This window comes from Panthera uncia, assembly GCF_023721935.1.
Source record: "Panthera uncia isolate 11264 chromosome C1 unlocalized genomic scaffold, Puncia_PCG_1.0 HiC_scaffold_3, whole genome shotgun sequence".
Classification (NCBI taxonomy): domain Eukaryota; kingdom Metazoa; phylum Chordata; class Mammalia; order Carnivora; family Felidae; genus Panthera; species Panthera uncia.
Window position 1 is genome coordinate 40,042,150 of NW_026057584.1, and position 72,089 is coordinate 40,114,238.

General features: G+C 37.0%; 1 protein-coding gene and 1 pseudogene across 1 annotated transcript; one reads left to right on the forward strand and one right to left on the reverse strand.

The window, feature by feature from the left end:
• Positions 1-9,146: 9,146 nt before the first annotated feature.
• Positions 9,147-38,530, forward strand: LOC125911380 (acidic leucine-rich nuclear phosphoprotein 32 family member B-like; annotated as a pseudogene).
• Positions 38,531-57,855: 19,325 nt separating this feature from the next.
• Positions 57,856-63,056, reverse strand: LOC125911381 (uncharacterized). Its single transcript, XM_049615252.1, is given in 6 exon segments — positions 57,856-59,084; positions 59,086-59,488; positions 59,491-60,216; positions 60,219-61,919; positions 61,922-62,696; positions 62,814-63,056. Coding segments are annotated over 6 exon segments (4,803 nt in total). The 3' UTR covers positions 57,856-58,129.
• Positions 63,057-72,089: the final 9,033 nt, after the last annotated feature.

Genomic DNA, 72,089 nt, shown 5'->3' on the forward strand with positions numbered 1-72,089 from the left:
CCAGGAAAAAAATCAAAATTCAAAATTCGAAGCATAATTTCCACTGAACGTGTTGCTTTCACACCATCGTAAAGTCAAAAAATCATTAAGTTGGGGACTGTCTGTAATTGCCATGCTAGTAACAGGTTATTTATCTGCCCTGAGAAATTATTAATACTTGGTATTTCAACCTTAACATTTTCAAATAAGTTTTCTAGTAACTACATTCCATATTGCTTACTAAGTGATAGTATGAATTTGCACACCAGGGTCCTTGTCTGTTTCTGATTGGTTTATGTAAAAATTTTATGTTTACATGCAAAAAAAAAGAAAGACAAAGAAAAATAGAATGATAAATTGTATAGTATTTGTCTGGTTTCTTTGATTTTATAGTTTATTCTATGGTCTTATGTCTTACAAAGACATCTTACTGATTTACTTTAGCAATGCAGAAAATATTGACATACTTCATAATTCACTGAAAGGGCAATTTGATTTTAAATCATGCAGGCATAGGTTTCAAAATGCATGGTGTAGGTGAACTTAAGGGAATCCGATCATCAATACGGTGATTTTGTTTAAACTATTATATAACTTGAACCGATGTCTCATTTTAACTTTAGAATATGATGACTATTTCATCAAATTAATGATTTTTCAGTGACTGGAAATGCATATCATAAATCCAAGGTAATTGATAACTTCTATAGAAAGGAAACTTTTAATGATGCAGGTCATTATGGCAATTTCATGCACTCTATTATGTGACCTTTAGGACTATTAAATGTTTGTATCTTTCGGTTGTTTTTCTAATCTTACATACCATTTAAGTTGATTTCAGGAAAGGCATGTCCAATAATAAGTGAAATTTAAATTCCAAAATTAAAAGCTATGTTTCAAAATGGGAACTAAATTTATAAGTTCATTGGTATAAAAAAAGAGATACCATATTCCATTATTCAGATGATTATGCTTATTAGTGCAAAAGTCACTTGATGTGTGTGATAAGAAGGTTTCTAGCAGATGTCTCTTTGATGTAAGGTATAAAACAGCACATACCTCATTAAACAACACATCAAAAGCATAAAAATGCAACCATTAATCTATATTTCATAATTTCCCCATAATAACTCTAAGTAAAACTCATTGAACACAAATGAAAGAGCTGTAGAAGAAGGTGATATTAAAATTCACATATGGTTCAGTCCTTGTTCTTTTGAATTCTATCAAACATCTGTTGGTCCAAATTGAATATAAAGAATGAAAAACAATTTAATATATGAGTTATAACTTAGGAACTTTTCCAGTAGGAAAGATGACCACCTTCATGAGTTCGTCAAAAATGTACATGTTATCAAAGAATGTTAGACTTGGTTGAGGTACTAAGTACCATCAAACTCAATTCTTATACTTTTAGGTCAGCAAATTAAGGCACATAGGGATTACCTAACTTGCTTTAGCTCACCCAGTTAATCATACTAGAATCTTGATTAGAACTGAAGTTTTTAGACAAACATTTCAGAGCTCTTTGTAGTACTCTACCATGCTCTTAGAAGTATACTTTCTATCTCAGAGAATCTTCATTTCTTAGATTGCAAAAGGACTTACTTAGAGTTGTCTGTTATTTGGCAGCATAAACAGAGGCCCAAGGCAGGTGTAATATATGACGTATAGAAGGAAGGGTCATTAATGTGGACAGCCTCTTTATTCACTTAATGTCTACTTATTATTCCTCAGTTATGTCAGATATAATTTCCATAAACACATAAATCTATCAATCTATCAATCAATCTATCTATAGCTCACTTCAACATTTACCTGATTCTAAGTCCTGTTTCCTGAAATCCTGAGACCCATTTTTGTCCCTTTCATGGCCACAGTGACCCTTCTTAAGTCATTCACCCAACAATTATCACACCAATGTAAGCTTGACAGCCTATTTTCTTGCCTCATCCAGTGTCTGTGCCTTGAGTGTGGGAATTGTATCCAATTCATTGTTTTATTTCCAACATCTAGAATTGTGTCTGCCTTATTGTAGACACACACACACACACACACACACACACACACACACACACACATGCAAACACAAAAGAAATAATTGACCAAAAGAAATAATTAAGCCAAATTTTAGAAAGAAATCCCTGATTACTTCTTTTCTTTTACCAGTTTTCTGTGAAGTGTGTCTTTCGTTTTCTGGAAAGGATAACAAGTTCCAAGATTTTAATAGGGGTTAGCCTATTTATTGTGTTATAGTGGAATGGATTGCTTTTATGTACTATGGAGATGAGCTCATTCTCTAGAAAACCCTACTTGATCATGAATAATTGTCCCATCTTTCGCTGTAAACTATAATGTAGTTTTTGGTTTCTTTTGTCCTGCTAGATCATTAATGACTATTTGGAATTTATTTGTGACAATCTTCAGTGAAGAAATAACCAATGAACTGTAGTTTTGTTTGCTAAAAGAGTGCCCAAAGAAATATCTTTATTTTATTGAAAATGTGCAGGCTTCAATTATCTATAAATATAGTTGCTATCATGAAATTTAAATATTCATATAATATCAACATCTAACCAAAAAATTATGAGAAAGAAAGATACCAACAAAATAAATTATCTACGTTTTACATTTACCTTCAGGGTCTTGAAATCATGCTAACATATATAAACCGTAATATAACTTTACATGAAATAGAAACTCAAATACTTTTTAAAAAGTTTATCAAAAGCTCTTATTCTAATTCTTATAAAGAACTGTTTTATTGCAAACATGTTGATATGTATTATATTATATAGTGTCTTTGTCATATAGCATCCTCATATAATTTACTTCTATAGAGAATACTCTGAAAAATGCACTTTTACTTACTTTTCTCCTCCCCAGCTTTATTACCTGAATTAAAGCCATTGCCAGCCTTCTATATTTGGCTGAGATGAGTAGGAACTATTACTCAACATTTAATTGCAGATATTTAGATTTTAAAATAGTCATTATAATTTTGGATACATTTTAATATAATTATCATAAAGTGAATGTGTTATCTAGAAAATAAACACAATTAGAACAAATAAATTATTAATAATTTTATTTACATTTGAGTAGATTCTTCCTCTGTTGCATTTTGTCCATTGTTCCATACTACACGGAAGTATAGTTTTAAAAAACCAAAACTTCACAGAGACTTTAGGGGTATTTTGCATACATTACTCATCAAATTCTATGTCCAAGGAGTTTGGTACTACTTTTATCTTCCTTTTGCAGATGTTAAAATTGAAGCACAGAGGGATGACTGGGTGGCTCAGTGGGTTGAGCGTCCCATGATCTTGTGGTTTTTGAGTTCGAGCCCCATGTCGGGCTCTGTACTGACAGCTCAGAGCCTGGACCCCGCCTCGGATTCTGTGTCTTCCCCTCTCTCTGCCCCTCCCATGCTCATGCTCTGTTTCTCTGTCTCTTGATAATAAATAAACGTTAAAAAAATTTAATAAAAAAAAAAGTGAAGCACAGAGAGGTTAAATAACCAACCCAAGGTTATACAGTTTATAAATAGAGGATCCAGATTTCAAACCCAGGCTATTTCTCTTGACTGAAGTATATGTGATATGTTTGTATTTGGGATGGAGTAATATTTGGGGAGGTAAACAATAAAAAAAGAGAAGGTGTGGTCCAAGGATTGTAAATTCAAATACCTACAAGGGACAGGCAGGAACAGAAAAGAGGGAAAAGGAATCAGATAGGGGCTGTAGCAAACCAATGAAATGTACCCATTTGAATGAAGTAGCTCCAACAAATTGTTGACCTGTAGGGAAGTGGATTCATTGTAGCCAAATCTCACAGTTCCAGAGAGATACAACATCCAGATTTGTATGAAAACGTCTCCCTGTTCACACCCCAGTAACTAATCCAAACATTTTCATATTCTCCTTAAACCAATCAAAATATAACAGCTGAACAGACCTAGCCCCCAGAATACAGTTTTTGCTTTCTTGAGAGATTCATGATAACACATTGCAGAAGGAAGATGATGACTTATAAAATGTGAGCACCATTAGATGTGAATTCTAAATAAAGGAGTCACCAAGATTTTTGAGCAAGGAGAGGACTACATATTGAAAGCTGAAAGGAAATGAGAGTTTGCACCTCCATGTGAATGTTTTATTCCGAAGTAGTCCTCCTGACTAGTAGTTTGTTTTCAATGATATTAACAAATTTTTCTTAAAATCTTTTGGTATATATTTTTTCAAATTCTTTAGGAAAAGCTTACTTATTACACATTAAAATGCACCTTATTACTTTATAATAAATAACTTGATTCGTTATCATTTTCAGTACAGTGAAAATACGAGTTATCGAACACATACCATTTAGCAAACTCTACTTGAAACTGAGATCATAATGATGAAAAATTACACTATTTTGTTGGATCTAAGTATAGAGTAGGAAACTGAAAGGAGATAATAATTTTTAAAATGTATGTCCTCTGGTAAGTGTGGTATTAGTATGATATGCAAGGGATACAAATGATTGAAAGAAGAGAGTGAATTGTTCTGGAGAAGTGATTAAGGCTCACAGAAGCAACAATGTAATCATATTGTTTGAGTAGGACTGTATAGGATGAATAGGAGTTTTCTAAATAGACAATAGAGATAACATTCAGGAGTTCCGAATATCATTGTTGTAATTATAGTTCATACTCCCTAATTTAAGTTTAGTATTCTTAGTTGCTTATCATCCCTATTAAATTAAAAATTCCTTCTGTGAAGATAAACATTTTAATTTCAGAACTAATGGATAACCCCCTGAATATTGTTGAACAAAGAAAAAGAGCTAACTCAAACTAGCTCAAGGATTCAACCAACCAGTTTTTTTTCAGAGTTGTTTTAAGTTATTACTCTTTACTTGCTTGTACTGACTATTTGCATGTATAATACAAAGAGCCTTGGTCCCATACGCTTATTTGTATGCTAGGCCCAACGCCTCTTGATACACTTTACCATCTTCTTTGAGCATTTTGGATTTTAGAAGTCTTACATTATCTGCATTTAATCCTATACCGGGTCCTGCTCCTTGACATCCTCAGTTGTTTTGATCAAAGAATCCTCTACCTACCAACCTTATATCCAAGAAATCAGTACTCACATATTAGAGATGGTTTCTCATGAGATAGGTATTCAGAAGGGATAAAAAAAACCTGGTTTACAAAAGGTTTATAAGTTGATAGCATGAATATAGTTATGTTAGAGCCATACATCACAAATTAAATCACATTATTACAGCCTTGCTTAGAATTACTACATTTCTTAGGAACAAGACCAAATGATTTTCAAGATTAAAGGTTTATGTCTTTCTTTTTCATTTTCACCTTACTCTGTTTAAGAAATTTCTTTGTTCATGTAACTAAATACAGTATTTCTCTATTCTAGGGGAATATAATTAAAGATTTCCTTTTGCAGGATTATACCAGCTATACAACAAACGTAAGAAAAACAAAAAGATACCCTCTTTCAGAATGAGATACAGTATTATTTATTTCTAATATGAAATTTGGGTTTAGAAAAGAATCAAGAGGTAGACTGAAGTTTATAGGATTGCTACCTTTCTAATACCACTGACATCTTCAACATGATTTCACTATCTTAAGATAGTCTAGAATTAATTAAATTGTGTTTCTTAAGATAGGTGAGCAAAATAGTGAATGTAAAATATCAGTCTAATATGAGAACATCATGGGGCACCTGGGTGGCTCAGTCGGTTAAGTGTCCGACTTCGGCTCAGGTCATGATCTCATTGTTTGTGAGTTTGAGCCCCACATCAGGCTCTGTGCTGACAGCTCAGAGCCTGGAACCTGCTTCAGATTCTGTATCTCCTTCTCTCTCTGCCCCTCCTCTACTTGCTGTCTGCTTCTCTCTCTCTCTCTCTCTCAAAAAAAATAAATGTAAAAAAAGTTTTTTTTCAATATGAGAACATCAGTATTTCAATTATTACCAAGACTTTCCCAACAAGGTTATGTAGAAGTAATTCCACTAGGCACTCCTTGGGTACTTAAGAGGTGGAAGGAAACCTATATGTATTGGTAACTTTCTACAAGCCACAAATGGGCTGTACAATTTACATGAGTTACTTTATCTCACCATGGGTGGGTTTCATTGTTTGCATTTTTCCTGTGGGAAAACTGAAGCTAAGAGAACGTAATTGCTGTCTATCTCAACCATTAAGCAGCAGAGCCAGGTTTAAATCCAAGTGTCTTCCGACTCAGGAGTTTATTTGTTGAAGACATGATGTCCACTTCTAATGCATATTCAAATAAATTTTGTAGAGATTAGCATGTTCACAAAAAGAAGGAGAAAAATGCGAAGTAGTATGTTAAATAAATGACCTGTGGGAATTCAGTAATTAACGCTGGACATATCAGTAGAATGGTAAGAAAGCTAGACTTGTGTGACATCTTGAAGGAAGGAAAAACAAAAGTGAATTAAATAGTGATCAGAGTAGAACAAGAGTGATAGAACTGCTAGTGAATAGAATGTGAAAATGGACAAAAGAAGTAGTATGCATGGGTTTTCATACAACTTTGAGAGAGACATTAACCTGGAATGGGAAGAAGTTACTTTGGGGAGTAAAGGGAGAAAAGGTGGAATAACAAAGTGTAGATGTGCAATAGTGATTAGACTGTACTTGAGCTTCAGCAATCCATTTGAATTGTGAACGGAGAGAAAATAACATGAATGGTAATACTTCTGTAGAAGACATGCATTTGATTACTTTTCTAATTTCTAAACATAAGCTAACAAAATACAAACACACACAGACTTACACACACACACAAGAGCTAGTTGATTTTCCCGAAGTGGAAAGAAAGGAAGACACATGCACATTCATCACCCTTTATACCTGTAATAGAGATTGGATGGGAGGGTATGGTGTAAAGCAACAAGATATATGTGTATATATCTAGAAAAATATAAACATATACATTACATAATTATATATAAGTAAATATTTGAGAGACTGAGGAAGGAAATGGTGGTCATTTGTGGTCTCCTCTTGCTTTCCAAACACACTACTACCACTGCAAAATAATCATAAAACAACAATAAAGATGCATTTTCACTTTTGAGTGCACTAGCCCAAGAAAAACAGTGCCTTCCTACCGCTCCATGAAATTAAGGACTCTCTTCTTTAGTATTTTACGGTAAGAGTCACCACTTTGAATCATGTACTCATGATACTTTTTTATATCATGCTAGTTAGTTTTGAAATGATTCATTCTAATTTACTGCAGACATCTAAAGTTTTAAGGAAAAAATATACTTGAAACTTATATCAGATTTATGTATACACCTGTAATTTTAGCCAACTTATGAAAGCATGATATCAATGCCCTGAAATTTTGAGAATTCCTTCATTTTCTAAGCCCAAATGGCATAAAGAAGTGAAACAGATTCATTTTTCAGTAAAATCTCCAACTGCAAATATTCTCAGTTTTGACATATTTTTGAGAATCACTGACTCCTCCACTCTTTCCAGCATGCAAACATTTAGTACATTTTACCCCACTTGCTTCATTCTTTAAAAATAAAACAATTTCAACAATGCAGCTAAGAATGACCAAGCCATGATTATATAGCCATATTCTAGGAAAGCCATTATTTCTTTTTTTTTCTTTTTAATGATTTCAGGGATAGCATTTAGTGATTCGTCGCTCACATGTAACACCCAGTGCTCTCCCAACAAGTGCCCTCCTTAATGCCCATCACCTATTTAGCCCCACCCACCCAACACCCCCCCACCCAACACCCTTCCAGCAACCCTCAGTTTGTTCTCTGTATTTAAGAGTCTCTTATGGTTTGTCTCCTTCTCTGTTTTTATCTTATTTTTTCTTCCCTTTCCTTATGTTCATCAGTTTTGTTTCTTAAATTCTGCATATGAGTGAAATCATATGATATTTGTCTTTCTCTGGCTTATTTCACTTAGCATAATACCCTCTAGTTCCATCCACGTTGTTGCAAATGGCAAGATTTCATTCTTTTTGATATCTGAGTAATATTCCATTGTTTATATATATGACATCTTCATCCATTCATCAATTGATGAACAGTTGGGCTCTTTCCATACTTTGGCTATTGTATATAGTGCTTCTGTAAACATTGGAGTGCATGTGCCCCTTCGAATGAGCATTTTTGTATACTTTGGAAAAATACTCAGTAGTGTATGCTGGGCCATAGGGTAGTTCTATTTTTAATTTTTTGAGGAACCTCCATACTGTTCCAGAGTGGCTACACAAGTTTTCTTTCCTACCAGAAATGCAAAAAGGTTCCTCTTTCTCTGCATTCTTGTCGATATTTGTTGTTGCCACAGTTGTTAATTTTAGCCATCCTGACAGGTGTGAGGTGGTATCTCATCATGTTTGATTTGTATTTCCGTTATGTTGAGTGATGTTGAGTATCTTTTCATGTGTCTCTTAGCCATCTGGATGTCTTCTTTGGAAAAGGGTCTATTCATGTCTTTGCCCATTTCTTCAGTGGATTATTTGGTTCTTGGGTGTTGAGTTTGATAAGTTCTTTATAGATCTTGGATACTAACCCTTTATCTGATATGACATTTGCAAATATCTTTTCCCACTCCATCAATTGCCTTTTAGTTTTGCTGATTGTTTCCTTCTCTATGCAGAAGGTTTTTATCTCGATGAGGTCCCAATAGTTCATTTTTGCTTTTGTTTCCCTTGTGTCTGGAGATGTGTCAAGTAAGAAGTCAAAGAGGTTGTTGTCTGTTTTCTCCTCTAAGATTTTGATGGCTTCCTGTTTCATGTTTAGGTCTTTCATCCATTTTGAGTTTCTTTTTGTATATTGTGTAAGAAAGTGATCCAGGTTCATTTTTCTGCATGTCGCTGTCCAGTTTTCCCAACACCATTAACTATTGTTTCTTAAATCTGATTATTTTTCCATAATCTTATCTAGAATTGTGACTGTTCCGAATAACATTTTAAACCTGAGATTGGGTAGAATTTAAAAAGCCTGTATATCTAGTATTCTTTTTTTTTTTTTTTTTTTTGTGTGTTGAGTACATTTGTGTTTACTTCCCTTGATTTAAGACTAAACCAGAGGAAGAAAGTAGGATCATATACATATTAGGTTCATTTATTTGAGTAAAAAAACAAAACAAAACACATGGTGATAGGCTACCAGTCGTCTGTAGGTGACAATAACAGTGTGGAAAATGATTCTACGGTAAGTAATATTTATTCTTAAAATAAACTACAAAAATGAGGCATACGTGCCCATAGGGAACTATTTTCTACACACTAAACCAAGCATTATTACCTCATTAATCTTAATTTCTTTCTTACTTAAGAAATCTCTGTGTTTCTTTTAAAGGCTGTAATGTTTTCTACCTCAATATGTTGTGTATACTTTGAGATTGAAAGGCAATAAGTGCATAGCTAACTTTGACACTTAGTAGGGAATGTGCTGTCATTTTCTTTTACCTCAAACACAGGAGAGAAACAGAAATATTTATCCCATCTGGATAATAAGCAAGATTGCCACTATAAAAAGGTAATACTATAAAATTCATTGTTAGAAGGACATGGTAATAATAAGAAATCATATTATGGTCCACTTTGTGGCCATAATGTGATCATGGTAATAATATTGGAAACATCACAGCTACTAATATGGTTTCTGCTCATATGCTTATTCTGAAATTTTATGGAATCATATTTTCTTATATACATTTATCTTACCCACTAATTTTAATCTGCTTTCCTACTCTGAGAATGGATTTAGCATAGTATTTTCCTACATTAATTTGCCTTGTTTCGTGGCTTTATTTCCTACTTTTTTTGGTAAACATCTCCAAATCCCTTACATTTGATCCTTGCTATGAGCTAATGGACAAGTGACTACAAGGCATTCAAATAGGACATTCAGTGCAGGACCTCTTTTCTTTATCACATTGTCTCTGTTTCCTCTCTACACTAGATGGCAGAACCATTCAGCATTTATCATTCCCACTCTATTCCCCAGACAGGGGCATTAGGAGGATGAATGTATCTTCCCCTTTGGATCAAATATGCAAAAGCGGTAAAGCTATAAATTAAAAGGAAAAGAAAATCCCACTCGTAAATACATCTTTTGGGCTCATACAAATAGCCAGCTAGCATTTCAAGGCTCACAAACCTGAGCACATGGTTCCCTTTGTTCCTAGCAGGACAGACTTGCTCAAATGAGAAGGAAAGTGTTAGGTGACTTGGATTTGATCAAACTAAAATTGCCAAGTAACTTTCAATGAGTCTCTGTTTTCCAGTACATTTTGGTAGGGCTGTTTGAAAGACTGACACAGATTTGTCATAAGCAGTGAAGAAACCAGAGACAAGAAATTCAACTTTTAAGCTTCTATTCCATATCAAAGAATTTAGGGAGAAGGAGGAAGAAAGCCATTTTTTGAGGTCAGTTTTTTAAAGGTGCAAGAAGCTATACGAAGACTAATTTTAGATGGAGAGCACAGCCACATTCCGTGATATAGCTCTTGTAGGAGGAAATGAACAGTTTTGTTGTGGCTATTTTACTTTTTCTTAAACCACAGGCTTTGCTTCTTCTAACTTTGAGTCTGTGGCCTATTTCAAAAGCCAGGAGAGGATTTAGAGAGGTGTGAATTGTGTGTTAGCTCTATTCACTTATTTTAACCAAAGTACCTTCCATGGTCTGCCAGGGGAGGGAATGGGCTGCTTTTTCACTGGAACCTGGTCAGCATGGGAATCAGATTCAAAAGAACACATATCAAAATCTGACATGATCAAGTAAAAAGGAAAAGCCGGGCACACAATAAACATTATTCATCTGTCCAACAGTGCTGTAAGGTAGACAGATCTTTTGTCTCTGTTTTTTTTTTTTTCATCTGATAAGTGATGAAAATGAGGATCAAATGATGTGCTTAATGTTATATAACTTGAAAGTGTATAGCGGGAATTCAGACTTCTGTCTGTAGGATTCTAAAATATGTTCACTCTAATACGCCTAAAAATCAAGGATCTGCTTGGAAAAACTTTATTCATATAGAAAGGAAATGGTATTTATCAATTATTTTGTACTATGCACCAGCTCTGGGCTAGGTGCTGGGAATAGATAGGCAAAGAGGGTGGAGTGCCTGCCCTCAAAGATTCAAGTAATAAGCTCAAAGAGTTGATCCTTGTGACCAGCCTTCAGAATGGACTTATTATTTCTTCTTTCCCTTATTCTAGACTTACAGAAAATGTGGTTTGGAGATGCTCAAAAACTGAACCAAAGTCACATGGGATAAAACCAAAAATGATGATTGAATTTTTTTCCTTTAATTTTAACACCATGACAAATGAGAAACTCACTTGAACAGACATGTGAGGCATAAAAATGGTAATTAGCCATTTCTATATGATTTATCATACAATTTACACCCTCCATGTATTTTTTTAAATTTTTTAACGTTTATTCATTTTCGAGACAGAGAGAGACAGAGCATGAGCAGGTAAGGGACAGAGAGAGGGAGACACAGAATCCGAAGCAGGCTCCAGGCTCTATGCTGTCAGCACAGAGCCCGAAGCGGGTCTCAAACTCACAACTGGGAGATCATGACCTTAGCTGAAGTCAGATGCTCAACTGACTGTGCCACCCAGGCGCCCCAACACCCTCCATGTATTTTTCATATACTATTTTGCAATATCCTGTAACCCTCTTACGAGATCTTCTTTATTTTCTCCCACTCCCTTATTCCTCCATTTTCTTATTGTTGGTGTGATTTTAATTAAAAACAAGAAAAAAGCTATTTATCTCCACATAACTAAATATTTTCTTGGTCAAGGAATTTTGTGAACTGATTTTAAAAGCATCTGAAGTTGGAAAGGTTCTAAATAGAAATTATGTGATAAGTTGTTTTCATTTGGGAAATAGTTTTTTGTTTGTTTGTTTTAACCTATTCCAATTTTCAAGTATCTAGCTGCTAATGAATTATAGAAAAAAAATAAACAGAGAGGAGAGGGGTGGGGGGATGGGTGAAGCAGGTAAAGGGGATTAAGGAGTGCATTTGTTGTGGTGAGCACAGAGTAATGTATGGAACTGTTGAATCACTATATTGTACACCCGAAACCAAGATAACTCTGCATTTTAACTATACTGGAATTAAAAAGACATATGTATACAATAAAAAATGTATGTCATAGAAGTTTAAGAAAGCATTTTGGAATGAACTATGCTTTGACAGTTTATTTTTTTATGTTTATTTTTATTTTTTTTCCAATATATGAAATTTATTGTCAAATTGGTTTCAATGACACTTTATATTTAGAGTTTGATAAACTAAACACTACAAATTGAAACCTAGGTACTTATAAATAATCCTTTACTGTTTTTTCTATTATTCTGAAAAATACATATATAAAATATACCATTAGCTATTAGCACACTTTACTTTTGAAAAATATATGAATTAAATTTACTTTCATAAAGAAATATTTAAATATGCTTAGAAACATGGGTTCATTTTTAATATTTTTTTGTTTTTAAAAGGTTTCACTAGGTAAACATGTTTATTGTAGAAAAATTAGAAAATATAGATAAGTTTAAGGAAAAACGAAAAGGAGCTTAAAACTACACATTTTCTTTTAATAAACATTTAACCATTTCATCCACATATTTCTATTTCCTATTTTCTGTATACCTTTAGTATCTATTTATATAAAAAATTATACTTTAAATTTTTAATGTACTTTATATACATTTTATGTACTTGTGCATGTCTGTATGTGTGTGCACTTAATGTTTTAAATCTTTGGGTAATAAATGTGGTCATTGAAGGGCACTTGGATGGCTCAGTCATTTAGGCTTCTGACTTCTGTCTTGATTCTGGCTCTGGTCAAAATCTCATGGTTCCTGGGTTTGAGCCGTGCATCAGGCTCTGCACTGACACCACAGAGACTGCATCACGTTCTCTCTCTCCCTCTCTTTGCCTCTCTCTCTCTCTCTCTCTCTCTTTCTTCTCAAAATAAGTAAATAAACTTAAAATAATTTTTTTTATAAAAAAATGCCACTTCCTACTTGAGGGGTCTAGGATGATGCCAACTAGTGACATAGGCAATAATTGTCTTTCCTTTTTATGTGCCGCATTAGAAAACCATCAAGAAACAAAATTATATTTTCTACATAAGTCATAAATAGAAATTCTTTGTAGTTATTTAAAAATTCTAGTGGAGTGTGCACCTTTATAAGCTAGAATATTCATCCATCAGATGGCATATAGATATATATCTCTTTTGATGTCATTAAAAGATAGCTCGTGTAGATAATGTGGTTCTAATTCTGCTAATAGCTAACTTTGTTGAACTGAACTTATTTTCTTCTGTACAAAGAGGAATTTATATGAACACTGGAGTCTTTCTTACAGCTCCAAAATAGTACAAATTTGTGACTTAATACATTCTTTAATATGCCATCAGATTAAAATAGAATCTAGTTAAAAGTGAAAAAATTCGCTATGTATGTGGTAGTAAAAGGAATTATAAGATGGTTGTAGAAAACCACAGTTCTTTTAAGTGCGTTCAATAACAAAAATGTTCACTTCAAGACAATTTTTGTGGTTATTTCTGTTAGTCAATTATTGCAAATTTTAATGTAACTATAATGAAGAAATTTCTCATATATAAAAATGTCTGACATATTTCTTTATAAATTTTAATTTACTTAATTTCTCAAACTATTCTCAGTCATAAGTTCTACTTGAAATGCTAAATGTAGTCAATATCAATAAAAAGTGGTATATGTGAAAAAGATTGGGGCAATTTAAGTTGGCCAAGTGACAGTATTTGTATGCTTTTTGAAATACGCACAAATGAATAATTTGCTTTCAAGAATTTCCATTATTCGCTCTTGACTGTATTTTTATATTAACAAATATCACATTTATTTTAAAATATTATTACATAAAATATTTAGTTCTTTCTCTCCCCCAAACAAATGCTATATTACATGATGAAGAAAAGGGTAAAAGAATTCTAAGTTAATGAATTATTAAAGTACTTAGATATATAACAGATACCCTGATTCCCATTTGCCTTTTTTAGACCTTTGCCTCTGGGGGTATAATGACTTGAAAGCATTTGCTGAGAAAAGGGGTATATTGACGGTAAGCTCAGAAAGAGATGTACATATTTCATAAAAATTTGGCCTTTCTACAAGTTTATTAGAACATGTTGAAGATAGTATAGAAGAAACATAAAGACCAAAAAAAAAGCATTTCTGAGAAGTAAATCAAATTATACAAAATGATAAAGACGTCTCTCTGACTATTTTTAATTGTAAGATCATGCAGAAATGTGTGTGAACTGATACATACTCATTTAGAATATTATTTAGAATAAATAATGATAGGTATACCTTTAATGTTTCTAGTTAATTATCTTCAAGATGGTATATAACATCTGTGATTGAAAACGATATATGGTCTTCTACTTTTTTATATAATATTGTTTTCAAGAAATGCCAAATCTAAACTTTTAAATATATATTCACACATTAAGGTTCTTATTCTTTCCTTTCCTTTTTCAAGTTTACTTTTAATTTTAACAGCACAAGCAAATGCATAAATTCTTTGGACACACAACCCTTGTTACCATTCAACTTTGTCTGAGGTATAAATGCATAGGACTTTGGAAAGGTTAGCTCATTTCTAGAGATTTGAGAACAGGCATAAACAAAAAGGCAGAGAGAAAAATATAAAGACAGTCCTTTGTTCTAGGGTTCTTACCCAGGGTGGTGTTTATATCCACATAATCCATATCCACATAATGCATAATCCACAGCAATCTTCTTACATAGAGGATATTACTGGAAAATGGTTTGTTTCTGCATGGATTGTTTCACTTCTCCATTCATCCAACCCTCTCTTTCATTTAATTTCTGTTTCTCCTTAAGTATAGCCTCTACCTCATTAAGCTTTAGCTTCCTGCTTCTGAGCTTCCCACATAGATCTTGTCTCTCTAGAGTTTCTATTATTTTCTTGCTTTTATCTTGTAGCTTTTTATTTTCAAGCTTTTCCCCTCATACTTTACATAGGTCAATTACTTCTTTACTCATTCTTAATATCTTGTGTTATCCCTCATTATTCTGAAATTTTACCTTATCTTTAATGGATTTTTAATTATCTTATTTATATAATATATTCTAGTATGTACCTTTTAATCTTTGAACTAAGATGCTTAATTTTTAATACTGTTTATTTTGGAATAGTTTTGGATTTAGAGGATTGTGAAACCAGTACAAAGAATTTGCAAAGACTTTGTGCCTTATTTTCCCTGTTATTTTTTTAAATTTTTTAAAAATATTTTTATTTATTTTTGAAGGAGAGAGAGACAGAGCATGAGTGGGGGAGGAGCAGAGAGAAGGGGAGATGTAGACTTTGAAGTAGGCTCCAGGCTCTAAAGTGTCAGCACGGAGCCCAATGGGGGGCTCAAACTCACGAACTATGAGATCATGACCTGAGCCAAAGTCAGACACTTAACCAACTGAGCCACCCATGCGCTCCTGTTTACCCTATTATTGACAGCTTCCACTAGAATGGTACAGTTGTCACAATTAATGAAGTAGTATTGACACATAGTTATTAACTAAAGTCCTTTCTTTATTCAGAATTCGTTAGTTTTTATCTAATATCCTTTTTCTATTCCAAGAGCACATTCAGGATAATACTTTGTCGTGTCTCCTTAGGCTCCTCTTGACTGTGACACTTAGACGATGTTTGATTTTGATAACCTTAACAGTTGTGAGTATTACTGGTGGGCTAGTTTGTAGAACATCCTTCAACTGGGATTTATCTAATATTTTTCTTATTATTAGACTTTGTTAAATGTTTTTGGGAGGAAGCCACGCAGGTAAATTGCTATCCTCATCACATCATATCAAGGGTACATGATGTCAACACTGTTTATCATTATTGATGTTGACCTTGATCACCTGGCTGAGGTAGTGGTTTTTAAGTTTCTTCACTGTACAGCTACTCTTCCCCTAGCCCCATCCTGTACTGTACACTTCAGAAGGAAGTCGCTATGTCAGTCCACACCGAAGACCTGGAGAGTTTTTCTTTCCGTTCTTATCTACATAAATTATTTGAAATTTAACTACATAGGATATTTATCTGTTTTCTTAAACATATTTTTATTCAATAATTTGCATTAATATGGACATTTATTTTTATTAATATGGATATCAATATTGGATATTTATTATTTTATCCTTTGTATTATAATCCAATGCCACTTTTCTGTTGCTCAAATTGTTTCAGATATGGGCATTAGTAGTTTTTTCAGTTGGTTCCTGTGTCCCTTATGATACACTTCCAATACTGGTTTTTTGTTGGTGTTTCTGTTTGTTTGTTTTATTACTTGGCTCCTTTTTGGCACTGTTCGATGCTTCAAGAACATCTTGCATGTTTCCTACCAGAGCCCGATAAAGGGTCATTTTCCCAAGGAACCTTGAATCCTTTTATTGAGAACATTAGAAACTAAAATCTAGATATTGGGTATAGTTGTTGCCAATGGTCTGCCATTACTTCTAGGTTGTCTGAGTTGAGAAAGTAAATATATATACTTGTTGGTGTGTGTGTGTGTGTGTGTGTGTGTGTGTGTGTGTGTATACATCTATATCTATCTATCTATACACATATATATAGATGTATATATCTATACATACAAATCTATTAGAGCATGATTGCTGGATCATATGGTAAGACTATGTTTAGCTTTGTAAAAAACTGTCAAGCTATCTTATTGCACTTAGGTTTGTCTACTGGTACAATGTTGGATAGTTGAATAGGAGGGGCACAATAAGACATCCTTGTCTTTTTCACTTTCCAAGGATCTTAGTGGGAAAGCATTCAATCTCTGCCCATTTAAGTATGCCCATTAAGTTTGTTTGTTAGCCTGGCTAGTGTTTTATGAATTTTCTATGTCTCTGCGAAGGACCAGCTTTAGTGCTTGCTCTTACTTTCATTTTTCACAGACTTCTACTAGCTTTTTATTATCTTTAATTTTCTATCTTTCACTCTTTTCTTGTTGTATCTTTTGATTATATAATGAAAGCTAAGGGATGTTTCACAAGATTATTGTTACTGACGATAATCCATATTTTACAAAGAAGATCCATGAAATGTGTTCCATCAACCCAGCAGTAAAATTCAATTTCTATATTTTTTCAGCACAGCAAACTTCACATTGTGATTTTATGCATAAAATTTTATTCCTGGCCTTTACTTTTGGCTATTTTTTTTTCTTTTACTCTATGTTCTACATTTCATTCAAATTATATTTTATTTGGCTGTATTTTATGTAAGAAAAAAACATATGCACAATAAATCAATGCATACATAGATAAATGCTAGAACAATGCATACATAGATAAATGCTAACTGTCGCTGACCCACTCCATATCCTTTTGGTCTTCTGAGCACATATACAGTTGTAGTAGACAGTTCTGCATATCAAGTTTTTGCATATTACTTTTTCTTTTCTGTTCAGGCTATATGACCCAGTAGATACAATGCTTTGAAGTCTCTTGAAATCTTTCAATAAAATAGTCACATGCACTATTTAGACCCCCTGAGACATAATAGATCTTTCATGTTCTGGAGGAAGGCAGTGTCTTCTGCAGCAGAAAATCACTCTTTGTCAAAAGTAACTTCTAAACCTACATTGGACTTTAGTAGAGCTTATTTGACCAATCATGGGACAATAAGGCTAGGTAAGTGGTCCTAATTATCAAGGCATGGGTATTATTAGATCTACTAAGTCACAAAGTTGGGCAGGCATGGCACTGATCCCACATACCATGGAAATGGGTTATTCAGAAACTGATTGGATTAAGTCCAGAGATACAATTAAGTTTTATGAACAGGTCGCCTTGTTTCTGTTCCAACAGAACAGAAAGGTTCATATCTATGTCTTTGTGGGTAAGGGAAAATATTTCCTATAGCTATGTTTTGGGAAAAGATTAGAATCTGGCTCACAGATGGGTCAGCTCTATATATTGATGCAAGTTGAAAATGGACTGCCAATGAACCATAGCTACATTCATGTATAGCCATAAGGATAGTTGGGGAATCTTCCCAACAGGCTAAACTGTGAGTAGTACACGTGTTTGTCCCCTTAATATCACGAGAGAAGTTATTAGACATAAGGGTATACTCAAATCTTGAGAAGTGGTAAATTGGTTTGTTGGTCAGAAGTCTGGAAGGAGTAGGAAAGATCAGAAACTAAAACATCTGGAGGTGTATTGATGGACGGATAGTGGTTAGTGGGCACACATGCAGATTCTTTTTGTTGTTGTTTTAATATATTAAAAACTTAATCAAAAGAGACACTTCATGACTAGGTTAACAAGATGACTCAGATAGGTCAGACAAACTCTGTCCTCAGCCATCCCAGTACTTGTACAATGGGGCCATGAATGGAGTAGACATGGTGATAGCCAAGTAGAGTCTAAGCATGATCCCAATAACATGCAGCCCCTTTTACTGAGACTGGTTTATCTACTGCCATTGCTCAATGCCTGATGGAAGTTGAGTTTTTAATATGGTATCAGTCAGTAGCAAGTTGATTGCCTAAGTTCCTCTCCCATGGAGGGAACAATGATATGTCACCCCCAAGATTTGAATTGTATTCTAGCTGTGTGTTTGTTATCTGTGTCCTTGGTGCCTTTTTGGCATCTCTATCCTAGGAATTTCATAGTTTCTGATTTACTTACGTGGGTTCCTGCTAGAATTGTATTGGATCAAAGGATGCTTCTATTTTTTTATATTAAACATAATTTAGTGTCAAATTGGTTTCCCTACAACACCCAGTGCTCATCCCAATAGGTGCCCTCCTCAATGCTCATCATCCACTTTCCTGTCTGCCCCACCCCCCCCCATCAACCCTCAGTTTGTTCTCCGTATCCAAGAGTCTCTTATGGTTTGCCTCCCTCCCTCTCTGTAACTTTTTTTTCCCGCCTTCCCCTCCCCCATGGTTCTCTGTTAAGTTTCTCAGGATCCACATGTGAATGAAAACATATGGTATCTGTCTTTCTCTGCCTGACTTACTTCACTTAGCATAATATCCTCCAGTTCCATCCACATTGCTACAAATGGCCACATTTCATTCTTTCTCATTGCCAAGTAGTATTCCATTGTATATATAAACCACATCGTCTTTATCCATTTGTCAGTTGACGGACATTTAGGCTCTTTCCATAATTTGGCTATTGTCAAAAGTGCTGCTATAAACATTGGGGTACAAGTGCCCCTATGCATCAGCACTCCTGTATCCCTTAGGTAAATTCCTAGCAGTGCTATTGCTGGGTCATAGGGTAAACCTATTTTTTTTTTTTTTTGAGGAACCTCCACACTGTTTTCCAGAGAGGTTGCACCATTTTGCATTCCCACCAACAATGCAAGAGGGTTCCATTTCTCCACGTCTTCTCCAGCATCTATAGTCTCCTGATTTGTTCATTTTAGCCACTCTGACCGGCGTGAGGTGGTATCTCAGTGTGGTTTTGATTTGTATTTCCCTGATGAGGAGTGACGTTGAGTATCATTTCATGTGTCTGTTGGCCATCTGAATGTCTTCTTTAGAAAGAAGACATGTCTTCTGCCCATTTCTTCACTGGATTATTTATTTTTTCAGGTGTGGAGTTTGGTGAGTTCTTTACAGATTTTGGATACTAGCCCTTTATGTGATATGCCATTTGCAAATATCTTTTCCCATTCTATTGGTTGCCTTTTAGTTTTGTTGATTGTTTCCTTTTCAGTGCAGAAGGCTTTTATCTTGATGAGGTCCCAATAGTTCATTTTTGCTTTTAATTCTCTTGCCTTTGGGGATGTGTCAAGTAAGAAATTGCTGCGGCTGAGGTCAGAGAAGTCTTTTCCTGCTTTCTCCTCTAGGGTTTGATGGTTTCCTGTCTCACATTCAGGTCCTTCATCCATTTTGAGTTTATTTTTGTTAATGGTGTAAGAAAGTGGTCCAGGTTCATTCTTCTGCATGTTGCTGTCCAGTTCTCCCAGCACCATTTGTTAAAGAGATTGTCTTGGATAGAAGGAACATACTTAAACATCATAAAAGCCATTTACAAAAAGCCCACAGCTAATATCATCCTCAATGGGGAAAAAATGAGAAATTTCCCCCTGAGATCATGAACAGGACAGGGATATCCACTCTCACTGCTGTTGTTTAACATAGTGTTGGATGTCCTAGCTTCAGCAATCAGACAGCAGATGAAATCAAAGGCATCAAAATTGGCAAAGATGAAGTCAAACTTTCACTTTTTGCAGATGACATGATACTCTACGTGGAAAACTCGACAGACTCCACCAAAAGTCTGCTAGAATTGATACATGAATTCAGCAAAGTCGCAGTATACAAAATTAATGTACAGAAATCGGTTGCATTTTTACATACCAAGAATGAAGCAACAGAAAGAGAAATAAAGAATCTGATCCCATTCACAATTATACCGAGAAGCATAAAATACCTAGGAATAAACCTAACCAAAGAAAGTTTATGAAGGAAATTGAAGGAGATACAAAGAAATGGAAAAACATTCCATGCTTATGGATTGGAAGAATAAATATTGTTAAAATGTCAAACTACCCAAAGCAATCGACACATTCAATGCAATCCCAATCAAAATTGCACCAGCATTCTTCTCAAAGCTAGAAAAAGCGATCCTAAAATTTGTATGGAACCAGAAAAGACCCTGCATAGCCAAAGTAATATTGAAAAAAAAAATCAAAGTGGGAGGCATCACAATCCCGGACTTTAGCCTCTACTACAAAGTTGTAGTCATCAAGACAGTATGGTATTGGCAAAAACAGACACATAGACCAATAGAATAGAATAGAGACCCCAGAATTGGACCCACAAAGGTGTGGCCAACTAATCTTTGACAAAGCAGGTAAGAGTATCTGGTAGAGACAAGGAATGCTTTTAAATCAAAGAGAGTTTGAAAATGAGCACATGACTGTAGGATCTTTGGATTCTATCATGTATCACTGAGTAGCTGCTCTCCTGAAAGAATGGAAATTTCTTTTTTAAAACACACCTAAGGCACTATCTTGAGAATGACACTTTGCAAGGTCGGTGTCCTATTATTTAAGATATCTTATATACTTTGAACCATTAACTGTTGTATATGCTATGTTTCTGACAGATTAGGTGAGTCTAGGAAACAAGAGGTAGAAAGAGAAGTAGAACTTCTCCTTGCTTAGCCAAGTCACCCTCTTGGGAACTATGTAATTTGTGTAGTTCTTATCCCCAGAATTTGGGGTTTAAAGGATTAAAATTCTGGTCTTCAAGGGGGCACGATTCCATCAGGGCCTCAGTAAAATTCTGATGAACTTAGAGCTATAATTTTTACCCTGTAATTTTCGGTTCTTCATTCTAATAGACAAACAGGCAAAAAAGGAGTTACTATAGTAGGGTGGGAAAATAATCATCCTGAGAAGCTAGAGTTCTTGTGACATAATGGGGTCCAAAAAGAATATGCCTGAAACTCAAGAGATTTATGAAGGGAATTCTTGGTGCTCCCATATGTGTTAATAAAGATACATAAGCTATTGCATCAGCTATATCCTAGTAAGGGTAAAGTATTTAGGGACTCACACCTCCCTGATAATTTTTTTTAAATGTTTATTTATTTTTGAAAGAGAGAGAGAGGGAGAGAGAGAGAGAGAGACAGAGCATGAGTGGTGTAGGGGCAGAGAGAGAGGGAGACCCAGAATCTGAAGCAGACTCCAGGCTCTGAGCTGTCAGCACAGAGCCCAATACAGGCTCCAACCCGCTGACCGCGAGATCATGGCCTGAGCTGAAGTTGGACGCTTAACCAGATGAGCCATCCAGGAGCCCCTCACTGATAATGTTTTGATGACACTCCCCAGAAAGAGATGTAGACCTGTGGAAATGTTAGCTGAGGTAAGGGGAAATCTAGAAAAGGCGGTGGAAAAGAAAAGTAATGAATATTAACTGTGGCTTTGAGATTGTGGCTTTTAACACTAAATCCCCCCATTTTAAGGCTTTTTTACATACTGTGCTTGGTCACTACCCTTAAGTGTAAGTAACAGAACTGACTCATTGTGGAGCACAGCAAGTTTTGACTAGTATATAAAGAGTTGACAGTGGCACATTTATGATTCATTAGACTAGAGATGCATATATATGGTTCCTTCTACAATGTAATTTTCATCTTCAGAACTTCTCAGTATTCTCCAATAAATAGGATGCAAGCATATCAAACTGTAGCATTTGCCTGTCAAAAAGGAATCATTTATTAGCTAAGACAGGAAAAAGGTATAATTTTGTATGCGTTTCTTTGCAAATACCCATAAATATACCTTCTGTAATTTTCATTTGGGAAATATTTTTGAATGAATATTCTAGAAATCCCATGGCAGAATACTTTTGCACAAAGTAATGGCCTCTGTTATGTATCATGAATAGTATTACATAATGAGCTAAATAAATAATGGAAAAAAAAAAAAAACAAGCTGATGGTGACTCAAATAGAATGATTTATGACCCAAACCAGTGAATGCTTTTTAGCTTGAAATTGAGTGATTCCCTGTTAAATAAGCATAATAAGTTTCTGCTATATATTATATCTGACTAGTCAAAATATAAATCTGATTATTGCTTATGATTTGCTTGGCTTACCTTTAATCTATTAATTAAACATTGTCTAATCTGTGAAATATAGGACACTTTTGGCAGCTGTGTCCCACAGGATTTAATTCCTGAAATGACTAAATTCCAATCTACTAGCCATCCAATTAATTGTGTTAAGCACTAATCAGACGCTCTGCAGATTTCTCTGGTTTCATCTCATTTCTGGAAACTGAAATAGTAATGCAGGTATTTATGTATGTATACAGAAACTATGCACTTCATTTCTGCAAAGGCTGATCAAGTGAGGAAAAATACTCAAATTTTTGAAGATTACACCTGGATTTATTTTAAATTCTTAGTCTTTTTCAAACTTTAACTCTAAGTGTACTTACTGTACATTTCTCTGGCAGTATGAATCCTTTAGCAATTATGACTTTTTAAATTATTTTGATATTATTCCATTTAGCATATTATTTTTGACTAAGAATGCTGATGTTTGTTTATATGTTAAATATTAGCAAATCTAAATTTCTTTATTCACTTTTTGGTGAAAATAAATGTAAATATAAGTTTTAGTATCCTATTGAGTATTCTACTTAGTTCATATAGAAATTGCTTATAAAATAGAAGATAATTATATTATTTCCATAAATAAAACTTGAAAAATAAAAACTGTAAGTGAAAGGTTCCATTACAAAACTTATATTTATTAATAAAGGGTTCAATACAAGAAAATGTCTAAAGCCATAATATATATGAATGTGCCTATGAGAAGCCTGGGCCTTTTAATAAACAATTTTTCTTGCTCCTAGAACTCAGTTTTGCTATTTTTCAGTAATTTTGACTGACATTATCTGCACAAGTTGACAAATTAGTCACCCTACATAAATACTAAGCTGACCTGAATTCTGCAGTTAGAAGTGATAAGATTTGGAGATAGCTTAGAAGATATGGGAAAAACTTTTAGCATTTAAGGAGATTTATACTCATGGAATCTGCATAGGAGAAAGAGGTTTATATTGACATAAAAGTAAATTCCCTTGGATTAAATATATTAATAAAAATGAAAAATACCTGAACAGAATTTTCTTTTTATTTTCAGTTTATTAAATACTATACTTTCAGGGATCATTTCTATTGTTTATTTTGAGTTTATTATAATCTGAATCAAGTGGAGAAGAGTGTGGCAAAACATCCATCTCTTATGTGCTATAAATTAGAAAACTAAGAAAAGTAAGTAAGCCTAAGGTTTTGACATTTACTCAATTTTATACCTACGTTGAGGTTTTAGTTGGAGCGTCCAGACGTATGTGGGTCAGAAGGTGGAAGTCAAAAGAATTGGTACATGGATGACCCTAGAGGCATCTAGCATAAAGAGGAAGATCTAAAACCCAACTAAAGTTTTGTATACCATCAATATTTATATACAAGAGGAAGGAAGACATCATATATTCTGTGATTCAGAACTCAAGAGTCATAACTCTTGAGATGGAGCCCCCTGATGGTGCCTAATGTTAAACTCAGAGCACCTCCGATTCAGCTGCCATTCTCTACTCCATTTTCTTATCCTCCCACCTGTTGCCTCTTAAGAATTATCCTACAAGGGAAAAGTAGTGTTGGACCTACCTAAAAGAGCTTCTTTCTCCTCAGGATACAGGCTCATCAAGTCCTGCCTTCCTTGGTATCTCTCTGATGGCTTCAAATAAATTTGCTTATTTGTTGGTCTATATTTTGCTCAGATTTTGTTTTTGCTTGATATTGTGAAAAGGATAATTTGCAAAACTTTCTCTATAATTCCCTGATATTTAATCTGAAATCCCTCTATCACACTTTTACATTTGTTTCTAAATAGATTCTGAAATGGGCAGAGAAGTGTCATTTTTAGGATCCCCTCAAATGTAACTTGGAAAAGTAGAGATGGAAAGGCATGGAATGAGCTGAAGAAAGAAAATAAACTGAGAAAAAATAGACAGGTATGGGCAAGATGGAGCATTTAGTCAGGTGTGAAAAACTAAGTTCTTGGCACTGTGGTGAGATATAAAAGCTTTACATAGTAGAATCATTTGTATTCATTTTCAGGTAAACTTCACAGTCTGAAATACCTGTAATATAATAGCTTTTGGCGCTACGTTAAAAAATAAACTTTCTATATAAATAAGATTAATTTTCTATGTAAAATTTGAATTTGTTATATACATTAAATATTTTAAATATTTAGAATATTTTGTGTTTGTATGGTACCAAAATCATGTTAGAGCTCAAACACCAAAGGAAGAGAAAAAAAACTGGAAACTTCTTAAGAGCAATGACGTTCATCTCCCAACAAGGTTAGTGTTGAGATTCTTGATGTAGTTCTTACTTTGGTCTCTGTTGGCCTCACAAAAATCATAATGTCCTATTCCTCTTGCGTAAGATATGTCAAATGAATATTAATCCATGCTCTTAAATTTAGAATAGTTTGCTATTAATTTAATTGGGTATTCAAATAATACTTCTCATAGCATTTATATTATTGATTCAATAATTTAGCAGAAATATTATCTGTGTGAGTCACTGGACATTTGTTATAGTTGTTGCTGCTGAAAATGCAGGAAAAAACCCATACACAATCCTAGGTGTGCATGTTCCAATTCAAAATTTTGCATATGCCTGACCAAGGTTGTTGCAGGGAGTATGGCCAGAGTCTCAAAAGATGAGTCCGCAAAGTGCAGTTAAGTGAAGGTCCTCATAATCCAGTCGGATGAGGCCTTGACTCCAGGATGAAGATTCTTTTTATTAGGATAATTGCTAAAGACTATGTGCATAAAGTCAGCTAAGCAAGTGTGTTCATCAATCTGATTGTTTAGCTTTACAAGGTTGAATTTTGAGTTAATTGGTTTCTATAACACTAGGAAGGGTCAGGTGTGAAGGAGGATCCGCCCTGGACAATGTTAATGGCTCTAGGGGTTCCTTACTGCCACAGCCATGTTCAGCTGTATAAACATGTCCTAAGGCCTTGCACCTTCTCCAGCCCTTCCCTTTTGAAGTCTTTTCCTTCGATGCTTCTCTCCTGCATCTCCCACACAAGGTGAACCTTAAGGAAGCTGTCATGAATGTGGTTTGTTTAGTCTCCTAAAACATATCTCAAAGTATTTAAAAAAAACCATCAATTTATGGATCCTGAAAAACTTAAGTCTGAGAGAGAATAGTGTTACTTTCCAAGTAGTATACAATTTGGAGAAGAAAAGGACAAACACCCAGCTAAGTGATTTACTTACTTAAGGCCAACTAATGTATTAATGTTGGAGAAGAAAAGACTACCTTGATCTGTTTCCTGTGCTGTATTCACTTGAGCTGATTCTATGGAAATAGCAGGACAGGAAAATGAAGAAAAAAAGCAAGTTTTCATTTCAAGGTCCAATGACACTTTTTCCAGAAGCACCAGGCTGCTCTTTTTCAGACGTGTAGTTAAACCATTTAAAGTTAATCCAGAGCCTAGGAGTAGCCATTGCTTAAGAATATGGGGCATCTAGCAGAAGTGATAGTAACCAGGAGAAAAGAGAAGAGAGGAGAGGAAGGGAGGGGAGGGCAGGGGAGGGGAGGGGAGGGGAGGGGGGGGGAGGGGAGAAGAGGAGAGGAGAGGAGAGGAGAGGAGAGGAGAGGAGAGGAGAGAAGTTCACATTAATTAAGCAAAATGTTTCGCACATTTTTCAGCTCTGAATTGATATTCAATATTATTATAAGGTTATGTCACTTTAGAACTAGGTGTGTGATTAAACAGGGTCAAGATCAGCCTTCTTATTTTGTAAAATATTGCATCTGGTATTTCAAGAAAGGTTTATGAAACTTCCTTATTTACTTAGCATGTGGTATAGAAAGTTCTGTTTTTAGAAAGCTTTCCAAAAAACATATTGTTTTGGTACTGATATATAAAAGTAGCAATATGTCTCATATTCCCTTGCTTATTGGCTATATTATCTCTCTTGTGTCTGGTTATTTCCCTGCAAATCTGAGCATTTGAGAAATACTGTTCTATTTCCTTGTAGATATTATGTTGAAAAACTGACATCATGAAGCCCAGCAAAATTAATTGTATGATTGTAAATTCACATAGGATAGAACTACCAGTTCTCACTACTCCAGATGCCTTCTCTGGGACACCAAGGACTTTTTTTGTCCCTAGCTTCCAACTTAAAGTTAATCCCATTTTAGAGGCTGAGGTTATTGAAGGCAATATCCAGATAATTGAGGATTTCACCATTGAACTAAATCACCAACATGGTTTGGAGACTATCTTGTTTAATGTTTATTTATTTTTGACAGAGATGGAGATAGAGCATGAGTGGGGGAGGGGCAGAGACAGAGGGAGACACAGAATCCAAAGCAGGCTCCAGGCTCTGAGCTGTCAGCACAGAGCCCGATGAGGGGCTTAAAATCACGAGCAAACCATGAGATCATGACCTGAGCCAAAGTCAGAGGCTTAACTGATAGCCACCCAGGCACCCCAGGAGGATATGTCCTTTAAATGGAGGACAACTCCAAATCTTCCTTTGTATAAACCTACAATGTGGATTTCATATCCTTTGTGTTAAACACCAAAATTGATATAAGGCAAAACTAAAGATTTACCCAACCATTTCTTTCACCATTCACAGCTATATATTTAAAATGCAACTATACTAGGGTGCCTAGGTGACTTATTTGGTTAAGTGTCTGACTCTTGATTTTGGTTCAGGTCATGATCTCATGGTCTGTGGGTTCAAGCCCTGCATCTGCATTGGGCTTTGTGCTGACAGCATGGATCCTACTTAGGATTCTGTCTCTTTCCTCTCTCTTTACCCCTCCTCTGCTTGTGCTCTTTCTCTCTCTCTCTCTCTCAAAGTAAATATATAAACATTAAAAAATACTGCTAAAAATAAAATACAATTATACATATATACATACATAAATATATATTGTTCTAGCTATATATTATACATGCAAATATATAAAATCAATCTATCGTCTATCAATCTATCAATCAATCAATCTATCTATCTGTAATTTCTCTGTACCTGTTGAATTGAATCACTTAGGAGTGTATAACAGAAGGCAATCCTCAAGTAAGAGTCATTTGGAACAAACCAGCACAAACATGGTGAGATAAGACATTGTAAGATAAAGATTAAAGCAGAAAGTCGAAGACAAGGATACATATTTAAGTCACTGTGGAGAAAAAGAAAAGTGTAGGAAGACTTTGATCAATGATAGTGATGAAAAATGAGTAACTTCAATCAAAAACACCCAAAGCACTTTATAAGCCTGGAAAAATAAATTACTGAAGCCTGGGCAATTCGAATCTGAAGGCATGAAAGTATTAATAGATATAAATGAAAAAGCAGCATTGGTCAATCCAGTTATTTTCTGATGATGCAAACATTTTATCTTCACTCTACATTTGAAATGGTGATCAAAAAGTACTTTAATCAATATCAATAAAAAAGCAGAATTGGTAAATCTATTTATTTTCTAGTGCCACAGTAATTTCATTTTTATTCCTCATTTCCAGTGATCAAAAATACATTGAGCATGAGATTAATTTTACCGAGGAGCAGGGTTGTATACATCTGTTTCTCATTTGAAGCTCTTGAAAGCACTTGCATAATTTTCAGAAGTTTTACTGTTTCAGAAGAAGTAAAATTATTTTAAGTAATACAATTCTTTATTATTTTTAAAGCACTATTATTGGAGGTTTAAAAACATCTGTATAAATAAATATATGGAGGGCTGATAATTTCAAACATTTATTAGATGTAAGGAACTATTCTAAGGGCTTTGTTGTTTCATCCTATGGACAACCCTAATGAAGTAGGCAATGTTATATTGTGCCAATTTTATAGATTAAAATCATAGGCTCCTAATATATTATTTGTCAAAGGACCCATAGCTAGTAAGTAGTGAAGTCAAGATGTACACGTAAGGAGTCTTTCTCTAGGGTTCAAGCTCATATCTATTCTATTATTTCTATCTATCTATCCATCTATCCATCCTTCCATTCATCCATGTATCATGTATCTACCCCACCCTTATCCACATCTCTGTCTTTCTTTCTTCATGTAAACCGACTTAAGTGGAGAACAGTGGTAGAACAGTTTGCTGAAATTCTCATAACCCGAATTTAGAACTAGGTCTTTATGGATCTCCTCTCCCAATGTGAAAGAAAGAAATGACAATCTGTCATTTCTCTAATTCATTGTGCACTGGAAACTGCAGAAGAGGAACTCAAGTTAAAGTTTAGAACCATATGTAATACGGAAATCAATAGGGAAAATAGAATTAAAATAATCAGATATTACAGGAAGAGAGGTACTGACTTGAGCTAATTTCTTCAGTTTTTAAATTTAAAACAAACTGATCAGGATTATGATTAGCCAAATTTTATTTTTAATAGCCATTACATGTACGATCCCATCTAGGCCAGGGTTTCTCAACCATGACATTATTGACATTTTCACACCAATAACTATTCTTCCCCAATGTGACATCCAAAAATGTCTTCAGACATTGCTGAGTATTACATGAAGAGGCAAAATTGGCTCTGAGAACCAATGATCTAAAATACTGGAACAGTTGGGGCGCCTGGGTGGCTCAGTCGGTTGAGCATCCAACTTTGGCTCAGGTCATTATCTTGCAGCCTGTGAGTTCCAGCCCCGTGTTGGACTCTGTGCTGACAGCTCAGAGCCTAGAGCCTGCTTCGGATTCTGTGTCTCCCTCTCTCTCTGCCCCTCCCCCACTCATGCTCGCTCTCTCTCTCTCTCTCTCTGTCAAAAATAAATAAACATTAAAAAAATTGTTTTTTAAATACTGGAATGGAATGCCCATATTTGACATCAGTCTGGTGACGTTTGTTTGCTAACATCTGGGAGATTTGTAATTACTCAGCCTTTTGACAGAAACTCTTTAAGTCTGACATAGTCACCCATTTACAAAAAGATCACTTGTTGTGACAGTAACACCTTTTTAAATGATACAATTTGTTTTGCCCACATAATTGAGAGTTAACTGGCTGTGGTAATTGGTCCAATTGGACATGAATATGTCCTCAGAAAAAGAAAAATTAAAGTGCTTTCATGTCTGGGAAAATTCCCTCTGAGTATGAGAGTGATGAATAATACATACAAGATGAAACATGGTCTGACTCTGGTTCACAGACCTGAGATCCAAAATGAGGCAGAGCCCTATTACAGACTTGCTAATAATCAAACTCAAATCATTTAAGCTTTAGGCCTTAAATAGACCAAAACATTAACTATTAGGCATTAATGACATGAAAGTTAACAGCCTGGGAGCTAACAAAAAGTAACAAAATAATCCATTAAAAAAGAGGGCAGTGAATATGAAAGGCATGTTGCCTATGAGTTATTTTTCAGAATTAATTTATATTGTGTGGCAACTTAGATCTTTAGGAACAGTCTTTAAAATAAGACAAACATTATAATATTATGTTATTAAATTCTATGTAAGACTAAACAGATGTGGTTCCTAACCTGTAAAACCCTGCAGTTTTTAAGATCTTGGTATTTGTAGTAGACATTTGAAATCTTTTTAAAAATAATATGCTATATTCAAATCAGTTATCATCTCTGTACCCAGATGGTATGATGGTAAGTAATCTTAGAAAATTAAGGAATAAAAGTACATTTTATTTTATTTTTAAAAGTTATTTATTTATTTATTTATTTATTTATTTATTTATTTTGAGAGAGAGAGAGAGAGAGAGAGAGAGGGAGAGAGAATATCCTAAGCAGGTTCCACACTGTCAGCACAGAGCCCGACACAAAACTTGACCATGCAAACCATGAGATCATGACGTGAGCCGAGATCATGACCTGAGGTGAGATCAAGAATGGGTTGCTTAACTGACTGAGCCACTCAGGAGCCCCAAGCACATTTGATTTTAAAAACTCAATCCAGGGGCGCCTGGGTGGCGCAGTCGGTTAAGCGTCCGACTTCAGCCAGGTCACGATCTCACGGTCCGTGAGTTCGAGCCCCGCGTCAGGCTCTGGGCTGATGGCTCGGAGCCTGGAGCCTGTTTCCGATTCTGTGTCTCCTCTCTCTCTGCCCCTCCCCCGTTCATGCTCTGTCTCTCTCTGTCTCAAAAATAAATAAAAAACGTTGAAAAAAAAATTTAAAAAAAAAAATAAAAACTCAATCCAAACAATAATTTTTGAATAGAATTTAACTGTGAATTGTAAAAATAGCTTCTAAGTTATGCCTCTGTTACTGTTAAGGTATGTGACTTTGAATGACTCACCAAGTACTTTTCTGTAAATCAGTGATAATACTTGTCCCACTATTTCATAAGGTTATTTTGGAAATCACACTAGATGTATAAGAAATCACATTGCCAACTATAAAACTAATTCATCTCTTTAGGACATTTACTTCTTACAGAATCTGTCCAAAACAGTTTATTTGCCCCATGAAAGTGAATTAAAAGTAATTATTGGTGATCATTCACATCTCAAGGATGGTAGAATTTCCAAATCAAGATGCAGGAAGGTAATAAAGTTCCATTTATGCTTTTGAATAAGGATTGATGTGTGTCATTTTATAAAGAAAGAATAGATGTATATGTAGCCATGTTTGGTGAAGTCAGTCCGGTGAATGTCTTGTGAATGTTTTCACATCTTTGGTAGATGTTTTGTTTGCATATTACATAATTTTATTGAGATTCATTACTATAATTAAAAATTTTTGATATGCAACTTTTTATAAAACGTGATGGAACGGTAAGTGAGGGGCTTCGGTCTTTTTGGATTTGTTTTATTTTCTTTTTCCAGACTTGAAATCTTTTACTCAAATAATATTGTTTTTTATATGTCAATTATTTGCCTATTATGCTAGGGATTTAAGATCTCTGAGAAAGTTCCACTTTATCATTTTGAACAATTTCTTCCCCATTTTGCATAGAGTCAATGCCAACAGTTGTTGATGTCTCTAGAAACAGATGGTTTGTGGGAGGATTGTTGAGTGAGATATTCTGCATCGTGGTCCCAAGACTGCACAGTTGCTGTTGGAAAGGTTACAGAAATGACAACTGGTATAAGAGAAGTTACAAACCAGAGAGTGAAAATAGCCAGACAACTGTATGGAGACTATCCAAATTAAAAGACTTTTTGATGAAATCTTGACATTTCTTACAGAAGAAAATGCAGCAATTGCAAGGAGTTTGGATGGTATTAAGGTGGTTGACATATTGGCAATGCTTTTCTTATCTATTCTTTAGCAAGTTTCACAGTTCAACTTGAGAATGATGAATATGTGGGAGACTCTTACTATAGCAGGATTTTTTAATGTCCTTGGGTTAGAGATAATAGATTTGTTCATTCCTATTTGCACATCATGTCCCTAGTTAAACTAAACGTATTTTTCTTTCATTCCAAAAATTTAATGTTAAGGAAACATTAAATTATTCTCTACCACTTATTTAATGGAGACATTCTTTATCAGAGAAAATAATAAGATTTGGAAAATGAGATAATAGTGTGAACCTTGAGTTAATGTAGCTATTCCAAATATGGGGGGAATTTAGGTTTGAGTTAGGAACATATATAGGGCACATTTCTGTGATTTCCAATGTTCGGTAGCATCTCTCATGAATGTGTTGTAAGTAAGTCTCTTTCAAATGTCAGCATAGTACATGTTAGCCTAGAAGTGTCGGTGGATATGGATTGATTTTTTTCACCTTTTTTTCTCATTTACCTCCTAGTCTTGCTTTCACCATTTAAAGCACAGTGAACTAAATTGTTAGCAAACTCCCTTCAAATATCTGAGTATTTAGGGGCGCCTGGGTGGCTCAGTCGGTTAAGCGGCCGACTTCGGCTTGGGTCATGATCTCAAGGTCTGTGGGTTCGAGCCCCGCGTCGGGCTCTGTGCTGACAGCTCAGAGCCTGGAGCCTGCTTCCGATTCTGTGTCTCCCCCTCTCTCTGACCCTCCCCCGTTCATGCTCTGTCTCTCTCTGTCTCAAAAATAAATAAATGTTAAAAAAAAATTAAAAAAAACCCAAATATCTGAGTATTTAAGAGTAGAAGAATTTTTTTCTTCTACTGATCACTATTTGTAAACATGCTATTTGATTAGATTATTAAATATGTGTTATTTGCATTGTATGATACCAACTGAATTATACTCACTTAGATGTCAATGGGCAGGAAAAAATACTACTAGTGGATTTTCTCGATCTACACATTTACTTAAGAACAATAACTGAGGGCTCATACAGGTGCTATCAGTAGCAACATAGCCTACCAGCATTAGGAAGCCCTAATCACCATTTCCACTTCACTCCTTCCTTTATTCTTTTTTATATCACCTCTCCTTTTTTTCTTTTCTTTTCCTTCTGATGAGGACTTTTAAGATTTACTCTCAGCAACTTTCACATATGCAATACATTATCATTACAAGTCGCCAAGCTATGTATTACATCTGCATGATTTATTTATTTTGTAACTGGAAGTTTGTATCTCTTGATACCCTTCAGTCATTTTGCCCGCTCCCATCTTGCTTCTGGCAGCCAGCAGTCTTTTTTCTGTATGAGCTTGTTTTGTTTCTTTGTTTTAGCTGCCACATATAAGTGAGATCATGTGGTATTTATCTTTTTCTGTCTGACCTACTTAACATAATATCCTCAAGGTATGTCTAGGTTGTCACAATGGCAAGATTCCGTCCTGTTTTGTGGCTGAATAGTATTGTACTGTGTGTGTCTGTATGTGTGCCTGTGTGTACCATGTCTCCTTTATCCATACATTCATTCATGGACCCTTATCCTTTTCCTTCTAATAACCCCAAAAGACAGGGCTAACACCATGATGCATATTGAAAGTTGAAACATACAGATTCGACATACAAAAGAACTAAAAACAACAACAACAAAAATTCCCAAAAGAAAAAAAAAAAAAATCCGTAATGGGTCCCTGGTTGTATACAGCCTGGGGACATGTTGGAGGACTGGTAGTCTGTAAACATCAACTGTGTCAATCAAGTGCAAGATGGCTTTTAAACACCTGTCTGGTCATCAATTGATTGGTTTCCTTCAGGGAATTATAAATGGGAATTTCTGCTCCACCGTCCCTGCTTTACCCCCAATGAAATTAAACAGGCAGGCCAACACAATATATGTTACAACATGTGTTGACAGAAATTGTGCTTGAGTTTCTCATGAGATTTTAGTTTGGGTCATTTTATTTCACAACAGACTTTCAAAACTTTCTTCTCCACATATATCTACATTAATTTAAGGACAGATACACAAAATCATAATGAAGTACAAAGAGGCAAGTGAGAGGATTTTATTTTGTTTTTAAATAATTAGACTTTATTTATTAGAACACTTTAGGTTTAGACAAAAATGGAATAGAAAGTACAGAGTTTCCATTTATAGCCTCTCCTTACTCTGCCACATCCCTTCACTACCCCCATCTAATTTCCTCTATTATTGACATCTTGCATTGGTGCGGTACCTTTGTTATAGTTGATGAATTATTATTCTGATATATTACTACCAAAGTCTATTGTTTGCATTAGGGTTCACTCTTTGTGTTGTACATATTTAGGGATTTTGCCAAATGTATAAAGTTATATATCTCCCATTATGTTATCCTACAGAAGAGTTTCACTGCACTAAAAATCCATTGTCCTCCATCTATTCATCCCTTCTCCATGACCCCCAGCTCCTGGCAACCACAGATAATTTTATTGCCTCAACAATTTTTCCTTTCCAGAGAAAAGATTCTAATTCAAATACCTTTTTATGTTAAATGGTTCTTTTTCCTGAAGGATATTTCAGTTTTGAATAGAAATGGCACATAGTTCAAAAAGTATATGATGAGTGCATTTGGGAGGACCAGCTGTGTTAGCATTTGCTTAGGAGTTAAATGTAGGAATTTGTGCTGCTAATTTATTTAAAAAATAGAAAATATGGACTAATGATGATAATATCAACTTAAACTTAATTGTAGCAATTTAAAAATCTCTGCCTTCAGCAAATGCTTATATTTTGTTGGTTTTTATGACTGATTCTTTAGTAATCCAGATACAACCTACAGAGGCAAAGGCTGTTTCTAACCTAAATGTCATAATTGCTACATTTAGTTTATGGTGGGTCCATTTGGAAAATCAATAGTGATCAGAGAAGAGAAGATTGTGGCCAAAGAGATAAGTGGCAGATGGTCACAATATAGTTCCTGAATGACCATGCAAAGTGACAAACAGCCATCAGCAGAAGGGTTCTGAGATGGAGAACAAGCAGCGTGATGCAGTTTTAAACTCACAATTGCTTGCTTCTTTTGTCAAGTAACTTCTAATAATTCTCTGAAGAATTTTAAAACCTCTGAATATTATACCCAGGGAAGGAAGCCATTTTTTGCAATGGCAGAGCTTCCAAGAATACTATTTTGGTGAGCTAAGCTCTATTTCCTTACTGTACAGGACAAGGTAATGTTCATTACAACTGTATCGTAGTGATCCATTTGGCATAGTCTTAAATCCAGTCTAATTCGAAAGCAAATTTAAATTTCATAAAACCCGACAGTAACGCTGAGCATATATTTTTTCTTTTATTGATAATGGTTTTATCATACTTAAATTGATTTTTTAATTTTTATACATAATGTTTAAAGATTTGTCACCATTTTTTCCCAAAGATAAAAATATTTATTATGTTAGAAAATGAATTAGGTATTTGCTTGGGACTCTACAAGTTTTGCATGTTAACTATTTTAAATTTATTTTGCCTTATACTGAAGATGATATGTATTCATTCATTTTAGTAGTATTTATCATTAAAGTAGTTCTCAATTTTGTTAAATAATAGTACTGTGGTGCCTGGGTGGCTCAATTGGTTAAAGCCTTGGACTTCGACTCAGGACATGATCTCACAGGTCATGGTTTGAAACCCTGTTGGGCTCTCTGCTGGCAGCACGGAGCCCACTTGGGATCCTCTGCCTCCCTCTCTCTATGCTCCTCCCCTGCTCGTGTGTGCTCTCTCTCTTTCAAAACTAAACATTAAAAAAAATAGTGCTCAACTCCTTATGATCTCAAATCCATTTGTTTAGCAGAAAATATTAAATACCAAAAGAAATATCTGAAATACCCAGTTAAAATTAAGAATTTCACATACTTTTTTAGATGTAAATTTGAAAAACAAGACAGGAGTGCTGATTCGTAGGGGCACATGTACGCCAATGTTTATAGCAGCGCTATCAACAATAGCCCAATTATTGAAAGAGCCAAAATGTCCATCAACTGATGAATGGATAAAGAAGATGTGGTATATGTATAAATGTGTGTGTGTGTGTGTGTGTGTGTGTGTGTGTGTGTGTGTAATGGAATGCTACTTGGCAATGAAGAAGAATGGAATCTTGCCATTTGCAACAACCTGAATGGAAGTAGATGATATTATGCCAAGTGAAATAAGTCAGTCAGAGAAAGATATCATATGTTTTCACTCATGTGTAGAAGTTGAGAAACTTAACAGAAGACCATGAGGGAAGGGAAAGAAAAAAATTAGTTACAGAGAGGGAGGAAAACCATAAGGGACTTTTAAATACAGACAACAAAATGAGGGTGGAAGGGGGTGGGGGGCTAGGGGAGTGAGGAAAATGGGTGATGGGCTTTGAGGAGGGCATTTGTTGGGATGAGCACTGGATGCTGTATGTAAGTGATGAATCATAGGAATCTACTCCTGAAGGCAAGAGCACACTGTATACACTGTATGTTAGTTAACTTCACAATAAACTATATTTTAAAAAATGGGCAGAGACATAAATAGACATTTTTCCAAAGAAGACATATAGATGACCAATAGACGCATGAAACGATGTCCAACATCACTCATCATCAGGGAAATGCAAATTAAAACTACACTAGTTTTGTATTAACAGGATAGCTAAAACTAACAACACAAGAAAGAACAGGTGTTGGCAAGGATGTGGAGAAAGGAGAACCCTCTCACACTGTTGGTGGGAATGCAAACTGATGCATCCAACTCTGGAAAACAGTATGGATGTTCCTCAAAAAGTTATAAATATAACTACTCCATCATCCAGCAATTGCACTACAGTATACTTAAGAATACAAAAATACTTATTCAAAGAGGCACATACATACCATTGTTTATAGCAACATTATCTATAATAGCCAAATTATGGAAATAGCTCAAGTGTCCATTGACTATCCATGAATGGATAGAGAAGAAATGGTGTGTGTATGTGTGCATATGTGTGTGTATATATATATATATATACACACACATATACACATATATATGTATATACACATATATATGTATATACACATATATATACACATATACACACACACACACATATATATATACGCATATATATATACACATATGTGTATATATATATATACACACACATATGGAATGAATATATATATGGAATGAATATATATATATATATATGGAATGAATACATATATGGAATAAATATATATATATATACACATATATATGTATATATATATGGAATAATATTCATCCATAAAAAGGAATGAAATCTTGCTATTTACAAAGACATGGAGGAAGTAGAGAATAATATGTTAAGTGAAATAAGTCAGTCATAAAAAGGCAAATATCTTATGATTTCATTTATATGTAGAATTTAAGAAACAAACAAGGAAAGAGAGAAGAGAGAGAGAGAGGCAAACCAAAAAACAGACTCTTAACTATAAAGAGCAAACCAATGGTTACCAGAGGGGAGGTGGGTGGGGTGGATGGGTGAAATAAGCAATGGGGATTAAGGAGGGCACTTGTGATGAGCACAGGGTGATGTATGTAAGTGATGAATCACTAAATTCTACACCTGAAACTAGTATTATACCTGTATATTAACTCATGAATTTAATTAAAAACTTTAAAAGCAAAAACAAAAAAGATACATATATCCAATCTATTAGCATTTGAAAAAATTATGCCATTTTTGAGACAACCACAATGTAATTCCCACAATATAACATGATAGAAAATCCACATAAAAAAGTGAATTGGGGTTCCTGGAGCTCCTCTCACCTGCCTACATGCCACCCACCACCTGTGACTATGCAGCTGGCCTCTGCTGCCAGCCGAACCCTTAAAAAGGCCTTTGCTGCGCAGGCCAGGATGCCTCTCCCTGTTCTGGCCTTTGCCAAAGAAAGTTAACTTTGCAGAAGAAAAGAAGGAAACGTGGACATGAAGAGGAGAATCTAGCTGGAGCTGAGGAACCAAACCTGGGCAGCTGTTTGCGAACTTGTCTTGAACAATTGCAAATCAAATGATAGGAGAATTGAGATCTTAACTGATGAAAGTGTGAACTTAGAGTTCCTTGGTTTAATAATTGGAGGCTTGGTTTCAATTTCAAATCTCCCCAAACTACTGAAATTGAAATAGCTCTTGACCATGACCAAGAGGATCGGCAGGTCCGTGACTCAGATGCCAAAGTGGATGGTGTGGTTGAAGAAGAGGAGGAAGAAGAAGGAGAAGATGCGGAGGATGAGGATGGTGAAGAGGAGGAGTTAGATGATGAAGAGGATGAATAGGAAGAAGTCAGGGAGGAAGAAGAATTTGGACATGCTGGAGAAGTTGTTGGATGAAGACGATGAGGATGAAGATGAAGATAAGATGAGGAAGAAAGTGGGAAAGTTGAGAAGAGGAGGGAAGAAACAAGATGGTGAAGGAGAAGACGGTTAAGACCCCAAATAACCTCTGAAAAACCCCAAAACAAATGAACAACTATTCATTATTGGTTGAACTGCTCATATGGATTTTGTAGCTGTTTTAAGAAAAAGGTAGCTGTGATAACAAACCCAGGACACCCACCCACCCAAAGAGGCAAAGAATAGTTCTTGTGACATTACACCTTCCTCCATTTAGTCCCTCTTGGAAGTTGACCACTGAACCTGGGGTCTTCATTCCAACAAAATTGTAAGCATTGTTAGCTTTGTGTTAAGACTCTTGCTGTAGCATGGATAGTGGTGATTGGTGAGTCATCTGTGGCTACCAGTTACACCAAGACTGTAACAGCATTTTTACTTTCTGTACAACAAAGGAACTTTGAAAATAAAATCCTAACATTTGGGGGGAAAAAGGTAATTATAATTGACACTGAGCTGAATGGAGTTCAGCTAGAGTTGGAACATCATTAGCTTAAGCCAATGTTATGTACATTTCTTCTCTGAAACTGAAGCTCCTTAAGATACTCGATGAAAAATAAATTTCTGTGTATCTGTATCTTTGTAAATTTATGTATATAAAATGCATGTGTATATATATATATATATATATATATATACATATATATATGTATCTGTGTGTATTAAATATTAATATATTTATGTATGAAAGTATGCAGTGATTCTCCCTTGTAGATTAACAGGAGATATTAGAATATTAACCACTTCAATGATGATTATGTCTGAACAAAGATTCTCTTGACAAATGTCAATAGTATGGATATATGGATAGAAAGAGCAGACATAGGCAGTATTTGAATACATCAAATAATATTTGCTCATCCAAATGTTGAAGTAGGTTACTATCTATAATCAAGATATAGAGAGAGAATGAATGTTGTGTCTGGGACATAAGATATTTCTAGCCCATAGGCCTCAGCAGTGGGAACACAGTTCCAAATGGTGACTTCTGAGTGAGGGTCTTATCAGGCATTTTGAAATGAATACAACTGTTTTTATATATGTCTTGGATAAACTGGCATGTAGTTTTGCCTGGGTATGTGTTATAGGCCATTTTGCATGAGTCCCGCCAATTTCAGAATTATATGAAACACACTATTACTAAGGTATGGTACCTGGTATAATCAGGTATAAACATTTTTATCTGTCGTTCTCAGTGATAATAAAGATCGGTTCAAATATGTTCCTAAAACACTTTCTCATTCACTCATTCCATTATTGTTCACTGGTTCCAGTTATTCCATTAGTCTTGAACCATTCATTGTCTACCTTTGCATTTATGGACATATTGGTAGTATAAATTTGGACATTCTAACCACCAGTGACATGAACTCGAATTTCAATTTTTCATTCTTGCTTGATGGCTGAGGGTATTATATACCACTCATTTGGGTAATTCTGTATCTCAAGTTGCCTTTCTTTTATACCAACTGTCCATGCCATCTTTTTGGCTGATTTGCATATTTTTCCAAACGCACTACTGTGGGACCCACCTAAAGGCCCTGGGAAGCTCGCCCTGATTCAGCACGTTCTAGTTTGCACCTTTGTGCAAACTGAGTGCTTAGCAGCTCTACCTCAGCTTTGCCAGCGGAGGAGTGATCCGACACATTTTTCACAGCAACCTACCAATAGCTTCAATCGCTTTGCTTGTGTTACAAGTTTGAGAAGCGCTGCTTTAGCAGTGTTGCTGAAAAGAAATCTTAATTTTAGTTTAGGGCTTTGCTGTTCACTGTGTGCAAACAACAGAAACAAAGAAAAATCTACTTTTGTACTTTTTCTGTCCTAGATCTTTGGGAGCTCTTTATCATGAGGTGTTTCCCACATGCGAAAATGAAGTATTAATACACACCCTTTAGAGTTTGGTTGGAGATTAAGAAAATGACTCGTAAGATATGAATGTCTGCCACTGTTCCTAGCACATAGCAGATGTTTGTTAAACATAAATCTGCTCTTGAGATCTTTAAAATCTACCTGAGGAGTGTGATAATTTCTGATACTGAAATCATTATGACTTAAGCTGTTATCGTTATAACAGCTTTTTGCACATGCCAATGGCTCTCAGTCCTTGTGCCTGAACATTAGCCACCAATGGTAAAAATAATACCAAAAGGAATCTTCTTTATGAGCATTCAATAGATGTATCCTAAACAATTGAAACACGTCATGGCATCTGATAATTATAGCAACATTGACAGGTGGGAACTGTTACACTCATTTGCACTGTATGAATAAGAAAGTTAGACTTTGGTAGTTAAAGGGTACTCTAAGTTCCTATGCCAATAAGTGTTAGCATTTCTTGAACCTGTATTGTCTGATTCCAAATTCCATACCCACATCCATAAGCACTGTGGTAGGGCCACTAGCCAAGAATTAATGGCTTTTCAGGGAAAGAGGAGCAGTATATCAGAGCAGCCTAGGAAAAATAAAACTTTCAAAATTAAAATGTCAAGTCAGGTTTGTTTAGAGGAAAATTAGCTTAGGATTTCAAAGCATTACTTTAAGAATGCCAAATGAAAGGGATTCTCGCTTATCTTTTACTTCATTTTTAAACTTTATTATATAATGTTCTCACAGGCATTATCCATTACTTGTAATTCTGCATTCTTTTTTATATCCTAGAGTTTAAATGCCCCCTTTAGAACTTATGTCAGTAATAAAAACATCCTTGGTTGCTTTTACATCTCTGGCTTTAGTGACTTAAGACATTTTTTTTTTTTTTTTTTTTTGTATACTACAGGAAGCCCCGTATTTTTTTAATTTTTTTAATGTTTATTCATTTTTGAGAGAGAGAGAGACAGAGCACAAAAGACACAGAATACAAAGTAGGCTCCAGGCCCCAAGCTGTCAGCACAGAGCCTGATGCAGGGCTGGAACCCACTTACCATGAGATCATGGCCTGAGTTGAAGCCAGATGCTTAACTACTGAGCAACCCAGACACCCCTGAATCCCCATATTTTTACAGTTTGATAAAAAATATCTATCTTCTCTATCTATCCAACTGTTTTTTGTGTCTATCTATCTATCTATCTATCTATATGTTTTTATTCTTCTACCAAACATAAATGATAGAAATTATTCATTTAGTTGGTTTTTGGGATCTGACAGGCCTGGCTTCAAGTTCTGATTTCCACACCATCTAACTCTGTGAACTTTGGAAGATGTATTAATTCTATTGTTGCAAAGCAAATTGCTACAAATTTAACAGTTTAAAAAAACATATATATTATATACATAGATATATATTATATCAGGTGTACAGACACAGCCTATCTTGGTCCCCTGTTCAGGTCTCAAGGATGCTGTAGGGTTGGGGATTCATTCCAGCTGTGCTCAGGATCTTTTATTAGCTCACATGCTTACTGGCAAAATTCATTTCCTTGCTGGGTAGATTTCATTGGTGCTTACTTTTTCAAGGAGAGCAGGCAAATCTCTCTGACCTTAAGGAAAGCCTTATTTTAGGCTTGACTCTTAAATCTGTGTTTTCTGATTTGTATATAGATATAATGACATACACCTCTTAGTGTTACTTGTGAGTATCAAATGAGAGAATAATATAGCATTATAAATATTCAAATGTTATTTATTTTTTAATTAAAATCTAGCTTTTTCCTTCATCATCAGAGTAATCTGTGTCACCTTCCATTCCAGGTTATGGTTAATGCATAATTTACTTATATTTCTCAATTTCTAGGCGAACTTCATTAGACATTTGGTTTTATATATTTTACATATAAGGAACTTAGAAAATGTATCTGCAGGTATAGGTAGGAGTGCAGGTTTTCTATGGAAGTAGAAACATTGTTAGTGTCATTGTTTCTATTTTCTCAATTTAGTGGTGAAGACTATGGTGAGATAAGATATTTGAAAATGCTTTGTTAACCATGAATCGTATTGCAAATATGAGGAACACATTTTGATGCAGGCTAATAAGGACTTAGTTTAGGGTGAAGATAGGGGAAAAATAGAGGAGGAGAACAAAAGAGAATATTATAAAGAAAAGTCAGATTTGGAACAACTGAGTACCTGTGTCATAATATTTATGAAGAAGGGCACTGAGGTAGACAGGGCTTCAAGAGATTGTCACAAATTTTTTCTGCATTGTTTTCTATCAGCTGGATGCAAGAAATCATCCAGAGGACAGATCTCTGGTTCACTGAAGAACAATTTTGAATGTTCCCATTTGTTGTGTAAGTCTCAGGACAATCAATCCTGTTGCCCTAGGGGTCCTTAGTGATAGACCTTTTATGATTTGTGATGGTCTTTTTAGTTATTTTTGTATTGGTGCAAAGGAACTTCCTTGGAAGGAAAGGAGATAGAATCTGCCTAGTACCTTATGAGGCTCAGTGTTTTTATGATCTCTCTGACAAACAGAGATGATCCTAACTTCAGTTGGCTGACTGTAAGTATACCCAGTTCTGTGATAGGGAACTCGTCGTGAAGGAAAGGGGAATCTGCATGGTGTCCTCAGCTTAATATCAAGGTCTGATAGGCAGCACTGGAGAGCTGGGTTTGTCCCAGACTGTGCCTGACATCTGAGTGTTCCTCTTGGCTGGTTTAGACATCCTCACTGTGAGGCCATATCTAGGAGCAATGGCAGGATGTTGAACTATCCACTGGATTATTCTTACTTTAACTCCCATCAAAGAAGATTCAGACAAACAAGAGAGTAGGATCACATTATTCAGTAACTACTGTGCCTCCCAGGGGATATGGCTTAGTAAGAGCTTTATTGAGGAATAGATACATATCAAAAGGAGTAGTACTAGTATTAAATGTGACCTCTGTGGCAGTGAAAGATACAAGAACAACTAAACATTGGTATATGCATTTGGATTATTAAGGTTCTCAAAGCAGATCTCTTCCTGGTGTTTGGAAACAAAATTGGCTTTGGGTTGATTAAAACTTCAACACTATTTGTTAATTTTAGGTCTCAAGAATGGGAAACTAGATGTGCTGCTAATATGGGCAGGTTGTGGCTCAAGTGATTAATTTGAATTAAAAAGCTGATGGAGAAGGAAAACCAGATGTGCCTATAAAAGTATTTCAAGGTCTTATTTAAATCAATGCCACCATTCAGCCATTTAACAATCATTTAGCAAACATTTTTTATAACTTTTTTTATAACTCCTATGTGTCTGCAACTTACTATTATTCATCAGAAGGTCAAAAAAACTTCTTTGCAACACCACCAGACCGTATGAGAAAGTAACAGACCTGTATTTATTTCAGAGTCACCTTGCAACTAATAATGAACAGAAAGTAGAACTCTATTCTCAGTATATTTTCAAGGTAAACCAAGCAGTCACCCATGATTATTTTTCACATCCAATCTTTTAGGGAGTATGAACTTGCTTTGTTCCAGTTTGTGCTTTTTCAAAGCAAAAGCTCAGCATTAAAAATACACGACTGAGAGAAATGTGCATTGAAAAGGAAAAAAAACAAAAAACAAAAAACCCAGAAATGTCAGGTGGAGAACCTGGAAACAAGAACAAATATCTTGGGAATTATTTGAATCATAGTGTATCCTCAAAAGCCAAATGATAGGTTTAGTTATTTCTGGTTTCTTAATTATTTGGGTGTTGCTTCTAAACCAAGGGTAATTGAGTCTATTCTAGAAACAAAACTTCCAAAAATTCAGTGTAAGATAAGATGTATTATTGTCAAGTTACCACATATTTAATCTAGTCAGGAAGTTTTAAAGTTCTGCGTGGAAATGTTCATCACTTAACTTTTCTTGACCTCAGTTTTCTCAGATGTAATTGTAGAGTAGGATTAGTTGACCTGTCAACCCCCTTCTGGATGCAATATTATGCCTGATGTTTAAATATACACAAAAGGGATAATGTAAGGTACATAATCCCTGTTTTCTAGGAACATAGCAGACAAATCTCCTAAAATATTAGAAACATTATAATTTAATATTAAAAGACTGGAAAGTAAATCCAGGTACAAAGGCAGAAATCTGAAGTCATTTAGTTGGTAGAAAGCCTACTGGGAGGGAATCAGCAATTTTCTTTGCCATGTATTTGCTATTTCAGAAAAAACCTTAAAGTTGTAATTGATTTTTACTCAATTTGATATAAAGCTACGCAGAGTCAACATACAATTAAATTTCATGGGGGTTTTACTCTGCCATTTAAAAAAAAAAATTTTTAATGTTTATTTTGAGGGAGAGACACAGGGTGTGAGCAGGGAAGGCTCAGAGAAAGAGGGAGACACAGAATCCGAAGAAGTCTCTAGGCTCCGAGCTGTCAGCAAGAGCCTGATGCAGGGCTCGAACTCACGAACTGTGAGATCATGACCTGAGCCGAAGCAGATGCTTAACTGACTGAGCCACCAGGCGCCCCAACTCTGCCATTTTTAATAAATATCTTTTTTCACTGTTACATGAGAAATGCATCGTTAGTCACTACTTTCCTGTCTTTGAATAATGTGGCCACCAATGAATATTTTTGAGAAGGTTACACCTTTTGTGATCCACTGAAATATGTTGCATCCCATCACTTGTGGTTTCCGTATTTGGGAATTAGCCTGCTTGCTGAAATTTATTTGCGGGGAACCTTGGTGTCTCAGCCGGGGAAAGGTTCCACTCCTGCTTTCAGCTACGATCATGATCTCACAGTTTGTGGTTTCAAGCCCCACATCAAGCTCTGCACTGACATTGTGGAGCCCGCTTAGGATTCTCTCTCTCTTCCCCTCTCTCTGCCCTTCCCCTGCTCACATTCTGTCTCTCTCTCTCAAAATAAATAATAAACTTTAAAAACAGAAAGTGACATGAAATTAATTTGCAACCCCAAAGTCAATACTCATAATACTTTTGAGGTCATTTGCAGACATGTGTGGACATGTGCAAGGCAATGAAAAAGTTGAGTTGCCTCACGTGTACGTTCCCAGTTGAGGTCAGACAAGCATGACTTCTTGTTTTAGCTTTTATACTATAAATGAGTTTCTTTCTGGTGGTTTTTCAGTGTGATGTTTAAACCTTTTTTGTGCTTTTTTTCGATAATTCACTGTTTAAGATATCCTCCAAGTGTAGTGCCAAAGTCCTGACTAGTATTCCTAAGTGTAAGAAGACTGTGTTGTGCCTGCAGAGAAAGTTCATGTGTTCTGTAAGCTTCATTTAGACATGCATTACTGGTGTTGATAGCTATGAGTTCAACGTGAATGAATCAACACTACACATGTAATAAGAAATATACCTAAAACAAGGTTATATATTGATCGATGAGCAAAATATTGTGACCAGAGGATCACAAAACCTAACCCTATGGATGTCCTAGGAGCAATGGATCAGTATTTGCTAATTCAGTGTTCATGACGATTTTATAGAATGATTCAACTGTGCTAGGATGAAAAGATAGTTTAACAACTAGACAATTGGAGGTGATAGATAAATATCCACATATTTGTGAAGAGGCAGTGGGTAGGAGTAGTTTCAATTTGTTATAAAATCTCTAATGGCTTCTCTTAGGAATCACAGTAACCAAAATCAGACTCAAAGTTTTATGACTCATTTTGGACATTAAGATGTATGTTGCCTAAGAAGTCAATATGCTGATTGGCATGTGTACAGAAAAATCCTGCTCTCGTGGCACAGTGCAGTTTTTGTATCTTATCTATATCTAACAGTGATGGCCGTGATGCAACAGCTAATTCCAAAATGCCTGAAAAGTATTTATTCACTTACTTCTCCAACAGTTATCCAGCACTTAGCACAAGTCACACATATTGTTCTACTCATGTAGGAAAACATCCCCACTGTCGGTTTGCTATAAGCAAACAGAAGATTGCAGTTAACTTGAGGGTCATTTGGTGTATGAGAAAGGAAGCCATCTGAGAGATAGGTTATTTCCTTTTGTTATTGAAATGTCTTCAACATATAGCATTATATTAGTTTCAGACATACAACATTATGATATTTGGATAGAGAGATAAGTTTCTGAATAATGAGGAAGTCTTTTTCATAATTTTTAATCTAAATAATAAACTCATACCCACCTAAAATCAGTGAAACTTTGGTAGCACTGGGTTCAAGATATTCTTAAAGTGATATTCATAGTCACTTTCAAGTAGAAGACATAGATGGAGAATCACACCTCCAAAATGTACAGTAGTTCATAAATTTATGAATTTGCACATTGAAATAGAAATAGCTAGGGCTGCCTGGGTGGCTCAGTCAGTTAAGCACCTGACTTCGGCTCAGGTCACAATCTCACAGTTTGTTGGTTTGAGCCCTGCATCAGGCTCTGTGCTGACAGCTCAGAGCCTGGAACCTGCTTTTGATTCTCTGTCTCCCTCTCCCTCTGCTCCTCCCCAACTTGTGCTCTGTCTCTCTCTCTTTCAAAAATAAAAATTAATTTTTTTTAAAGAAATAGCTAAAGCAATAAGAATATCATTCAGTTAAAAACTTGAATGTAGAGCATTTGATAACCGTTAGAATGATATGTATCTTCCAACAGCATACCATCTCCTGTAAAGTGAAGTTACCTTTTTGACAGAGGCAGACATAACTGCATATAGGGCAAAGAAACAGATTAGGTATGTTAAATTTGGGAAAAATTAGTGGATCTGATAAAAATGATGAAAATAGTTTGTAGCCTACTTCTTGCTCATAGTTACCAATAATGCAATAAGAAAATATTGGTATTTAATACTATATCCACCTTTTATTTATGAACAGATATTTTGACAATTGGTTGGTAATTTTGTTTAGTTTAACCATACAGTAATCTACTTTGAATTTGGCATGTAAAATAACTGAGTCTTCTTAAATAATAACTTTTGGCTTTATTTTTTTTTAATGTATATATATTTATTTTGAAAGAGAGAGAGAGCATGCGAGCAGTGGAGGGGCAGAGAAGGAGAGAGAGAATCTCAGCACAGAGCCTGACAAGGGGCTTGATCTCATAAACCCTGAAATCATGACCTGAGCCCAAATAACGAGTCAGACGCTCAACCAACTGAGCCACCCAGGCACCCCATTTCTTGCCTTTACAAATTTTCCTTAATAAGTTTAAGTCTTGCATCAAGCCTTGATCCTTGACCTCTTCTAGGCACTCTATCAATTTCACTAATGCCATTTCCTCACTTCCTATTGATATGCCAGTCCTAGCCAGATCTTTGTCTTTTCTGAATTCTAAACATATATATCCAAAAGTTGGCCTGACATTTCCACTTGGATGTTTCAAAGGACTCTCAGAAGCAAATGTGTCCAAAAAAATTTGCTTCTAAATATGTCCTTTTACTGTATTCACTGTTTCAGTGAAAGGCACACACATTTGTCTAATTACAGAAGGAGGAAATCTTCTCCCGCACTTCACATCCAATCTAAATACACTGTTGTTGATTTTAAGTTGTATGTTCTTCTCTCTCCATTGCTAATACCATAGTTCATACTGTTCAATAGCTTACAATCTGGTCTTCTCACATCTACTCTCCCTGTCCAAATGGTTCTCTCAGCCAATATGAATTCCAAAAACTGTCGGAATAAACAGTTTTCAAAATTTACTTTTTGAAATCCATCCCCATTGCTCTATCCCATATATTTATATCATATTTATGTTTTTTTCCAACTTTTCATATTCTCAAATAAATAATGATTTTTGCTAACTCAGAGCCTTTATACTTTCTGTTGCCTTGAGAAGCTCTTCCCACTCCCACCCCCTTTCTTTACCTTCTTATTTGTTGTTCATCCTTCAGATCTCAGCTGAAATATCAGTTCCTGATAGAATACTCACTAACAATGCCTTCCTTCAATTGTATTGTTTCTAGAACATTTGCTCATGGCACTTAGTGTTTTTCCTTCATTGCATTTCTCATTGCAATTGGAAGCTTAGACATTGGATTTATTTTCTATTTCTCACTATTTTGAGGACGTATTTTTGGAATTAAGTGATTAGTTACAGATTTTGGTATATTTTAAAAACAACTGAATGTCTCTCTTCTTTTGGCAAGCCCTATCAGCAATCTGGAAACAGCATGGGGCTACTTGTCCACTCAGCAGCAAAGATTATTCTAAGACAGGATGTTGGCTGGACCCACTGTAAGATCTATTTTCCAAGATAATGTTTCCTTTTCTTTTTTTTTTTTTTTTTTAACGTTTATTTATTTTTGAGAGAGAGAGACGGAGTGTGAGCTGGGGAGGGGCAGAGAGAGAGAAGGCGACCCAATCCAAAGCAGTTTCCATGCTCTGAGCTGTCAGCACAGAGCCAGACGCGGGGTTTGAACTCACAAACTGCGAGATCATGACCTGAGCCAAAGTCGGATGCTTAACCAACTGAGACACCCAGGAGCTCCTTTCATGTGTCTTTTTCTAAAAGTGTGGCTCGAATCTAAACACTTCTGTCATTTTACTTAAACCCAAAATGTAAATTACATCTTTATTTGTTATCTCTCACCAAAAACAAAGTAAGACAAAACAAAATAAAACAAAACAAACCTGCAGTCAATAGAGCTATCAGTGAAAATATATATATTTGGTCTTGGGACACTATGGATTTTATTCGTGGATATTTTCAATCATTTCTCTCCCAAGAAGCAAAGAACAAGAATAATGAGACAGAAGTACTATATCCAACAAAATGGAAATGTATATACTATTGATAAAAGAAACAAAACAAAACAAAAGACAAATAAGCAGCAAAATAACACAGCTGGCCTCCCTGAATTTAGTTTCAGGGACCTATTCAGAGAATGTCATCATTCCCTTTTTGTTTATTTTGAATAATTATTTTTGATATTCGGTACTTCTGGCTTACAGAGTATCCCTCAATGTTCACAAGGGCTAATTAGGTAGTTTTCAAATGAAATTTACATCAAAATTACCTAAGTAACATTTTATAATCCAGATACCAAAGCTAAATTTTCTTAATTGGAATTTCCAATTCATACATGTATGATAAATACAACAGAAAAATTTTTGCCACAAGTCATGAAGGGGAATCACCATGCCAGATGTTGCATCCATTGGGATGCTTTAGCTATTAAATGTTTTCTGCCTGAAATTTCTTTGTGCTTTTAAGTATACTTAAGAAATCATTTTTAGACTCACTGACTTTCTTAATTTTCTTCCTAAAAATATATAAATTGATGTATAAAAGTAGATTTTATTTTATACCTTTCATTATAATACATTAGATCTATAGTAACTAATGTATGTGGGATAAAGAGTAGCCATTTATGTTAAGATTGAAATAAAATGCACACAATGTTAGAGTGTACAAGGTGTGGGTAAAGAGAAATTTAGCTGAATTTAAAGTTGGTTGTGCACTGTTACCAGATACTCAAGACAGTGCTAGCATTACAGATAAAAGTCTTATCCTATCTGAAAATATTTTAACATGTCTTTATTTTGTAATGTTTATTGATTGATTTTTTTTTTTTTTTTTTTTTTTTTTTTGGGGGGAGATAGCATAAAAGCAAGGGAGGGGAAAAGAGAGACAGAGACACAGAATCTGAAGCGGGCTCCAGGCTCTGAGCTGTCAGCACAGAGCCTGACACAGGGCTTGAATTTAGGAACCGTGAGATCATGTCCTGAGCTGAAGTCGGACACTTAAACCACTAAGCCACCCAGGTACTCCTAAAATGTCTTTAAAAATGGACAGTTACTTAGTCGGTATTTTAATACTGTGGTAGCCATTTTCTAGTAGGGTATAATTTCTGGTAAACAAACCAAATTCAAAGTTATTTGGTTCAAATGATCAACATTCTATGTTAGAAAGTGGATGAGTTACTAGACCAGCTGTCCAGAGCATACAGACAATTACCAGGTGTACTCACAACTGCAAAGAAAAGACCCCCCCCCACCCCCACCCTGTTCCCAGAACCAGCCAGGGCGTGCCCGGTTGTGGTCTGACCTAAAGGCGGGAACCAATCAACTTCTGCTGAGTGTTCAGATTTAAATGTCAACCAATAACAGCTCTGTAACTGCAAAAAAATCCCTAACTTGTTTGTGCCTGTCTATAAAAGAAGCCGTAAGATCCTCGCTCGGGGCCTCTTAGCATCACCGGCAACGAGTGCGCGGAGGACCCTGTTGGAACCTGCAATAAACGACCCTTGCCGCTTGGCTTTGGCTTTGACTCTGGACTCTGGTGGTTTGTTTTTGGGGGGTCTCTCGAATCGGGGCATATCAGTTGACTGCATAAAACTAAAGCCAATTAACTATGCCTTAAACATAAAGGATATGTACTATTTTACATGATTCATAAACTTAACAAAGTCATAAATGACAGTTTATTTCTTTCCATCTTTCTGTTCTGCCATTCTTACCATGTTAGTTTTAGTTACTCAGGATCAAAAGATGCTTCCGTAACTCTGAAGATCCCACATTCTGACAGTAATTAACAAAGACAGTTAAAGAGGAAGCTGCCCGAAAATCTTTTCTGTGTGTATCATTGGCCAGAACTATTCCATATGCCTGAACTTGATAAGAGTTATAAAACCAACTACCTTAGCTTAGACCATTCACATTTCATTCTCTGGGGATAATATTCATCCTTGAGGGACATGTCTATTTAGAGGAGAGTGAACAAACCGAGCTTTTGTTAGCATAGATGAGGAGTGAGATGACTATTGAGTAGGTGACAATGGATTATCTGATATCAATTAGCATAGCTAAGAACAAGACATTTGAACAAGATTTTGTATTCAGGAAACTTGTAACTAGACAGCATTCAAAGACTAGGGGATAACAAGTGAGCTGACACTGATAGTTTTGATTAAGGTTCAAATATCATGGGAATTTTATATACAGTTCAGCTAAAAGGCGAGTTTTTCTTTTGGCAAAAGCAGCACAGAATTTGTAGGCCAGTCTTGTCATGCACTCTAGGTCTGTAGTTCTCTCTTGTCCAGTAAGAGAGCAGACACAGGATTGAAATGTGAGAGAGGCTAATGTCCTGGAGGAGACAAGAGCCCCGAGTAAGGGTCCTTCCTCCGTTTTTATTAGGATCAGAAGGCTTATAAGCATAATGGACCTGCACAAAGACAATGAAATCGTGAACATTAACTCATGGGCATGAGGGAAAGGGGGTTTTGAAGATATGAGGTGTTAAGGATTTGGGTCAATACAAAACAAAGTCCTGGTGCCAGGTAGATGGTTGTTTACAGCAGACGTGAGGCCCCACCTCTGTTTACCTAAACTTGCCTAGGGGATAAGAAAGACAGAGCAAGCTACCTCTGGGTCAACAAGGCACCTTTCTCTTGCTAATTAACTCCACTCTGGGCACTTTGCCCTGCTGTGGTCTAAAGTCCTGTTTTCCTGTTTTTGTCCTTCCTACCAGGGAAAGCAGCTTTCTGCTATTGTCCTAAGTTTGGGGGTGCTTCCACCCTGAACACCTAATTTTGTTTACCTAATCTTGGATGTTTTCATCCTGAGATTTCCTGTTCTAATACCTTTGTCCTATACTGGGGGACTTTGCACTGTTTACCTAATCTTGCTTACCTAATCTTGGATGCATTCATCCTGTGGCCTTCTTTTTCTTTATGACTTGTTAAGCCATCTGTGGAAACTCAGGGAATTCCTAAGCCTATTCCCCACAAGTCTCAGAAACTGCATGTGAGGAGATGGGACTAAATGATTTGTTCTGGTCCTGCTTAAATTCCTCATTAGAGTTTATTGCAGTATTGCACACACTATGGATGATCAATAAATTTTCTGTACTAATTGGGTTGTACCTATATTGGTTCTTATAACACTGAGTAAGAGCATATATTGGTTCCTATAATAGCAAGTTAGAATTTCATTATAAGTATCACAAGTAAAAGCATTATATTGCTTTTTTGTACTAAAGTGAAAAAAATGGATTTCGTTATTTATTGTGTCCCGGTGACATTACATTTAATTATTAACAACTCAGCCTTGTATTTTGGGAAACAATAATATAACCAAGAATTATCCTTGTAAAGGAGGAAGTCAGGGAACTCAACAGGGGTTGGGGACATGACTTGAAGATCTCAGTTTATGATATTAAAAGCATTACCTTTGGAAGAATTTTCCTTCATAATATTGAACTTAAACATTTATGTACTGTATTAACTGCATATAAAAATTGCAAAATAATCGATAGGAAGCAAGTTCAGTAAGATTGCTTAGAGTATACAAAGGCACTCAATAATTTTCACATGCAAAAAAAAAAAAAACCACACAAGAGTGTGGATTTAAAGTCTAATAGGCTCAGGTTTATTTAATGAAATGTTAATATTTCTCCTCATACCGAAAAGGTATATTGAGAAGGAAGCTGTGATCCTTTTACAATGGATGTAGAGATTATAGGAAAGCACAAGGGGATAAGAAAGGTGAGCCAGTTTAAATGACCTTTATTTAAGCTCCATTGAAACAAATGAATAAGAGGATTTATCTAGCAGACTATAAAATAGATTTGGGAAAAAAAATCCAAATACCAAATGAATACACTTTCATCAAAGGAAGCTTAGAAGTGTGTAATTATATAGAAAAGTATTTACTCTGGATTTTTAAGTTAAAAAAAACTGTATTCATTGAAAATGTTATGCATGATTCTATTATGCATAAATTAAAATATTAATAAATTACATTTTGTTTAAGTTATTGTTACATATTTTAGAAAATACCCATACTCAAATATGTTTACATGTTTACATTCCAGAGAAAATTTCTTAAAAAATTAAATGTTTAGATTAACTGTTAGAAAATTCACCACTAAGTTATTCTACGTGATCTCTGATATATCAAAATAGATGATTCAGTCTAAATGTTCAGATGTAGTAACACTAGCAAGAGAACAATCATTTTTCTTCTTTTGTTAGCATTTATGACACAGTTCAGAACATCCCTCATTGAATAATTTATCAGTATACTAGTGAATAATCTGAGTTTTCTTTTCCAAATAATGTTTTTTAATGACCATTTGATGAAGAGAGTCTCCTTTTAGAAAAAATTGGGGCAGAAATTAAGAAAGTGCTCTGAGAGTAATTGGGGATAGTGTATTTAAATATATAGAAGACCTCAAAATCAGTATTTGTTTCTAAAAAAATGCTTCTCTTTTAGATTGTGAACTCCTCAAGTAAAAGATGCTATTGCTATTTATGTATATATTTTAATATTTGTTTAATATGTTTTACTCCATATGGTGATTAATATAAAATTGACAATAGTTCCTAAATGATTTGCACTCTTATTCCTTTTGTAAACATTATGGCTTATATTTTCACTTAAATTCCTTCTCTTACACATTTACTGAAGGTATCTTATAAAATATCTTATATTTTTGAGACAACATGATATGTGGGATTAACTTATTATACCATATTATTAGCTGTAGTTGAATCTGTAGACTCTGCTGTTTACTTTGATAGCCACTAGCCACATGCGGCTTTTTCTATTTTTAATAAAATTAGTTAAAATTAAATAAAATAAAAAATTCAGTTTAGCTGTACTAGCCACATATCAAGTATTCAATAGCCACATGTAGTTAGTGGCTACCACAGCAATGATAGAACAATTCTGTCATTGCAGAAATTTCAGCTCAAGAGCACTGCGATAGTTTATGCTGTGTGTTGGGAACATGTGGGCCAATAGCAAATTTGTTGTTTTTGCTTTACAAATAATATATGGCAATATCTCTACAAGTTGACTACTGATAATTTTAGGTAGTCTATGTAGAGCTTTATGGGTCTCAGCCATATCTAGTAAAAATCCCAATAGATCATGATGCCCAACCATGTTTGTGATAATTGATATATCAGAACTTTGATACTAGGGAAAGTAGTGTGCTAAGTAGAGGGGAGAATGCAAGTCATTGGAAAATTATTGTTCTCATTGTTAAAACAAAAATGTAATCATACTCTTTAAAAATTAATACGTCCAGGCCATGTGTTAGAAGCAGATCTCTAGTCTGGTCCAACATAGTAAGTACTGAATACTATATTGGGGAAGAGTCAAGAATAGGGAGAATATGTCTTTTTTTTTTTTTTTTTCTCTTTGAAGTTCTGGAACAATTTTATTTTTATTGATTTATTTTTATATAAATTATTTTCACGTTAGCTAACATACAGCATATACAGTGTGCTCTTGGCTTCGGGAGTAGATTCCCATGATTCATCACTTACATAAAACACCCAGTGCTCATCCCAACAAGTGCCCTCCTCAAAGCCCATCATCCATATTCCCTGCCCCTCCCCACTCAGTCTTTGCACTCTCAGATTGTTCTCTGTATATAGAGTCTCTTATGCATCCCTCTCTGTAACTTATTTTTCTTTCCCTTCCCCCATGGTCTTCTGTTATGTTTCTCAACTTCCACATGTGAGTGAAAACATATGATATCTATCTTTCCTTTGACTGACTTATTTCACTTCACATAATACCCTCTAATTCCATCCACATTGTTGCAAATGGCAAGATTTCATTTTTTCATTGCCGAAGAGTATTCCATTGTATATATTTACCACATCTTTGGGGCACATGGGTGGCTCAGTTAGTTAGGCATCCAACTTGAGCTCAGATCAGATCTCATGGCTTGTGAGTTCTAGCCCCACGTTGGGCTCTGTGTTGACAGCTCAGAGGCTGGAGCCTGCCTCAGATGTCTCCCTCTCTCTCTTTCCCTCCCCAACTCACACTCGGTCTCTCTCTCTCTTTCTAAAATAAAAACATTTAAAAAAATTCTAAATAAACCACATGTTCTTTATCCATTCATCAGTTGATGGACATTTGGGCTCTTTCCATAATTTGGCTATTGTTGATAGCACTGCTATAAACATTGGGATGCATATGCCCCTATGAATCAGCATCTTTATATCTATTGGATAAATTCCTAATAATGCTATTGCTGGATCATAGGGTAGTTCTATTTTTAATTTTTTGAGGAACCTCCACACTGTTTTCCAGAGTGGCTGCACCAGTTTGCATTCCCACCAACAATGCAAGAGGGTTTCCCTTTCTCCACATCCCCACCAACATCTGTTGTTTCCTCAGTTGTTAATTTTAGCCACTCTGACCGTGTGAGGTGGTATATGAATGTAGCTTTGATTTGTATTTCCCTGATGATGAGTGATGTTGAGCATATTTCCATGTGTCTGTTTGCCATCTGGATGTCTTCTTTGGAAAAATGTCTCTCCATGTCTTCTGCCCATTTCTTCACTGGATTATTTGGTTTTTGGGTGTTGAGTTTAGTAAGTTCTTTATAGATTGTGGATACTAAACCAATATGCCATTTACAAATATTTTCTCCAATTTCTTTGGTTGCCTTTTAGTTTTGTTGATTGTTTCCTTTGCTGTGAAGAAGGGTTTAACCTTGATGAGGTCCCAATAGTTCATTTTGCTTTTATTTCCCTTGCCTTCAGAGACATGTCAAGGAAGAAGTTGCTGTGGCCGAGATCAGAGGTTGTTGCCTGTTTTCTCTTCTAGCGTTTTGATGGTTTCCATCTCACTTTTAGGTCTTTCATTCATTTTGAATTTATTTTTATGTATGGTGTAAGAGAGTGGTCCACTATCATTCTTCTGCATTGTTGTGATATGCCCAAATTCGAAAGACCCCCAAGAACAAACCACCAGAGTCCAGAGTCAAAGCCAAGTGGCAAGGGTCGTTTATTGCAGGTTCGAACCCGGACCTCCGCGCACTTGTTGCCGGTGATGCTAAGAGGTCCCGAGCAAGGATCTTACAGCTTCTTTTATAGACAGGCACAAACAAGTTAGGGATTTTTCGAGGTTACAGAGCTGTTATTGGTTGACATTTAAATTTGAACACTCAGCAGAACTTGATTGGTTCCCGCCTTTTTTTTCAAACCACTCAGCAGAACTTGATTGGTTCCCACCTTTAGGTCAGACCACAACCGGGCACGCCCTGGCTGGTTCCGGGAACGGCGCGGGTGGGGGCAGGGGGGGAGGTCTTTTCTTTGCAGTTGTGAGTACACCTGGTAATTTTTCTCTTAGTCTCTCATTCCCCCCTTTCTTTGGTGCCTTAAGAGCCAATCTTGGATCTTATGTGTCTGACTCAAATGTTTCGGTAATGATAGGTTGGTATTGGGTCCTAAGGACCATCAGTTGGATCATGTTAGCTCGGTCTTTGATAAAGGCAACTAGTTTATTAATAATATAAGGCCCGAAGGTGAGGAGGAGAAGGAGGAGTATAAGGGGCCCAGCTAGAGCAGAAAGCAGGGTGGCTAGCCATGGGGACTGATTGAACCAAGACTCAAACCAGCCTTGTTGTTGTTCTCGTTCACGCTTCCATTTGGCCAGGCCTTCTCTAACTTTAGCCATGGACTCTCGGACTACTCGGGTGTGGTCAGCATAAAAACAACATTCTTCTCTTAAGTCTGCACATAAACCTCCTTGTTGGAGGAAGACTAGATCTAGCCCCCTTTGGTTCTGTAGGACTACTTCAGAAAGGGAAGTTAGGGATTTTTCGAGGTGCGAGATTGAGTCCTCAAGTCTGGCTATATCCTCATCAATGGCTGCCCTTAGGCTGTTGAACCCCCAGTGCTGGATGGCTAGTGATGAGATCCCCGTTCCTGGCCCTATAGTACCGAGGCCAAATAAGGTGGCCAAGGTTATGGCCGTAAAGTGTTCCCCTTTTGTTCTTATTGACTCTCTTGCTTCCGTCCCTTCTGTCCACAGATCATATACAACATTTTCTTGGTGGTAAATAACCTTTGGAAACACTAATACCATGATGCAATATTCTGTTGACGAATTAAAGACATTCCTGCTAACACATTGGGTAAGCCCTGTCTTAGAACAAACCCACCAACCGTCAGGAGCTGGAATTATCCATTTAGATTCATTTATAGAGTAATTAGTCGGGGCACAAAGCTGGATATGGCTAGAGGGGACCTTTCCTATACAAGTCCCATTGCCAGTGACCGCTTGCAGTGTGAGGCCGGGGCCCTTTCGATTCCACTTGCAAGCTGCTGGCGACTCTTCTCCTGATTGTGAAAAATGGGCAGCTAGACCTATGGCTTCGTAGAAGGGGGGTTTTATATCATAACATAGCCAGCAGGCCCTTGTTGCCTCAGGGTCCGACCGGTTTAAGGCCTCATACGCTGCTGTTAGCAATTTCCATAGGGAGTCTATGCTTTCTGGGTTCTGATTTTCTTGGATAGCTTGTGCTTTTACTACTGGGGTAAGGATGGGGGTCCTGCTGGAGGGAGTAGTGGAGATCTTCCTGGGGATAGGCTTATCTGTTTTTTTTTTTTTTTTTTCCCAATACCTGATTTGGCCCCACCGGTTGTACAAGAGGGGAGACTTTTAATTTTATTTGAATGGCAGTCCCAAAGAGGGGATATTGATATAAGTAGAGTCCCCAAGTGAGTCCTGAGACCCACCACCTGTCCTTTTTCCCCTCCTCTGTAAATCTTACACGAATAAGGTTACAGTTTTCATCATACCTGGTGCAGGTACATGGTTGGACATAAGACATTTCAATAAATTGGGGTTTTACTTTCCACTTCCATTCCCCATCATTGGAGGTGACACAACTCCAGGCTGTGCAGTAGAGGGTTTCGATCCCTCCACATGTGTGCCTCATCACCCCCGTCCTAAATCCCGGACATGCATAAAATCCATTTCTACTTACTGACACCCTCCTAAGCGGTTGCCTCCATTTACCTCCTTCCATTTCTTCTAATGGACTAACTTTTTCTAAATTAAAATATAAATCTGGCCACCAGGTATTTAATGGGGCAGTTCCTAGGGTTTTGTTGTAGATTTCATGAGTCTCTAAGTTAGTAATTTCCCATGTCAAATTATAGGGGGTGTGGGGGTTTGGATTTACAGACAGAATTTGCAGAACAATCAAGAGGATGGCAAGTACCATAGTTACGGCTCAGTCCGTTGGTGGCATAGGGTCAATTTTAAAGCATTGTCCTTAGTCCGATCAACAGTCCAGATTGTCTTTGAAGGTCCGATGAGGTCTGAGAATGGGTCCACTGGTTTGGCATGGGCAAAATGGATCCAGGTGGCGATTCCGTCTACTTTGATGGCAGTAGGCGTTGTCAGGATGACCTGGAAGGGTCCTTTCCACCTGGGCTCCAGAGTTCCCTGCCGATGACGTTTGACGAGGACCCAATCCCCTGGCCGGAATTGATGTGGAATAGGCGGGGGTCCAGTCTCATAGAGTTCCTTTAATTTGGGCCATACATCTTCATGGACCCTCTGCAAGGCTTGTAGGGAGAAAAAGAATTCAAGACTATTATCGTTCTCAGCTTTGACAAGGTTATCTTTTAGGTTAGGGATGATGGGGAGTGGTCTACCATGTATTATTTCATAGGGTGTGAGTCCCAGTTTGTATGGGGAATTACGCACCCTGAACAGAGCGTAGGGGAGAAGGACCACCCAATTAGCGCCAGTCTCCATGGTCAATTTGGTTAGGGTCTCCTTTAATGTTCTGTTCATTCTCTCTACCTGTCCTGAGCTTTGGGGTCGGTATGCACAATGTAATTTCCAATCAGCCCCAAGTATGGAAGCCAGTCCCTGACTTACCTTAGAGACAAATGCAGGTCCATTGTCTGACCCTATCATTACTGGAAAACCATACCTGGGCAGGATTTCTTCCAGGATCTTTTTGGCTACAATCTGCGCCGTTTCATTCTTGGTTGGAAAGGCTTCAGTCCATCCTGAAAAGGTATCTACAAAAATTAGCAAATACTTATATCCATATTTTCCTGGTTTTACCTCAGTGAAATCTACTTCCCATTAGGTCCCCGGTCTGCTCCCTCTTTGTCTTACCCCTGTTGTCTGAGGATTGCTACTCGCATTGTTGAGTTGGCACACTACATTTAGTGACTACTTGATCGACCTTATCAGAGACATTTCTGATTTTTAGTCCAGTCTGTCTCAGTAAGTCCAACATTCGCCAGGAACCTAAGTGGGTGCTGCGATGGATCCGCTCTAGAACTTGCCATCCTAGTTTATCTGGGAGTATAATGCTGCTTTTGGAGTCTCTCCACCAGCCATCTTTGATTCAGGTCATAGGAAGTTTACTCATCCATTGAATGTCGCTTTCTGAATACTCAGGGCTGGGGGGCAATTCCTGGGGTTCGGGGTCTGGCAGCTGTAGGGTCAGCAATTGCGCCGGGGGCCGAGCTATGTTTTTTGCAGTCTGATCGGCCAAATTGTTGCCCCGGGAAACTGGGTCGGTTGTCTTCTGGTGTCCTGGGCAATGCACAATCGCTAGCTTTTGGGTTCCCATAAGGCTGCTAGCAAGGCTAGAATCTCTTCTTTATTTTTGATGTCTTTCCCTTCAACTGTGAGGAGCCCCCGTTCTCTGTATATCGCCCCACGTACATGAGCGGTGGCAAAGGCATATCGGCTATCAGTGTACATGGTTAGCTTGCGGTCTCTTCCTAATTTTAGGGCCTGGATTAAGGCTATTAGTTCAGCCTTCTGGGCCGAGGTTCCGGGGGGTAGGGCTTCTGCCCAAACCACCTCGGTTTCTGAAGTTACGGCCGCCCCCGTATACCTTTGTCCCTGGTGAACGAAGCTGCTTCCATCAGTGAACCAGATGGCATCCACATCCGATAATGGTTGGTCCTGCAAGTCCTCCCGGACCCCATAAACTTGAGCCAGTATGTCGGCGCAGTCATGAAGTGGGGTTCCCATGTCTGGGTCTGGCAGCAGTGATGCTGGGTTCAGGGCCGTTGAGGGGGTGAAGATGACCCTGAGGGGGGTCAACAGCAGTCCCTGGTAATGAGTGAGTCGGGCATTGCTCAGCCATTGGTCAGGCGGCTGCTTGAGGATGCCCTCGATGGCATGCAGGGTGGTGACTTGTAGCTCTTGACCCATGGTCAGCTTATCAGCGTCCTTTACCATTAGGGCAGTGGCTGCAATCATCCGGAGACAGGGTGGCCATCCGGCGGCCACTGGATCTAGCTTTTTAGACAGATAGGCTACTGGTCTGCACCAAGACCCAAATGCTGGGTTAGCACTGCCTTAGCTATGCCTCAGTTTTCATCTACATATAGGTGGAAGGGTTTGGAGACATCGGGGAGTCCCAGGGCCGGTGCTGATAGCAGAGCAGTTTTAATTTGTTGGAAGTCCTGTTCGGCTTCTTCCATCCAACTAAAGGGCTGTTGATCTTTTGTTGCCTGGTATAAAGGTTTTGCTAATTCAGCAAACCCTGGTATCCATAGTCTGCAGAACCCAGCCGACCCTAGGAATTCCCTCACCTGCCGTGGTGTCTGCGGTCTGGGAATACGAAGGACAGTCTCCTTCCGGGCATCCGTTAGCCAGCGTTGCCCCCCTCTCAGTAAGTAACCCAGGTAAGTTACCTCTGACTTGCAGATCTGAGCCTTCTTTGCTGAGGCGCGGTAGCCTAAGGTTCCCAGAGTTCGCAGGAGACCTTCGGTTCCCTGGATGCAGCCTTCGGGTGTCTCGGCAGCTATTAAGAGATCATCAAAGTACTGTAGGAGAGTTATATTAGGGTGTTGTTGTCTGTACTCACTTAAATCTTCATGTAGAGCCTCGTCGAACAGGGTTGGAGAGTTTTTGAATCCTTGTGGCAATCTGGTCCAAGTGAGCTGGCCATTTATGCCCCTGTCTGGATCTGTCCACTCGAATGCAAATAGCTCTTGACTTTTAGACGCTAGTGGTAGGCTGAAAAAAGCATCTTTTAGATCCAGAACAGTATACCATTGTTTTTCTGGGCTGAGGGCGCTCAGGAGAGTATAGGGGTTAGGAACGGTTGGATGTATGTCCATCACCCGCTTATTGACTTCTCTCAGGTCCTGCACTGGTCTGTATTCCCTGCTGTTGGGTTTGCGCACAGGCAGCAGGGGGGTATTCCATGCTGAGTGGCAGGTGCGTAGGACCCCGAAGTCAAGGAGGCGGCGGATATGCGGTGTGATGCCATTTTTGGCTTCCACGGGCATAGGGTATTGGCGCATGAGGACGGGGTCCATCCCGGGCTTGACCTCTATAAATAGGGCTGGGCGATGTTTTGCTAGCCCCATACCACCCGTTTCTGCCCACGCATCTGGGAAGCGTTGAAGCCAGGGCTCGATGCCCTGATCCAGAGGAGTGGGTTCCTGATGGAGCCTATATTCATCTAGTTTCACAGTGAGTACAGATATGGGTTGGTTGTGGAAGTCAGTCACTGTGGGTCCCCCCAGTTGGAAATGAATTTGGGCCCCCATTTTGGTAAGCAAATCCCTCCCCAACAGGGGGCAGGGGCTGTCGGGAATGACCAGGAAGGAGTGGGTTACCTTCCCAGTTCCTAAGTCCACAGTCCTCTGAGTTGTCCAGGGGTACTTCTTTATTCCGGTGGCCCCTTGTACCCAGGATGATTTTTCAGATACTTTTCCATGGGGCTTGACCAGAACTGAGTGCTGTGCCCCGGTATCAACTAGGAACTGGACCGGGATCCCCTCCACTTGCAATGTTACCCTAGGTTCGGGGAGGGGATCCAAACCCCGTCCTCCCTATTTTGTATCTTGGGTAAACAGTATGGGGGCTATTTTAGGCTGCCATTGTCCTTGGCTGGGGCGGGGTTGTTTCTTCTTGGGGCATTCTCATATCCAATGGCCTTTTTCTTTACAATAGGCGCATTGATCTTTAAGTGCTGCCTGGGAGGGCATGTTGTTTGAGTGCCTTCTGGGGGTGGCTGTTCTTTCTGGACTATAGCGGCCAGGACTTTAGTCATTTTCTCTGTGGCCTTGATCTGTCTCTCTTCTGGGGCGTCCCTGTTGTTGTAGACCTGTTGTGCTATACGGAGCAGATCCTGGATCTGTTTACCTTCTAAATCCTCTAGCCTTTGGAGTTTTTTCTTAATGTCAGGAGCTGCTTGATTTACAAAGGACATAAGGACAGCAGCCTGGTTCTCAGGGACTTCTGGATCCATGGGGGTAAACTGCCTAAAGGCTTCTGGATCCATGGGGGTAAACTGCCTAAAGGCTTCCATTAATCTCTCTAAGTAAGCAGCTGGACTCTCTGCCTTTCCCTGTATGACCGAATATACCTTAGCCAAATTGGTGGGTTTGCGAGCTGCAGCCCGGAGACCCGCCATCAGAGTCTGGCGATAAATGAGTAACCTTCCCCTACCTTCTGCCGTGTTGTAGTCCCATTTGTCCTGTGGAGGTCTGGTTAGGGGGAAAGCTGCATTAATGAGGTCAGGGTTAGATGTCGGCTGACCGTCGTCTCCAGGAACCAGCTTTCTTGCTTCTAATTGGATCCTCTCTCGCTCCTCTGTAGTGAACAGGATGCAGAGGAGCTGCTGACAGTCGTCCCAGGTGGGCTGGTGGGTGAACATGACACTGTCTAAAAGAGCTATTAGGTCTTTAGGGTTATCAGAGAATCGAGCGTTCTGTGTTTTCCAGTTGTAAAGGTCACTGGTGGAAAAGGGCCAATACTGGAGTCGGGGGTTGCCTGTTTCATCGGGGCGTCCTATTTCCTGCAGGGGTAGGGCCACAGTGGAGTTGGGGAGGTGAGGGTTTGGCTCACGTTGGGTGCGCCCGGGGTTCAGCCGGCTGGACCCTCGCGGTTGGTTTCGTTTTCAATGGGGCCCGGCGCAGCTGCTGCCTCCTGTCCTCCTGGTTCTGGCGCAGCTGCCGCTTCCCGTCCTCGTGGTTCCCCTGGGGGGGGCAACTAGCGGGGCGACTGGTGGAGCGGCTGCTGCGGGCAGGGCCTGGAGTACAAGGGGAGGGGGATGATAGGGCGGAGGGTCTAGGGATAGTAGGTCCTGACTATTGGGCAATATGGAATACAAGGGCGCGGCTGGCGTCCTTGATTTTGGGGGATCTGCAGGCCGCATGGCAAGGACCTTATACATTCCTGAGGATAGGAAGGGGGCCAACCAAGGGGGTGGATTTTCCACTAAATTCTGCGGGGCACCTGGGTGGCTCAGTCGGTTAAGCGTCCGACTTCAGCTCAGGTCACGATCTCGCGGTCTGTGGGTTCGAGCCCCGCGTCAGGCTCTGGGCTGATGGCTCAGAGCCTGGAGCCTGCTTCCGATTCTGTGTCTCCCTCTCTCTCTGCCCCTCCCCTGTTCATGCTCTGTCTCTCTCTGTCTCAAAAATAAATAAACGTTAAAAGAAAAAAAAAAAAATTAAATTCTGCCATACAAGAATGTAGGGAATCTGATCCGGGTGTCCTTTGCGACCCGATAGAAAAATCTTTGATTTCACCTTAGCAATTATAGGGAGGCAGAAAGTTCCTTCGGTTGGCCATCCAACGCCAAAGGTTGGCCATTCGGAGTGGCAGAGGGTTATTAATTTTCCCCGCCGGATGTCTAAACTCAAATTCTGTCCCCTGGTTCTAACATCCCTGAAGTTAGCAACAAGGAGAGAATGGGGTGTGCTTTGAGATTGGCCCATCTGTATCCTGGAGGTGGAGGAAAGGATTAAAAGGAGAAACAGCAAAGTTATGAGGATTTCTGGCTGGGCCAGGCCAGGTCACCTGTGAATGAGAAGGGGTTTAACACTTAAAGATAATAGAATAGAGAACACAATACTTAGATCGCTAGCGCGTTTCGGGTGTCCGCCACCCGAACAGAAGAATTCCGATGGGCCCAAAAAGGTGCCCCAGATGGGTGCCAGTGGACGTCTCCTACTGGACCCGACCGACTGCCCTATAGCGCGTCCGCCAGGGCTGTGTCAGTCACCGATACAGATCCCGTGCGGGAGAGCCAGAAACGAACAGACAAACAGAAACGGACAGAGCCGGCTCACTTACCGATCGGTCTCAGGGACGATCCATTGACTTGGGGTCTGGTGGGCTTGGGGGGATCCCAGACGAGCCCCCAAATGATATGCCCAAATTCGAAAGACCCCCAAGAACAAACCACCAGAGTCCAGAGTCAAAGCCAAGTGGCAAGGGTCGTTTATTGCAGGTTTGAACCCGGACCTCCGCGCACTCGTTACCGGTGACGGTAAGAGGTCCCAAGCCAGGATCTTACAGCTTCTTTTATAGACAGGCACAGACAAGTTAGGGATTTTTCACGGTTACAGAGCTGTTATTGGTTGACATTTAAATTTGAACACTCAGCAGAACTTGATTGGTTCCCGCCTTTAGGTCAGACCACAACCGGGCATGCCCTGGCTGGTTCCGGAATGGCGGGGGGTGGGGGGGGTGGGGAGGTCTTTTCTCTGCAGTTGTGAGTACACCTGGTAATTTTTCTCTTAGTCTCTCAGTTGCTGTCCAGTTCTCCCAGCACCATTTGCTAAAGAGACTGTCTTTTTTCCATTGGATACTCTTTCCTGCTTTGTCGAAGATTAGTTGGCCATATATTTGTGGGTCCATTTCTGGGTTCTCTATTCTATTCTATTGGTCTTTTGTCTGTTCTTGTGCCAGTACTATACTGTCTTGATGGTTACAGCTTTGTAGTACAGGCTCAAGTCCGGGATTGTGATGCCTCCAGCTTTGGTTTTCTTTTTCAACACTACTTTGGCTATTCAGAGTCTATTGTGGTTCCATACAAATTTTAGGATTGTGTGTTCTAGGTCTGAGAAGAATTCTGGTGCTATTTTGATTGGGATTGCATTGAATGTGTAGATTGCTTTTCACATTCATTTCACAAAATGGTTCACATTTTAGGCTGGGTTTGGAAGTATGAGTAAGTGTTCAGCAGAAAGAATGGGGATAGATATTTTAAGCAGTATATAGCATGAGAAAAGTCACAGAATTGCAAATGCTTATGCATTTGTAAAACAGAAAGTTAATCTGAGTGAAACAAGTAGGGGGGAGGGAGAGGTAGGAGAGACAGAATGAAGGGAGAAAAGACTGGAGAAACCAGTTTCCTTTAAATTTTGTCATCATAGGTTTGTTTCATAGTGTCTACATACCCTTAGTTGAATAAATGAAATTGACTTTCCAGACAGACAGAACTGAGGACTTGACCCAGGCTTGTTAAGTGTAGCTGTGCCAATGGGACAACACACTGTGAGACAGCTTGAATCTGTCAGATTGCTTCACACCTGTTTAAACTACATTTGTCATGGAATGATGATCATTATGAATAAAACTCTCTTCATTTTCAAGACAGTCCAGAATTATGATCAAATAGTATTGTGTTTTTGGCAGAATATTCCACTAGAAGAATATATAAGGGTTCCTTACTAGGTATATATTTTAAGTGGATGATTTATCTTTCCATAATGTTTTTCATCATTGTTGCTAAATGTGAACTCTGTATGGTTTTATATATTTTGGGGGAATTCTCAGTAATGTTCTCACTGGGAGAAGTAGACATGTTGGAGAAACTGTCCATTATTTCATGACATGTGAAATGGGGTGAAAAACATAAGTAAAACCTGGATCACATTTGCAGTTACTTCTAGAAAAAACACTAAGATTATACTCCTGTGAAAAATGGATGTTTGCAAATATCTTGTTTTTCTATAAATAGTAACTGCAATTTGCTGGAAAGATCTCATCAACTAAATAGAAAATAGATTAGTTCACTGTCAAGGAATTTAACTAAAATGACAGATAAATATCTGGGAAAAAATGTGAATTTGATTCAAAAAGAATGAAGTAAGACATACAAAAGAATCCTACAAAGAATAGCTTCTAAAATAACAACAGTGTAAAGTAAATGCAAGTAAAGAGAGTTGGGTAGAACAGGTTTAGGGATTTAAGTGAGTTATTTCCAAAAAGAATACTCTGCAAGCAAGAAGAGTGGGGAAAAATATTCAGAAATAAGCATTCATGAAAATAACACTAGGTTATCTCATATATTTCACATTTCTAAAGAAAAGAGTCTTAAAAATAACAATGAATCCTGCCAAGTAAGAATATAGCCAGGTATGTTGACATATAGCTCACACAAATACAATAAATCTGGGAATATTTCTAAGTTTATTTCCTTCATTGAAGAGTTCTCAAGGAGGAATCATCTGATTAGAAACTGCATAAATTTTAAATTGTCTAGATTTATTTTAGACTAATTATTTTCTTTCTTTAGTAGTTATTACTGTGCTATTAGAAATCTAGAGAGTCATTCTTTGTCAGGGATATAAAACAAATTTTTTCACTTTTGATTTTGGAATTCTGTTTAGGTTAACATATATTGAATGAATGGAAACAAAGTTGATTTATGGTAGAAGAAAAATTCACAGATGTTCAGTCCACTCCGTTAGTAAAAATAGGGGAGTGTTCCCCAAGAAGACACAGAAAGGGTGATTCACAACTTGAATTTTTGTGTAATAGATAATAAATGATTAGCATGACTATCGATAATCCATAACACTTTATCAAGCATATACTAAGTACTTAGCATTGTTCAGTCATGAGAAATATGGGTGAAGTTACTATGAGCTTATTATAATTGATTTAAAAAGACCAAGTCTAGCATGTTATTGCAGGCAAATCTCGTATTGTGCTCCATAGAATACTATGCCGTTAGAGTTCAAGAGAGTCTCTTGGAAAAAATAAAACTTAATTTGCACTTTAAAGATCGTTGGGAACACCTGGGTGACAGTCAGTTAAGCGTCTGACTTTGGGTCAGGTCATGATCTTGCTGTTCATAGGTTCGAGCTCCTCGTCAGGCTCTGTGCTGACAGCTTAGAGCCTGGAGCCTACTTGGGATTCTGTGTCTCCCTCTCTCTTTGCCCCTCCCCTGCTTGCACTCATTCGTTCTCTCTCAAAAATAAATAAACATTAAAACAAAACAAAACAAAACAAAAAGATGGTTTGGATTACACAAAGGGTAAAAAGAGGGAATTTGTAGAAAGGACCTTAACCTAAAGCAAGGTACAAGATATATTCATGTATCAATAAGGGAAAACAGAAACAAAACACTTGGTTAAAAAGGAGGGTTTGCTAAGAAGCAGGAGAGCAGAGGGAGATATGTATTTATATTTAACAAATTTTTACAAAAGAGGTGTAATTCTCACATTTGTAGAAAAGAGATGGAGTTGCCAAATTTTAAATAAATTTGAATATCAAGCTATTAGGTTTGATTTTAAAAAGGCATAAGATAGGGGCACCTTGTGGATCAATCGGTTAAGCATCTTTTGGCTCAGGTCATGATCTCACAGTTCATGAGTTGGGCTCTGTGCTGACAGAGCAGAGCCTGCTTGGGATTCTCTTTCTCCCTCTGTCTCCGTTTCTCCCCCACTTGGTCTCTCTCTCTCTCTCTCTCTCTCTTTCTTTCTCTCTTTCAAAATGAATAAATAAACTTAAAAATTTAAATTAAATTAAATTAAAATTAAAAAAATAATAAAAAGGCCTAACATAGAGGCGATGAAATTTTGTCATATTGTGGTTTTCTTCCATTCATGATGTAACATGATTAACTGACCAATCTTAAAGCATTTGCCTGAGCAGAGGCAGATGAACTGTCCAGTTGAAGACTTTTTCTTTTAAATTCAGATGAATGATGATTAGGAGCTGGATTAAGAGTAAGAAGAGTAATATGAGAAATATAAAAGAAGAAAAATAGGGCATATATGAAAATTCTCAGTAGTAAGATGACTGAACTTGTTCATTTTTGGGCCTGGGTATGATATGGGAGCTATAAACTAATGTGATTTTGGACACAGATACCTGCGGATTTCAGAGTAGTAGTTTTCTCTTAATTCTCACTTGACACCATGACTTAGTTAAATAAGAATATAGTAGAGTCTATTTGAAGGATAAACTTTGAGACTTTATTTAAAAATTTTTAGTGTACCAATACATCTTTGCAAATCAATAAATACTAAAGTATGTAATGAAACTCCCACTCAAAGCAACTGTGTCCTTTGGAGAGGTAACAGATAATCATAGTCAGTGGGCATCCTTATATAACTACGCACATTTTTACATATACCTTTTTATCTGTATTTGGTTCTGAAAGGAAATATGTATACATATTTTTCATAAAATATTATTCATATATTTCTGAACTTTGTTTCTTTCATTTCACATACCTTTGAGATCTTTCTATGACAGCATATGTAGATATGCTTTATAATTTTAAATTAAAAAAAATTTTTTTTAACGTTTATTTATTTTTGAGACAGAGAGAGACAGAGCATGAATGGGGGAGGGTCAGAGAGAGGGAGACACAGAATCTGAAACAGGCTCCAGGCTCTGAGCCATCAGCACAGAGCCCGATGCGGGGCTCGAACCCACGGACAGTGAGATCGTGACCTGAGCCGAAGTCGGACGCCCAGCCGACTGAGCCTCCCAGGTGCCCCTGCTTTATAATTTTAAAAACTTCATTGTCATCTGTGGTAGACTAAATTATTGATCTCAATTTTTAACTCTCCTCTGATAGTATTTTACATCCACATCCTTGCTCTGGCCTCATGGTGGATGAAATGTACTCTCCAGTCTCTTGACTGTGGGCTTGACCCTTCAACTTGCTTTGGCCAATGGCATGGTAGTGCATAGGATAAAAGCAGAGTCTTGCAAAGCACTTTTGTGGTCGTGCTTACTCCAATATGTTATTACCATTTTGACAATAAGAGAAAACCTCAGGGAGCCACTGCTTCTTCTGCCTGATCCCAATGTGACACACGTGAAGTAGACCCACAGTTGAAGTGTATCCGCTTATCAACACCAAATCTCCTAATACAGGCAAACTCAGGTCTGTTAGGGTGAAATAAATGCTTGTTTTTGCATTTCACATAGAACTTTGTGTTTGCTCTAATGTAATAACAAATAATATATATTCCTTAATATATGGTAGTATATTTATTTTATCATTCTATTGTTAGGCATATATGTTGTCTACCATTAATCATAAACCATAATGCGAGTAACACATATATAGTTGTACACGTGTGGACTTGTATTTATTTGTTAAGGATTTTTATTTTCAATTAGTAGAACTTTCTGTAGCTTCCATAAGTAGAAAGGAATTTGTGAGAAGTTTATTGAAGGCCAATACCATACTCACTTGACGATTACAACTTAAATACAAGTAATAGAGGTTAAAGTCTAGGATTGTGATGCCTCCAGCTTTGGTATTCTTTTTCAACATTACTTTGGCTACTTGGGGTCTTTTGTAGTTCCATACAAGTTTTAAAATTACTTGTTCTAGCTCTTTGAAGAATGCTCGCACTATTTTGATTGGGATTGCATTGAATGTGTAGATTGCTTTGGACAGTACTGACATTTTACCAATATTCATTCTTCCAATCCATGAACATAGAATGTTTTTCCATTTCTTTGTGTCTTTCAATTTGTTTCATAAGATTTCTATAGTTTTCAGCGTGCAAAGCTATAATCATCAAGACAGTATGGTACTACAAAAACAGACACATAGACAAATGGAATAGAATAGAGAACCCAGAAATGGACCCACAAATATGTGGCCAACTAATCTTCGACAAAGCAGGAAAGAGTATCCAATGGGAAAAAAGACATTCTCTTTAGCAAATGGTGCTGGGAAAACTGGACAGCAACATGCAGAAGAATGAAACTGGACCACTTTCTTACACCATACACAAACATAAATTCAAAATGGATGAAAGACCTAAATGTGAGATGGAAACCATCAAAATGCTAGAAGAGAAAACAGGAAACAACCTCTTTGACCTGAGCCACAGGTCAAAACTACATCAAAACTACAATGAGATACCACTTTACACTGGTCACAACTGAGGAAACAACAGATGTTGGCAGGGATGTGGACAAAGGGAAATCCCTCTTGTACTGTTGGTGGGAATGCAAACTTGTGCAGCCTCTCTGGAAAACAGTGTGGAGGTTCCTCAAAAAATTAAAAATAGAACTACCCCACGACCCAGGAATAGCATTACTAGGAATTTACCCGAAGGATACAGGTGTGCTGATTCATAGGGGCACTTGTACCCCAATGTTTATAGCAGTGCTTTCAACAATAGCCAAATTATGGTAAGAGCCCAAATGTCCATCAAGTGATGAATGGGTTGAGAAGATGTGATATATATATATATATATATATATATATGAAGGAATTATACTATATATGTATAATTAATCTGATTATATACAACGGAATACTGTGCATCAGTGAAAAAGAATGAAATCTTGCCATTTGCAACAATGTGGATTGAACTGGAGGGTATTATGCTAAACAAACTAAGTCAGAGAAAGACAGTTATCACATGATATCACTTACAGGTGGAATTTGAGAAGCTTAACAGATTTTCATGGGGAAGGGAAGGAAAAATAAGATAAAAACAGAGAGGGAGAGCAAACTGAAGGTTGATGGGGGTGGGCATAATAGGTGACAGGCATTAAGGAGGACATTTGTTGGTATGAGCACTGGGTGTTATATGTAAGTGATGAATCACTGGATTCTACCCCTAAAGGCAAGACTACACTATGTTAACTGAAAAAAAAAAAAAAAAAAAAAAAAAAAAGTGTGTTGAAGGCTCATGAAGTCAATCAGCTGCTTGGAGGGAAAGCATCAATTAACGCAGTTCCAGAACAAGAACTAGAACAAAAAATATATTGGAAAGAAAACTTTGGCAAGACCAATAAATCTCTGACACCTCTCCATTTTTCCCTGTGCTAAAGATTCATTTCCTGTAGGGAACATCTGATTGACTTATCTTGGATAGAGACTGTCTCAAAGTGGAAGAAATCACAATGTAGTCAGGGGAATTGGAAAATGGTCAGCCATTTTTTTCTTTTTTACCTTCTACCCTCGAAACAAAACAAAACAAAACAAAACAAACAAACAAAAAACCCAACAACAACAAAGGATCATTGTAGTTGCTTTGTTCTATGTCTACTGGTAAAATGAAACTGTGTTTCCAGAACCCCTTTCCTTGCGCAAGACTTGTAAAAATGAAGCAAGGATCCATGTATCAGATGCCTAGTATCTTTTTTATGTTATTGCTTATCTGTTAGCACACCTAATGTATTTGAGAAAGAGTCTAGACCAACCAGCTACCACCAGATCTACTAATTCAGCCTCTGCAAACCTGGGCTAAGTGTGCTTCAGCTCTGTGGCAAAGGATGCCAGCTTCTTTTTCAGGTTAATCATGGCATGTCATGGTGGTAAAGGAGAGACACAGATGCTAGTTTTTCACCCTATGTTTCAGCTGATTTCAGCTGTCCTCATAGAAGGTCCCAGTTTATGTAAGTTTTAGTAAGTTTCAGTTGACATATATAGGGTCTTTGCTCTTCTGGCAACCATCTCTTCTGATTGTTGGTCAGATTGATCTGTAGTGACATCAGGATTAATACTAGACTCAGAGCCAATAGCCCCACAAACTCGTCTATCAGCTCCCACAATTACATAAAATCTGATTCCTACAATAATTGTTTCATTCTTTGTCATTTATAGCAGTTATACTTCTCTGATTGAATCCCTGCTGGTACACCAAAAACTGCAATAAAATTCTTGAGAGCATTTATTAAAATGGAATTGATAAGTGAAAAGTTTAGTTTTATTTTTACAGATACAGCCAAAATATCTTCTCAAAATGCTGTAACCAAATACAAAATTAAAACCTTTATTAGTAGAGTTTTGGGGAAAAAATAGTAGAATTTCATTCACTACCACTATTATGCACTGATATGGATAAGTAATTATTGCTGGTTAGTTAGTTTTCTAGAGTTCCCTGATTCCTATCAGTATAAGTTTTTAACTTTTTTACATTGAGGAATAAGGAATTTAAAAAAAGACAATATTTTATTGTCTTCAATTAGAGTTTATTATTGCTTTTAAAAGAAAATTTCTTTAAAAAGATTTTCCCTATTACAAAGGTATAAAATATTCCCAGCAGCCTGAATAATATTTTGATATGTAATTTAGGTCATTTATTTCTTTGCTGATGACTTTCTAATCATGCTTAAAATATCAACAAACTCTTTATCTTGCCATAGAGAGGTCTGCATTATATCAACCCTACTTATTCATCTTATA